Here is a 68,994-nt window from a genome sequence, read left to right on the forward strand (position 1 = left end):
AAAATCAAAAAGATTTTCAAGGCTGTCTACAAGGGGCTTCTTCAAGAATTCGGGTCAGAGAAGATGCTCCAGGTTGCAATGAAGTCAACGGATTATGCATTTGATGATGCCCTGGTCAAATCATTAACTAGGGAACTACTAACCAAATGCAATGAGGCTAGCTCTTCACCTACCTCCATGACCCAGTTGTCGTCACACAATGCACTTGGCAGTGATGAGGTAGGCAATTCTGAGCTTCCAACAACTGGTGGAAAGGAAAAGAAGAGAGCAAGATTCAGCTTTCTCTGTGGACTCAATCCAAAGGTACATATGTCATCAAACATTTTTTTATAAAGATTATCTTTATCCATTATGTACAGTATGATGGTAAACACTAATACCTTTTGTGAGCTATTTCTCCCACTGTACAAATGACTGTTTGTTACCCAGCGTACAAAGAAGGACAACAAGAAGAACCACTGCACTCCAACACCTTCCCAGAACCAGACCCCTGCCGTCAGTGAAACAGGTATGTCAATACACTAAAATATATACTGAACAAAAATATAACCGCAACATGCAACACTTTCAAAGATTTTACTGAGTTACAGTTCATATAAGGAAATCAGTCAATTGAAATAAATTCATTAGGCCCCAATCTATGGATTTCACATGACTGGGAATACAGATATGCATCTGTTGGTCACAGATACCTTTAAAAAAAAGTAGGGGCGTGTATCAGAACTAGTCAGAATCTGGTGTGACCAGCATTTGCCTCATGCAGCATGACACATCTCCTTCGCATAGAGATGATCAGGCTGTTGATTGTGGCCTGTGGAATGTTGTCCCACTCCTCTTCAATGGCGGTGCGAAGTTGTTGGATATTGGCGGGAACTGGAACATGCTGTCGTACACGTCGATCCAGAGCATCACAAACATGCTCAATGGGTGACATGTCTGGTGAGTATGCAGGCCTTGCGACATGAGGCCATGCATTATCATGCTGAAACATGAGGTGATGGCATTGGATGAATGGCACGACAATGGGTCTAAGGATCCCGTGACGGTATATCTGTGCATTCAAATTGCCATTCCAAAGTATCTATATCCACAGTAAAACGAGTCCTATATCGACATAACCTGAAAGGCTGCTCAGCAAGGAAGAAGCCACTGCTCTAAAACCGCCATAAAAAAGCCAGACTAGGGTTTGCAACTGCACATGGGGACAAAGATCGTACTTTTTGGAGAAATGTCCTCTGGTCTGATGAAACAAAAATAGAACTGTTTGGCCATAATGACCATTGTTATGTTTAGAGGAAAAAGGGGGTTGCTTGCAAGCCGAAGAACACCATCCCAACCGTGAAGCACAGGGGTGGCAGCATCATGCTGTGGGGGTGCTTTGCTGCAGGAGGGACTGGTGCACTTCACAAAATAGATGGCATCATGAGGAAGGAAAATTATGTGGATATATTGAAGCAACATCTCAATACACCAGTCAGGAAGTTACAGCTTGGTCGCAAATGGGTCTTCCAAATGGACAATGACCCCAAGCACACTTCCAAAGTTGTGGCAAAATGGCTTAAGGACAACAAAGTCAAGGTATTGGAGTGGCCATCACAAAGCCCTGACCTCAATCCTATAGAACATTTGTGGACAGAACTGAAACAGCGTGTGCAAGCATGGAGGCCTACAAACCTGACTCAGTTCCACCAGCTCTGTCAGGAGGAATGGGGCAAAGTTCACCCAACTTATTGTGGAAAGCTTGTAGAAGGCTACCCGAAACGTTTGACCCAAGTTAAACAATTTAAAGGCAATGCTACCAAATACTAATTGAGTGTATGTAAACGTCTGAGCCACTGGGAATGTGATGAAAGAAATAAAAGCTGAAATAAATCATTCTCTCTACTATTATTCTGACATTTCACATTCTTAAAATAAAGTGGTGATCCTAACTGACCTAAGACAGGGAATTTTTTACTAGGATTAAATGTCAGGGATTGTGAAAAACTGAGTTTAAATGTATTTGGCTAAGGTGTATGTAAACTTCCGACTTCAATTGTAAGTGTTCGTGAGAGTCTCACCTTTACACAGAGGGGTAGGCCCAAACTGTATAGCCCAAACTGTTCCGACGCTACAGACACTATTTGGTAGATCGGCTGTACCGACTTCAGACGAGTCTCAAGACGCTTTGCCTGTACGATTTTGTGAGAAGACCGATTTTTTGTTGTTGTCACATTTGTAAATTATGTAGAATATTACAATTTAAATAATAATAATGCAATACTAATTATTTTTCAGCAATTGTCAATGATCAAGATTCCTGCCGAACAGAGAGTGTATGCTCCACCAAGAAGAAACCAAGGAAGCGTTCGCTCATTGCCAGGACATTTTTAAGGCTATAGGCAAAGTCCTGTCCAGTCCCTTTGCCTTCCTGCTCTAAATGGAAGACCACCTAATCTATATTTCAAAATAAATATTTGAAATAAACATCATTGCATTCATTCTACATGTTGAGTGTTTTTCATGATATATTATTGGATTATATGAAGTTTATTAGTAGTGGTAGTAGAAGTTGTATAGTTGATTATATTACTTTTACTTTTAAGAAGAAAAAAACACATAAGAATAGTGTGCGCTTCTATGTATATGCACATTTCCCCACGAGATGGCAGTGAGAGACCCTTTCCTCCAAATCACAAATTACACCAACATTAAAAAAAGTAACTGCAGTACCCATCCTAAAAAAGAGGGAGCACCCTTTCCTCTCTAATCATACACATACAAGTTGGGCACCCTCGGAAAGAACTCAATGGCAAAGGAGTGAGAAATGTCTAGAAGAGGCACTGCTTGGGGCTGTGACTCATGCCTCAGCTTTCTGTAACTGCAGAAGCAAACAAGCACACGATGTCTGTGTGTGTGAGTAGTCTTTCAAAAGGAAACCCCTTTACACAGTCCCCCTTCCTCTATCCACTGACAGAAATGGGTTAGTTGATCTTAAAGCGTCATAAAATGTTGGTGTTAATGGTGCATGCAGTGTTCCACCTCACACAGTGTTAGACTGGAGAAGTATGAGACTCTAACCCAGTGATGAGTTGGCACTATAAGAACATAACTCCCAACACACAACACTATTTTCCACTATATTAGCTGATCAAGTGATAGCTGCTGCCGCTAGCCAGGAAGTGCACTTCATTGCACACCCTGAAGAGAAATAAAACAGAAGGAGTGAGAAATGTGTGTAGGGGAGAGAAAATACAGTAACTCCTTCTTTGAAAGTAAAGGTCCTGTCCTTTTCTCTATCCTTCGCCCTTTCTCTTCTACAGCCATCAGAGGATTTGTCCTAAAATGGCCTGCAATCCAATTTCCTCACCGGGCACCTCCTCAGCATGTAGTGTTTTACAGTGGAGTTGCCTGGCTGTCACAGCAAGAGGCAAAGCTCAGTAATAAATCAGCAGGCATGCGATCTTGTGGGACTGATCCAGCCAACGTCATGTCACTGAGAGAATGTGTGGTGTATAGGATGGTCATGATCATACTGTATTTAGGGGGTGTGACTGAAGGGATAGAGGACCCAGTGAGACAACAATATTGTAGCCTACAATACATTTCTAATACATGTAGGTGCTGTTAGAGTATTGTCCAATTTAAAATATCAAACGAAGTATGCCAAATCCCATGATTATATGGTCGAGGATGGGTACTGATGCTATTCCCTTCCGAAAAAAATGTGCAGTCAGAGTGCAGTATAACTGCAGTACACTGTAGTATAACTGTAGTTAGTGTGCAGTATAACTGCGGTATGCTGCAAATACTGCGTCCAAAATAACACCGCTTTTTTTACTGCAGTAATTTTTGCAGTGTAACTGCAGTTACAGTGCAGTATAAATGCAGTTAAACTGCAGTACACTGCAGTTATTCTGCAATTACTGTGTCCAAAATACCACAGTTGACTGCAGTTACTGCACTTTCACTGCAGTTTCCAAACTGCAAACTTTTTTTGTAAGGGTTTGACGAGCTGGAGGGAGAGAGAGCCTGTCTCAATCACTCCTAGATGACAAGGGTTTGTTGTCACAGATCTTTAATTTGATTTAGAATGATTTGCAACTGCTAGATGGCAGAATGATAATAGCTGAGCTTTTATGGTTTAGACAGCCTACTGAGGGTTGACTTCAGATAATAGGCATACATTATTATTAGGCTATCAATAGATATTTTACATTTGTTTCCATGTATTAGCTTTGTGCTATTGAAAGGCGGCAGGTAGCTTAGTGGTTGAAAGCGTTGTGCCAGTAACCGAAAGGTCGCTGGTTCTAATCCCCGAGCCGACTAGGTGAAAAATCTGTCGATGTGCCCTTGAGCAAGGCACTTAACCCTAATTGCTCCTGTAAGTCGCTCTGGATAAGAGCATCTGCTAAATGACTAAAATGTAAATGTAAAGTATTTTAAGATATTCTTAGAGTAAAATGAAAAGAGCAACTTAAGCTACAGTAGGCATAGATCTGTAACATAGAAAAACTGAATGACCTACACTTAATATTTTTTGATTGGGATGTCATCCTTGTTTTGAACAACGTGTTTTATGTCTATGAATTGTGTGATTGCAGTATCACATGCATTCTGGGAAATAAATTGGTATTCGGCACGCGCAATCACTTTTATTAATGCCCTTCAACATTCGTCTGAGGAAATGGAGGATAAAATGATAATAGAAACCAAGACCAGCAAACCAAAGAGCGCATTCAGTATCTGGTATGACCAGCATTTTGCCTCATGCAGCGCGACACATCTCCTTCGCACAGAATTGATCAGGCTGTTGATTGTGGAATGTTGTCCCACTCCTCTTCAATGGCTGTGCGAAGTTGCTGGATATTGGTGGGAATTGGAACACGCTGTCGTACACGTCGATCCAGAGCATCCCAACATGCTCAATGGGTGACATGTCTGGTGAGTATGCAGACCATGGAAGAACTGTGAGATTTTCAGCTTCCAGGAATTGTGTACAGATCCTTGCAACATAGGGCCGTGCATTATCATGCTGAAACATGAGGTGAGGGTGGCGGATGAATGCCACGACAATGGACCTCAGGATCTCGTCACGGTATCTTTGTGCATTCAAATTGCCATCGATAAAATGCAATTGTGTTCATTGTCCATAGCTTATGCCTGCCCACACCATAACCCCACCACCACCATGGTGCGCTCGGTTGACAACGTTGTCATCGGCAAACCTCTCGCCCACACGACGCTATACACGCTGTCTGCCATCTGCCCGGTACAGTTGAAACCGGGATTCATCCATGAAGAGCACACTTCTGCAGCGTACCAGAGGCCACTGAAGTCGGTTATGACACAGAACTGCAGTCAGGTCAAGACCCTGGTGAGGACGACGAGCACGCAGATGAGCTTCCCTGAGACAGTTTGACAGTTTGTGCAGAAATTATTTGGTTGTGCAAACCCACAGTTTTATCAGCGGTCCGGGTGGCTGGTCTCAGATGATCCCACAGGTGAAGAAGCCAGATATGGAGGTCCTGGGCTGGTGTGGTTACAAGTGGTCTGCGGTTGTGAGGCCGGTTGGACGTACTGCCAAATTCCCTAAAATGACGTTGGAGGCGGCCAATGGTAGAGCAATGAACATTAAATTCTCTGGAAACAGCTCTGGTGGACATTCCTGCAGTCAGCATGCCAACTGCGCGTTTCTTCAAAACCTGAGACATCTGTGGCATTGTGTTGTGACAAAACTGCACATTTTAGTGGCCTTTTATTGTCCCCAGCACAAAGTGCACCTGTGTAATAATCATGCTGTTTAATCAGCTTCTTGATATGCCATACCTGTCAGGTGGATGGTTTATCTTGGCAAAGGAGAAATGCTCACCAACAGGGGTTTAAACACATTTGTGCACAACATTTGAGAGAAATAAGCTTTATGTGCGTAGGGAAAAAATCAGGGATCTTTTATTTCAGTTCATGAAACATAGGACAAACACTTTACATGTTGTTTATATTTTTGTTCACCGTATATGATAGGCTACATTGATTTAAGCATTATCTTATGTAGACTAGATTTTGATATCCTAGAGAAAGGATTTGAAGATGAGGCAAGGTTTTTGGGGAAATGAGAAATGTGATATACTTATGTGTCTGAGTGATCTGCGCTGCAGGCGGTTTTGATTGATGGGTCCTTTTAGGTGTGTGTGTGTGTGTGTGTGTGTGTGTGTATGAGTATGCTAATTTTCTATGTCCATTCAGAAAGTTTTCTAAAATAAGCCTATCTGGACTTCATGTCTTTAATCAGATGGAAAGAACTGTAGGCAGCAAGTGTCATGATGGTCAGCATATGTGTGAGAAATGATGACAGGTGGCAGTTTTGCATTTCTTTCCTTATTAAATGGGGTGCAACTGAATGAAACGTAGCCAGCTCCTTTCATGATTCATCCTATAGGCTGAATAGCCAATCCTAATATGTTCAGTAGCATATTATTTTTCCAGTATGCCTAGTATGACTTTTCTCTCATTACTGCGTCCTCTTTCGCCACATTGAACAACATTTTGCCACTGAGAATGACCGCAGCAGTGTTGGTGACGTGAATTTTGGTGAGAAAAGGCCTTTACAAGCTGACCAAACTGTGTAAAATGATGCGCCATCGTGCACATGTAGATTTTTTAAAAATTGTAGTAAATCTGACTATATTACACACTCAAAATGTACCAAGTATAATATATTATACTTATAAATTGTATTTACATAAATACAAAAATATCCTGAATGTGACCAGAGGACAATATTCTGAAAGTATTTCAAAACCCAGACAAAGTAGGCTATTTAATTGACAACGATTCTTACTTCTGTAAAAATGCAAACAACTATTCAGACAATATTTCAAAATGTAGGTAACCTCTCTCAATAAGATTTAGTACAGACCAGGCCTGACACAAAATGTAGCAATGGTAGCCTACTTCGACAACAATTGTGAATGCAACAAGTATTAGATAGAGACCGATAAATAGAGAAGATACAGAACACAACAGCTGTTCAGAGACAAAAGATTTGTAGGACAAATTCATATTTCACACTGTCACTTTAGTGTTTGCATTTAGCCTACAACATGTCATGGAACTTCTGGAAGCACAGCCCCATCCTGCTTTAAAATGAGTTACAACTCGGTCCACGCGCCCTGGTGCCACACTGTGCCCTCTTCCTACCACTGTAGCCATATCACAAAGTAAATGCACAATCTGCATTTTGAATACCTTCAGGGACCAGCACCTGCGGTTTCTGGGAAGGGGCCTTTGCAGGGTCGCCCACACAATGTATGCATTTATGATGGCAATTTTGAGCATCCCCAAAACACATACTTCCTAAATGTTCTGCCTAAACAAATATCGTACAAATCACGTTGCCTACGCATGGCAGTTTGTTATGTTCTTTCAATCGCATTAATCTCTCTACTCCGCCTGTTTGCAACTAACTTGAAACATTGTATCAACTATTCTGGGCCCTCAGAGTTTCCCATGCCAGTGCGCTCCAGACAGACACAGCTGTATTTGCTCAAGGGATAAGAAGTAATCAGGTATTTTATGATGTTTTACCTCTTTCACGTGAGGCTCAGTGGTTATCGAAAGGGAGAGGGCAGTAAATATTTTTCAAACACATTGAGGAACTATTGTCATTCTCAATGGATGTAAAAGCAGACTTTGTTTACTTGCTGTTTGAGGTGAAGAAAAAAATGTACTTTGAGAAGCTCCACAGCTCATTAGTGGTGGTGCGTTAAGACAATCAGAAATACAATCAGACATCCCTAAATGGGCACATTTATACACTTGCGAGAAGGCCATTTAGCCTAGGCCTACTTCTATGCGTAATCAGGTGCGTGTCCTTACTCAACATTGACAGGAGTGCTCCAAACAAAAGACAATTAATACATCGACACAACTCGTAAATGGAATGAAATAAGCCAAAAATTTATTTCTCACAAGTGTAGCATAGGTTCTGAACTCTCCAAACAAGGTGTCCACTCTGACAATGAGAAAGGTAAACGACTGTAATAATAATATATTGAATGCTTTAACAGAAATTACCGTAACCAAACAAACATTGTAGATTAGAAATTATGGGGATTAATGATAAATGTACCTACTACTGGTGATATATTCCCACGGGGGGCTAGTATGAAAAATGTATGCACTCATTAACTGTAAATTGCTCTGGATAAGAGCGTCTGCTAAATGACTAAAAATGTTTTTAAAAAATGTAAATGTATATGTAATGGGGAATTGATAGACACTAACAATCAAAGGGCAAACAATTCACACAATTACGTTATGAAACAATGAATGCACACAAATTGTCAGGCGAGAGTGCATTCTGGAGACAGGTGCCTTGTGCATTTTACAGAGGAGCTACAATGGGATTACTTGTGTGCAAACCATGAACAGGATGTCAGTGCAGTAATTTTACCTGCTACACAAGAGACATAAAACAGATGCACGTGTGGAAGCAGAATCAGTAGCACTAGGTCTCTTCGGCAAGGAATCAATTGACTATGGTTCCAATATGGGTAGCCTATATGACAACAACCACATCTCATTACATAAAAAATAAAGCTGAGTAAAAATTCTACAACCATCAGCAGTCAATTAATTAACTAAGTTAGCTAGCTGTCTGTACTTTGCAGGCCGGAACAATGCACATCAATTGATTTTGTTGACCAAACCAGAGTGGAAGCGGCGACGCGAGAGGGTCCACTCCTGTCAAAATCTGTCCAAGCGGGAATGCAGCGATAAGCAGACTGCCTGCTTTCCCGCCTTTGGGACAACGACGCCCATTGTTAGGGCCGAGACGAGATCGTCTTGTCATTATATACAGTATCTCTGACAAAACAGATCTGGTTCTCCAAGGACTGATGCTACAGCATTCCATACTTTATTATTGGACAAAGTGTCCTTGTATTGGGGGTTGCTGGGGTATACAGCGACGTGTGCTTCTCAACATCGATCATCAAACTGGTGTCGTCCATTTTGCCAACATTGTCCTGTCAAATCGGAATATTCTCCAAGGACGGTCAGGGGAGGGGTCTACTCTACAGCATCCTGTGCCTCAAAAGATAATACAAGGTAGGTAGACAATCATCTGCAACTGCCTTTCCGTTCATCAGCTGGTTTTAATGTTTAAACGTTTCCAAAAAATGTTATACCAATTATTTCAGGCACTTTGTATGGTGTTTAAGCACGTGGATCTGAGAAGAATGGACTCCAAACCTAATTTGACATTGTTGCTACAGCAGCCGTGCAACGTTTACACTCCGATGTAGCAGGTAACATTGACTACAGTTGGACTCGATCAACTCAGTATCATGCTGGGCTGTTAGCTACACTCCACTTCTTCTTGACTCAACATTTAAAATTATACACGACACATTATCTTCACACCTACTGTAGGCCTAAGGAATACTCTCACAAACGGTGTCAGGTCCAACGTAGTAGCCATTTATTTCTTAGATGCAAAGCCACAACACAACACTTTAACCATATATTAATTGCACTATAACAGTGACAAACGGTGCCCACAAACTGTTAGGGCCTACATAAAGCTGTCCCAACAGCAGAGCTTTCTTTTCAGTACCACGGAGTGAATCCTTACCACTGCTACACCTGGCTATCAGCGGAGCCTTGTCTGGCAGCGAAACAGTTCATTCAGCCTCATTTACTGCCTTTAAAAAAAAAAACATACACTACCGGTCAAAAGTTTTAGAACACCTACTCATTCAAGGGTTTTTCTTTATTTTTTACTATTTTCTACATTGTAGAAAACTATGAAATAACACATGGAATCATGTAGTAACCAAAAAGTGTTAAACAAATCAAAATATATGTTATATTTGAGATTCTTCAAATAGCCACCCTTTGCCTTGATGACAGCTTTGCACACTCTTGGCATTCTCTCAACGAGCTTCATGAGGTAGTCACCTGGAATACATTTCAATTAACAGGTGTGCCTTCTTAAAAGTTAATTTGTGGAATTAATGCTATGAGCCAATCAGTTGTGTTGTGACACGGTAGGGGTGGTATACAGAAGGTAGCCCTATTTGGTAAAAGACCAAGTCCATATTATGGCAAGAACATCTCAAATAAGCAAAGAGAAACGACAGTCCATTACTTTAAGACATGAAGGTCAGTCAATACGGAAAATTTTAAGAACTTTTCTTAAAGTGCAGTCGCAAAAACCATCAAGCGATGGCTCTCATGAGGACCGCCACAGGAATGGAAGACCCAGAGTTACCTCTGCTGCAGAGGATAAGTTCATTAGAGTTACCAGCCTCAGAAATTGCTGCCCAAATAAATGCTTCACAGAGTTCAAGTAACAGACACATCTCAACATCAACTGTTCAGAGGAGACTGTGTGAATCAGACCTTCATGGTTGAATTGCTGCAAAGAAACCACTACTAAAGGACACCAATAAGAAGTAGAGACTTGCTTGGGCCAAGAAACACGAGCAATGGACATTAGACTGGTGGAAATGTGTACTTTGGTCTGGAGTCCAAATTTGAGATTTTTGGTTCCATCCGCCGTGTCTTTGTGAGACTCTGTGGATGAACGGATGATCTCTGCATGTGTATTTCCTACCGTAAAGAATGGAGGAGGAGGTGTTATGGTGTGGGGGTGCTTTGCTGGTGACACTGTCTGTGATTTATTTAGAATTCAAGGCACACTTAACCAGCATGGCTACCACAGCATTCTGCAGCGATACGCCATCCCATCTGGTTTGGGCTTAGTGGGACTATCATTTGTTTTTCAACAGAACAATGACCAAACACACCTCCAGGCTGTGTAAGGGCTATTTTACCAAGATGGAGAGTGATGGAGTGCTGCATCAGATGACCTGGCCTCCACAATCCCCCGACCTCAACCAAATTGAGATGGTTTGGGATGAGTCGGACCACAGAGTGAAGGAAAAGTAGCCAACAAGTGCTCAGCATATGTGGGAACTCCTTCAAGACTGTTGGAAAAGCATTCCAGGTGAAGCTGGTTGAGAGAATGCAAGAGTGTGCAAAGCTGTCATCAAGACAAAGGGTGGCTACTTTGAAGAATGTAAAACCTAAAAGAATTTTTTATTTAACACTTTTTTGGTTACTACTATGTTATTTCATAGTTTATGTCTTTTACTATTATTTTACAATGTAGAAAATAGTAAAAATAAAGAAAAACCCTTGAATGAGTAGGCGTTCTAAAACATTGGACCGGTAGTGTAGCTGATATGGCTGACTTGCTTAAACAAATGTGGCTTCTACTGACAATTGAGATGTACAAACTATGGCATAAGGGGCTATCCGTAATTTCATTTAAGACATTAATGAGCGAGCTAGGACGGACCTTGTCAATATAACTATTTGTTCAGCACTTTTGAAATGTACAGCGACATAATTCAGTACATGGGCCGTTCTTATAGTATTCTCCCTGTACACCAAGTCAGAGCTGTAGGATAAATAAAGGGGGCATATAAGTAGACAATGGATGCTCTTACAATATTCAATGATTACATTTCTCTAAAACAGGCTATAGGCTACATGTGCACCACCAAGTCAGAACGGTAGGCTAAATTATGAGGGGGAAAGGGACCAAATTATTATGGTGAGGCACATGGGCTACTACACAACATACACTTAGTATTACTTTCTTAGCTACAGTATACATATCTCCCTGGCATATTACATCATTTATGCAGCAGCATACAATACATTTTTGGACTCACCTTGTTGTGCTGTGCTCACTTGAACAGGAAGGTGGCGCGGCGGTCCTTCGTGGGCAAATTCTGTCATCAAAGTCTGGCATTCTCTGGATTTATGGTGCTTTCAAGACAACTGGGAACTCTGGAAAAAAAACAAGGTCGAATCATGACGTCAGTGATCTTCAGGTTGGAGCTCTAGAAAGAGGCCCGAGTTCCCGACTTGGAATTCTGAGTTGGATGACCGTTCAAAACGTATTTTCCCAGTCGGCGCTAATTTATTTCAGAGTTCCTAGTTGTCTTGAACTCACTGAAGTCTGAGATTTCCCAGTTTCGAGTTTCCAGTTCTGTTGAACGCGGCAGAAGTCATGCTGGATTGACAGCACGGCCAATGCATTCAACCTTTTATGGCCCATGGTGTTGAATGTTTATCCAATGGCCGATGAGCACCGATATGATTTATCTATCATTTCTCTTCATCATTTCTCTTCATATGACAAGGACTGAAAAGGATTTACCAGTAGATTGTCGACTTGATTCATGATAGTGAGTGCTAGCTTGCTAGCTAAGATTTTGAAAGTATGATGTTGACATGATCAGTCCAATCAAAGCTACTGTAAATTTAACATGATTTGACGTTATTTTCTCTGTGGCCAATGACTTTGAGCCTTCTTGGATGGGCACTTCAAATGTAACTCTATGGCAGCACGTAGTGTCCCCATGAGTGACAGAACACTGAGCCAATCACGGCGCAACAAGAAAACATTACCAACCCCTACGCTCCGTATTTTCAGCTGGCTGCCCCACCACCACAGAAAGCACTGAGCTAGGCTGAAACACCTGCATTTTGGAGCTGCCTTACTCAATAAAGCAAAAAAGAGACCATGTTGGTATGTGGCATTTTTAACTAAATAATTTTTTTAAACTTTTTTTTAACTTTGTTTGCAAACCCAGTCAAATGGATTTCGCTGTTTCCGTCACTCATCTGTATATATTTTTTTGTATTTCCCCTGCATGTTTGCGTTCAGTTCGTTCATGATGTATTAATGCCAAAATAACATGCAAAACAGGCAAAAAAATATATATTTATTTGCTCAGCAGGTGGGGTGCCCTGAATGACTGGTCACCACTGCTCCTGCATCGCGGCGTTGTAAACATGGCCATTGCCTGACCTAAATACAGAAACACACGCTAGTCTACTGTTGCTGCTACTGTAACACAGTGAGGGGAAGTGTCCATTGGGGGTCAGTTCCACCTCTTGCAGGGAATCCTACCCTTAGCCAAGTCATGTTACCAGACTCATCCCAGGAAATCAATGAACGCAGTCCTCATTGACTTTGCATAGAGGGCCAGGGGATAGCGAGTGGTGTGTGTTAACAGTGGGGTGCATGTTTTCATGGGATTATTACCAGCATGGTGAGTGATATGATGTGAGAAAGGCATGACGCTGGTGCTATGTGGATGTGGATGTCTTCACTGCTCCAACTGTTAAAAGTTACAGTACATACAGCAAGTGTCACATGTTCTTTTTCACAACCATGTGGATTTTTTTTTGTAATTAACAGCCAATGTTGACTTTTTTGTTTATTGGGGTTATGGCAGTCAACAGTATTTCTGATTGTATTCTCAACTCGCCATCATATACTATTAATGTGGGGCAAGACAGTCAATTGCAAATTAGTTGGACAATTTCTCTTCTATCTCACCACCACTAATGAGATTGGTGTGCTTGATGCATGTCGCGTCGGAGCTTCTCAAAGTCAGGGGGCGTGGTCGAAATTGTGCACCTCATCTCTCCTGTCACATCCAACCTGGATCGATATTTGTTTTCAATGCAGACGAGAGCACTGAATCAGCTTACCATGAGTTTTAATGCTCGGAGGGAGACTGCACAGTATTCCCTTTTGAGTCAGGAACAAAACTCCTCCAAAGTGACCCGTGAATGCGTTGTCTATAGCATTCGGTCACATGACACAGCTCGATCAGCTGTTAGATTTCACTTACCATCATGTCCACTGAGCCAGGATCCCAGTCAAATGAATTTTGCTGTTTCCGTCACTCATCTGTATATATATTTTTGTATTTCCCCTGCATGTTTGCGTTCAGTTCGTTCATGATGTAGTTTACAATCGAAGTTGCCAGCTGTATAACTTGAGTTCTGCGCTCAGCTCTTTTTCCGCCAGTTGCTCTCTGTGTATCCATTATAGTGTTTAGTGGGTGTATCATACAATGCGTCCATATGGCAGAGGGAGACACATTCATAACTAGAGTGCAGAGGCCTGCCCGCCCTCCCGTGATAGATGGAGCCCACCTTTCGATCCCATGGAATCAGTTTTTTGTCAATATAGCCATGCAGCACACTGAACAGTTTCATGCTCGGGAATCGTGAGACATAACAATATGTCCTCATGAATAGTGTCCCCCGACATGTAGCAAACAAGTTAATGCATGGGCATCTCGGCCTTCTTATTTTCAGTGTTATCTGACAAGGTATTGATGTGAGTTTCTGTGCCTCTGCCTCCTCACACATTGTTTTCACCATATCTATTGAGGCTGATAATATCAAAATCTCTGCAATAGTGTGTGGTTTCATAGCGTAGCGGGCTTAGCCATTCACCGTGGGAATGATTCAAGTGCAACGGTCAAGTGTGGCCTTTTCCTACGATCTAAGGGTGCCCTCGTAAGCCACGCATCACGCTCGACTTACGAGGACAGTACTTCATTTTCAAATGGAGGCAGAAAATTGCTGGCCTCTGGTGGCATTTTACCCCAATTTTCAACTCTTCTCAATGCTTTATTTGTTTTTGTCGTGAGAGCAACAACGTCCTGTAACTATAGTTCATGGATTTGGGGAAAATCTTGGTGGCCCTCTATGCATGTAAATGCAGATTCACAAACTCTGTAGAGTCAGCACATTGCATTTGCATAACAACACAAATATTTGACTTGTCTAGACTTGTTTACAATCTGCAATGCTTATCTAATGGTATCATTATAATAATAGTGTAGTAAAAGTTATTTCTTATGCGCAGACAAACATCCCAAAAACATTTTTGTTACGCCCAGTACTGTTTGTAGCATCAGAGAGGTCAGTGTAATTTCCCCTTATCAGCCTGGGTAATTGTTTGTCCACTTCAGAGCACTGATACAGGATAAGAGCCTTGGAGCAGAATGGCAGTCTTACTAGGTTACTGTGCAGTATACACTCTTGTGTCATGCAAACTTGTGCAGTATAGGCCTACACACCTTTGTCGTATTTTAGGATCTTCAGACTATTCTATCAAGTCGAGTCATCCTCTTCAGTAGTGGCAAAATTGTTTACTTGTTACTGTTTTTCTGCTTTGAATGTTGCAACAGCATTAAAAAAATGTGTTCTGGTGTAGATTGCTTGGCTGAGCTGTAAGGCTCTGTGTAGTGCTGTATGTAGTGAGTGGAGGCCATTAGTGCAGTATCAGTTCTTCCAGGAGGCTGTTGACTAGCCGGGAGGGAGGGCCTTACACACACACAGCTCATTGTGTGAGAGGTAACCGTGTGAAGACTAGACTGGACTTTGTTGGCATCCCCAGAGGCTCTTTTTATTTTATATATATATTTATTTTTTTACCAGCTGACTAATTGGATAGCTGTGCAGTTAGTTGTTTGTTTACATTTGCTTCCCTTACTTCCTTATGTCATGATGTGGCCTGTATTCCATTTATAGTACGGGATTAGGTAGGAGCAGGCTAGATTTATGCTGCTGGACTATAATAGTACTAAAGATGATGGGATAAAGCCGTTAGCCCTGAGTCACCCTGCGTGACCGACAGTTAGTGAGTGTTAAGTTGACACACACAAACACAGACCAAAACATTTGCACACGTGCCTACAGACTGCACATTTTACATAAACTTTTAGCCATACTCACTATTTGCATGATCATCAACATTTTAAATTCAAGGCTGGAGAAAAGACTGCACCGTTTCCAACAGACAACACACAAACCGTTCTCAGCTGAGCCGCGAATCGGGAAACATGAAGATTACTGTCAAAGCAATTTGTCATTATAAACACAACACAATAGAGGCAAAGTCAGATGCAAAGATAGTAAATGAAACCAGCCATTATAGCATTAGGAGAGGTGTGGCAGCCTGGCGGTAGCCTGTCAACTGGCTGTCAGGTGAGCACAGTTTATTCACAGTGGAGTGTGGCGGTGGAGAGCGCTGTCTTATCCAGCAGCCTCTGAGGCCCAGCTTTTAGAACCCGGTCTCCGCAGGGGCCTGGGGAACCCACGTCAGTGAAAGAGGGAAGAGGAGAAGGCCCCAGACAACAGGAGGAATAGAGGAGTGTGGCATTAAGGGGGTAGCCATAATGGAGGGAAACGATGCAAGGAATATTGGCAGAGGGGCAATTGGTGCAAGCTGTTTTGTATTGCTCAAAGTGGATTTGAGCAAATATAATCATGCCCAAAGTGGCGGGGGAAGGATTTGCGTGTTTATTAGGACACATGGTGGCTATTTTGGGTTTATTGAAATCGTTTACCCCAATTGGGCTTTTCCTGGGCCAGCCCAAGGGAAAAGTAACACCGTCCACTGAAGTATGGGAAGTATGTTTGTTATGTACTGTACATGACCCTCCCTCATCTGTCCACGTCAGAAAGTTTGGGTTATTGGGTGGGGGGGAGGATGGGGTGTTTACAGAAACAAGTTCACATCTTCCGTTTTAGATTCCGGGTGCATTCTTCTTTGCTGCGTTTCATACCGCAGGTGTTTGCTGTGGAAGAGGCTTCCTCAGACCCCTGTGGGTGTAGCCTTACAACAGAATGCCTACGTCAGCAGTTTTTATTCTAGAATACAGTTTGAGCCCCCCCCCCCCATCTCTCTTTCACTCTCTCTCTCACTATTATTCTTGGGCGGTTTACCATATATACCACATACCAGGGTATTTGGAAAAAGCCACAGGATGGTTTTTCAATATCATCAATACTGTCAACTATTTATTTGAAGTTTTCAAATACATTTTAATATTTGTAGCTACTTTAAGTTAATACCTGCAGTCAACTTGTGCAATACTTAGGAGATAAAGCAGATTGCATTCTTCATTTCAGCCATCACATTACTTTACATTATGAAGCTTACCGTAGTTCCCCAGAACAGTTGAGTTGAACCAGTCACTTGTTTGTTTGTAAATAGCTCAACGGGCGAAAGCAGGAGCTGGTGAGTCCATAGCTTTATATATCTATCGGCGAGTCTTAGTTGTACGGTGCACATGAGGTGATGAAGTTACACTACTAAATGTTTGCCATCAGATATCTTATAATGGCTTTCACCCAGAAGTTAAAGAGCTCTGGATGAGTTATCTGTACAGTTGCAATTTTTTCCCCTGTGCTTCCTACTAACAGGTTTTTTCTCCTCCGTTCTTCTCCCCTCTGCTCCATGTACACATGCATGCTTTTCTGAAGGAAGAGCAGCATCACAACTTTGTTCATTTGCACAATTTATCTCGTTCACGTTCGCTTGTAAATGTCCACACTCACTGAAAATGACATTCAGTAGCTACTAGCTATACTTGTATAACTTTATGAGCTGAATTAGCCTGTTCTTTGCAATAGTTATGTTTGTTTTCGCTCGTTAGCATTTAGCTAACAGCATCTATGTGATTTCGGTATTTATTTATGCTAATGTTATTAGCATTCTGGTAATGGAGGCCCAATGGGCTTTTCTTGGGTTTTTAGCGCCCCCTTGTGTGCTATGCCGGCAATACCGTAAATCCCGGGATGAGAGGATGGGATGATGATATGAAACTCTGGAGACCGCCCAAGCCTACTCACTATCGCTCTCACTCAATCAATCAATCACTCACTCACTCACTCACTCACTCTAAAAGTACAAACACTTGAGCCTGTGCCCAGGCAACCTTGTCCTTAGATGGGCAAACGCACTGGGAGTTTTTCAGGCCCTGTTGATTAGCAGGCCGTCCATCCACTGTACCCTAATCTAGAAGGCGACATTATTGACCTAACATCTGTTGCTAAAACAGCATCCCTCCGCAAAGTAAGAGCATTCTCTATGGCAGGGGTTCTCAAAGTGGGGTCCGTGGAGGTACTGCAGGGGGTCTCTGACCAGATAAAAAAAATAAAGGTCTCGCTCTCTTTCTCTCATTTATTTATTTTTATATACAGTGGATTCGGAAAGTATTCAGATCCCTTGACTTTTTCCACATTTTGTTACGTTACTGCCTTATTCTAAAACGGATTAAATAAGTGTTTTCCCTAATCAATCTACACACATTGATAAATTGATTTTTTTTTTTAAAGAACTGAAATACCTTATTTACATAAGATAATTTAAAAACCTGTTTTTCGTCTTGTCATTATGGGATACAGTTTATAGATTGTTAAGAATTTTTATTTATTTAATCCATTTTAGAATAAGGCTGTAACGTAACAAAATGTGGAAAAAGTAAACGGGTCTGAATACTTTCCGAATGCTGTATGTGTGGGCGCGCACTACCAGTCAAAAGTTTGGACACCTACTCATTCAAGGGTTTTTCTTTAACTGATTGGCTCAAACGCATTAAGAAGGAAATACATTTGCCTAATTAACTTTGAACAAGGCACACCTGTTAATTAAAATGCATTCCAGGTGACCTCATGAAGCTGGTTGAGAGAATGCCAAGCGTGTGCAAAGCTGTCATCAAGGCAAAGGGTGGCTAGTTTGAAGAATCTTAAATATAAAATATATTCTGATTTTGTTTTACACTTTTTTGGTTAGTACATGTGGGGAGAACAAGTATTTCATACACTGCCGATTTTGCAGGTTTTCCTACTTACAAAGCATGTAGAGGTCTGTATTTTTATCATAGGTACACTTCAACTGTGAGAGACGGAATCTAAAACAAAAATCCAGAAAATCACATTTGTATGATTTTTAAGTAATTAATTTGCATTTTATTGCATGACATAAGTATTTGATCACCTACCAACCAGTAAGAATTCCGGCTCTCACAGACCTGTTAGTTTTTCTTTAAGAAGCCCTCCTGTTCTCCACTTATTACCTGTATTAACTGCACCTGTTTGAACTCGTTACCTGTATAAAAGACACCTGTCCACACACTCAATCAAACAGACTCCAACCTCTCCACGTTGGCCAAGACCAGAGAGCTGTGTAAGGACATCAGGGATAAAATTGTAGACCTGCACAAGGCTGGGATGGGCTACAGGACAATAGGCAAGCAGCTTGGTGAGAAGGCAACAACTGTTGGTGAAATTATTAGAAAATGGAAGAAGATCTCACCTCGTGGGGCATCAATGATCATGAGGAAGGTGAGGGATCAGCCCAGAACTACACGGCAGGACCTGGTCAATGACCTGAAGAGAGCTGGGACCACAGTGTCAAAGAAAACCATTAGTAACACACTACGCCGTCATGGATTAAAATCCTGCAGCGCACACAAGGTCCCCCTGCTCAAGCCAGCGCATGTCCAGGCCTGTCTGAAGTTTGCCAATGACCATCTGGATGATCCAGATGCGGAATGGGAGAAGGTCATGTGGTCTGATGAGACAAAAATAGAGCTTTTTGGTCTAAACTCCACTCGCCGTGTTTGGAAGAAGGATGAGTACAACCCCAAGAACACCATCCCAGCCGTGAAGCATGGAGGTGGAAACATCATTCTTTTGGGATGCTTTTCTGCAAAGGGGACAGGACGACTGAATCGTATTGAGGGGAGGATGGATGGGGCCATGTATCGCGAGATCTTGACCAACAACCTCCTTCCCTCAATAAGAGCATTGAAGATGGGTCGTGGCTGGGTCTTCCAGCATGACAACGACCCGAAACACACAGCCAGGGCAACTAAGGACTGGCTCCGTAAGAAGCATCTCAAGGTCCTGGAGTGGCCTAGCCAGTCTCCAGACCTGAACCCAATAGAAAATCTTTGGAGGGAGCTGAAAGTCCGTATTGCCCAGCGACAGCCCCGAAACATGAAGGATCTGGAGAAGGTCTGTATGGAGGAGTGGGCCAAAATCTTGTCAAGACCTACAGGAAACGAATGATCTCTGTAATTGCAAACAAAGGTTTCTGTACCAAATATTAAGTTCTGCTTTTCTGATGTATCAAATACTTATGTCATGCAATAAAATGCAAATTAATTACTTAAAAATCATACAATGTGATTTTCTGGATTTTTGTTTTAGATTCCGTCTCTCACAGTTGACGTGTACCTATGATTACAGACCTCTACATGCTTTGTAAGTAGGAAAACCTGCAAAATCGGCAGTGTATCAAATATTTGTTCTCCCCACCGTATGTGTTATTTCATAGTTTTGATGTCTTCACTATTATTCTACAATGTAGAAAATAGTAAAAATAAAGAAAAACCCTTGAATGAGGTGGTGTCCAAACTTTTGACTGATGCTAATATATATATCTCAGCAAAAAAAGAAACTTCCCTTTTTCAGGACCCTGTCTTTTCAAAGATAATTAGTAAAAATCCAAATAACTTAATTAATATAATTTAATTTAATATATTTTAATTTAATATTTTAATATAATATATAATAGGCCTACAAGCCTTCACAGATCTTCATTGTAAAGGGTTTAAGCACTGTTTCCCATGCATAAACAATTAATGAACATGTACTTGTGTAACGGTCGTTAAGACACTAACAGCTTACAGACGGTAGGCAATTAAGGTCACAGTTATGAAAACTTAGGACACTAAAGAGGTCTTTCTGCTGATTCTGAAAAACACCAAAAGAAAGATGCCCAGGGTCCCTGCTCATCTGCGTGAATGTGCCTTAGGCATGCTGCAAGGAGGCATGAGGACTGCAGATGTGGCCAGGGAAATAAATTGCAATGTCCGTACTGTGAGACGCCTAAGACAGCGCTACAGGGAGACAGGACGGACAGCTGATTGTCCTTGCAGTGGCAGACCATGTGTAACAGCACCTGCACAGGATCGGTACATCCGAACATCACACCTGCAGGTCAGGTACAGGATGGCAACAACAACTGCCCGAGTTACACCAGGAACACACAATCCCTCCATCAGTGCTCAGACTGTCCGCAATAGGCTGAGAGAGGCTGGACTGAGGGCTTGTAGGCCTGTTGTAAGGCAGGTCTGCATCAAACTTGCCTATGGGCACAAACCCACCGTCGCTGGACCAGACAGGACTGGCAAAAAGTGCTCTTCACTGACAAGTCGCGGTTTTGTCTCACCAGGGGTGATGGTCGGATTCGCATTTATCGTCGAAGGAATGAGCATTACACCGAGGCCTGTACTCTGGAGCGGGATCGATTTGGATGTGGAGGGTCCGTCATGGTCTGGGTGCGGTGTGTCACAGCATCATCGGACTGAGCTTGTTGTCATTGCAGGCAATCTCAACGCTGTGCATTACAGGGAAGACATCCTCCTTCCTCATGTGGTACCCTTCCTGCATGCTCATCCTGACATGACCCTCCAGCATGACAATGCCACCAGCCATATTACTCATTCTGTGCGTGATTTCCTGCAAGACAGGAATGTCAGTGTTCTGCCATGGCCAGCAAAGAGTCCGGATCTCAATCCCATTGAGCACGTCTGGGACCTGTTGGATCGGAGGGTGAGGGCTAGGGACATTCCTCCCAGAAATGTCTGGGAACTTGCAGGTGCCTTGGTAGAAGAGTGGGGTAACATCTCACAGCAAGAACTGGCAAATCTGGTGCAGTCCATGAGGAGGAGATGCACTGCAGTACTTAATGCAGCTGGTGGCCACACCAGATACTGACTGTTACTTTTGATTTTGACCCCCCCCCCCCCCCCCCCCTTTGTTCAGGGACACATTATTCAATTTATGTTAGTCACATGTCTGTGGAACTTGTTCAGTTTGTCTGTTGTTGAATCTTATGTTCACACACATTTACACATATTTGCTGAAAATAAACGCAGTTGACAGTGAGAGGACGTTTCTTTTTTTGCTGTGTTATATATACAGTGAGGGGGAAAAAGTATTTGATCGAAAAAAGATTTTGTACGTTTGCCCACTGACAAAGAAATGATCAGTCTATAATTTTAATGGTAGGTTTATCTGAACAGTGAGAGAAAGAATAACAACAACAAAAATCCAGAAAAACGCATGTCAAAAATTTTATAAATTGATTTGCATTTTAATAAGGGAAATAAGTATTTGACCCCTCTGCAAAACATGATTTAGTACTTGGTGGCAAAACCCTTGTTGGCAATCACAGAGGTCAGACGTTTGTTGTAGTTGGCCACCAGGTTTGCACACATCTCAGGAGGGATTTTGTCTCACTCCTCTTTGCAGATCTTCTCCAAGTCTCCAAGTCCAAGGTTTCGAGGCTGACGTTTGGCAACTCGAACCTTCAGCTCCCTCCACAGATTTTCTATGGGATTAAGGTCTGGAGACTGGCTAGGCCACTTCAGGACCTTAAATGTGCTTTTTCTTGAGCCACTCCTTTTGTTGCCTTGGCCGTGTGTTTTGGGTCATTGTCATGCTGGAATACCCATCCACGACCCATTTTCAATGCCCTGGCTGAGGGAAGGAGGTTCCGTGGCCCTGTGCATCGTCCCTTTGATGCGGTGAAGTTGTCCTGTCCCCTTAGCAGAAAAACACCCCCAAAGCATAATGTTTCCACCTCCATGTTTGACGGTGGGGATGGTGTTCTTGGGGTCATAGGCAGCATTCCTCCTCCTCCAAACACGGCGAGTTGAGTTGATGCCAAAGAGCTCCATTTTGGTCTCATCTGACCACAACACTTTCACCCAGGTCTCCTCTGAATCATTCAGATGTTCATTGGCAAACTTCAGACGGCCCTGTATATGTGCTTTCTTGAGCAGGGGGACCTTGCGGGCGCTGCAGGATTTCAGTCCTTCACGGCGTAGTGTGTTACCAATTGTTTTCTTGGTGACTATGGTCCCAGCTGCCTTGAGATCATTGACAAGATCCTCCCGTGTAGTTCTGGGCTGATTCCTCACCGTTCTCATGATCATTGCAACTCCACGAGGTGAGATCTTGCATGGAGCCCCAGGCCGAGGGAGATTGACAGTTCTTTTGTGTTTCTTCCATTTGCGAACAATCACACCAACTGTTGTCACCTTCTCACCAAGCTGCTTGGCGATGGTCTTGTAGCCCATTCCAGTCTTGTGTAGGTCTACAATCTTCTCCCTGACATCCTTGGAGAGCTCTTTGGTCTTGGCCATGGTGGAGAGTTTGGAATCTGATTGATTGATTGCTTCTGTGGACAGGTGTCTTTTATACAGGTAACAAGCTGAGATTAGGAGCACTCCCTTTAAGAGTGTGCTCCTAATCTCAGCTCTTTTACCTGTATAAAAGACACATGGGAGCCAGAAATCTTTCTGATTGAGAAGGGGTCAAATACTTATTTCCCTCATTACAATTTATAACATTTTTGACATGCGTTTTTCTGGATTTTTGTTGTTGTTATTCTGTCTCTCACTGTTCAAATAAACCTACCATTAAAATTATAGACTGATAATTTCTTTGTCAGTGGGCAAACATACAAAATCAGCAGGGGATCAAATACTTTTTTCCCTCACTGTATAATCTAAGGTCGCTGAAGTGATACAGAACAGTCATGTAAAAATATATTGCACAGAGGTAATCGGTCTCTGTTCAGTCATAGTTCTCCCTCCCTCTCCCTGCCCCTCTCTCTCTCTGCAGTGTTTTCCTGAAGGGACAGACATGACGTCCATTCTGGATTTCTACTTCCAGGTACGTACAGACAGATGTCCCACACAAACAACCCACTGCCAGTGAAGGCTGATGGAGGGAGAAATGGGGAGGACGGGCTTATTGTAATGGCTAGATTGGAATGAATAGAACAATCGCAAACACGCTAAACTCCTTCCTCTCACTCTCTGGGTTTGGTGACTGTGTGACGTTGCTCATGTGCTTTTCTGGGGGGGGAATGTGTGCACGCGCATGTGTGTAATGGGATAGCCGTGTTGATGTCACATCCCTTTGGGTGTCGACAGCCTTCCTCTCTGGTGTCACTCTTGCGCTGACAGCCCCAGACGGATGGGCTCCAGTTATGTTAGTCATGTTTGCCTTGGCCCCCTGAGAACTCACATAACCTGGAGCCTCTCTTACAACCATAGAAGGGCAAGAGAGTGGGAGCAGTGCTAGCGGATACATTATACTCTGCGCATTTAAATGTACTTTGATTATGGTATATGTTTTATATATTCTTCTTTGTGTGTGTGTTTGTGCGTGTCATGGTTTCCATTAGGAAAATGTGGCGCTGGACAACGTGACCGGGAAGATTTTAATTTACTGGCCATTTTAAGAAATTTACCGGACCCATATGCATTGTGTGCGTAACCCATAAGGGCTTCCACCCAAGGTGCTCAGAATGACATAAATCACATTTTAGATTATGGTAATCTATTTTAACAGAACATGCAACTCCTGTAATGAAGCAGACAATAAAATGTCATTTTAAAACATATGCCAAAATGCAATTTGCGGGAAAACACCATTCTAAACAGCGCACCTTATGCGAGCTGTTCCATATGTGACAGACATGAAACTCTCAGAAACTTAGAAAGAGGGGGAATCTAAAGATGCAACAACTAGGATGGTTTGCTAATATGACTAGCGTTGTCCCTTTGGCTTCTGGACAACGAAAGAAAGTTGATTTGAAAACCAATCAAACAGGAGAGAAATGCTGGTTTCAATGGCATATGAGCCTTTATAAAATAATTGCCTCCACGTTTCAATGGTAGGATTTTGCCTAGGCTACTATGAAGCAAGGTAACCATGCCTCATAATATGAAGTAAACGTTCAGGTTTCAAACAATAAGTATCCGTTTTCAAAATGCATACTGCCTCCAGCTCACATTGCAAAGTGGTGGGTGACACGCTGATAGCCTGTCTACTGTTGTCTATGCAGTTGCATGGTGAGTAGGAGGCGCGCTTCAATTACCAGTTGAGCAGTGGCGGCTCCTGAAAAAATTCTCAGGGGGGGCAATTTTTCTGATGATTTAGGTGACCTACACACATTTTAAAAAAGATATGTCCAGCAACAACATGAAGACAGGGGCAGCATATAAGTCAATACCAGAAGCATTTATTGACTGATCTCAAAAGTGTTGGCTTACCAGGGTTGGTGGAGCCCTCAGTTTCATCTTTGCCTCGCAAAGCTAACTCAAACACTCCGCAAAACTTCACACACTGGATTAGCCGGCTGAGGATGTGGCGGTTCTTGCTAATGTCGTAGTAAATATATTTGTTATAGTGAATATGGAATATGATATGTTGAGTAAAATGTTGTGCTAAGATCTATTTAGGTCAGGAGCTGGTTATAAGTTCTGTTCCTATCCAATAACAATGGACAAAAGGGTCCTATCTTGTCAGCCTTGTCAGTTTCAGTTCTCCAGTAAACTTGTGATTATCAACACTAACCTCATCGTTGTGGCGGCGGACAGCTAGCCTGTATCCCTCATCCAGTTGAGTGGGAATGTTCACTCTCCCCAAAGCAGACAATCTCAAACAGCTATCCATGTGGGTCTTTGACAGCTCATGTTTCTTAATCTTTCCTGAAAGATGGTGCATGTCCGTTACACACCAGTCGCTGTCCAAGCGGTGCTGTCTGCCGTGCCGCCTTCAGGGTGAAAGAGTAAGCAGGGGGTAGCAGAAGACTGCATTAGCTACATCGCAGCCTGCTAGCCAGGTTTTTCGTTCGTACCAATTTTTGGAAAATCCTCGGGTGTAGGACTTCCCCCCTTTAGTAGAAACCTGTTGAATTATTAAATTTGGTCTGGGAGGTCCTAATTGTTTCGTTGCCAATTTATCTTCATTTGTTCGCCGACAAAAAGGAACTTCTTTCAAAGACACAATCGAGTTGCACTGAAGCCTAGCCATTTTGATAGAAGTAGTGAATTGATTGACGCTGCTACCCGCTCTTTTCTTAGTTACGTTCATGGTTATATGTTACGTATGACGAAAGCGCGTAAGTGCAAGCCCTCAGAAACCCATAGAGATTGTATTGAAAGCTCTGATATTTGAAAAAAATAGATTTTACATGGGAGTCTATGACAGACTTCTGGGCGATTTTCAACCTGACTGAAATCGCCCCAAAAGGGGGGGGGGGCATTTGAAGCACGACTTTAGCCTGATTGGACATTTAGTGGCACTGTGGCAGATCAGACGTCTAGATTACAACACTGATAACTACTGTTGCCGTGATATAATTGATTAGAAAAAAAATCCCTTCCTTTTCCCGTTTGGCAGTGCGTCGCCCATATCGCCCTATTGAACACACCGCCCCTGCAGTTGAGAAATAAAAAAAAGTAGCTATTTTTAATCGTGGCCATCAAAACTGTTTGGAATTGTTGTGCAATGACAGGGCATATAAAAGCAGCAATGAGCTGAGGTGCTGCAGCTCTAGCACTGAGGTGATATTCCACTCAAAATAGGCTCTGTATGCTGTGCGCATGTGATAAATAAAATACATGACGACTAATGAAAATGCACACGCAGCAATTTAATTCCACTAAATTATACAAATTAACCTATAGACCGATAAGCAGGACGGTCAAATGTATTTCCATCGACTGGTATTTCCATCAATGAATAAAAAGCATTATTTTGCAACTGGATTGTTTTCTCCTGGTAAATTTGGTCAGCAACAATTATATTTATCGGCTTTAAAAAAACAATATCGGCCAAAAGCCGTCAATTACCGGATAATGAAAAACCTGGTGTGTGTGTGTGTGTTTGTTCTATATTCATTTATTTGTATCAATATGACTGTTTTGGCTTGATCTTACATTTGTGTTGTAACTGTCTGTGTCCCTCCAGCTGTGCTCCATCGAGGTGACCTGCGAGAGCGCCAGTGTCATGGCGGCCACCCTGGCCAACGGCGGCTTCTGTCCAATCACAGGCGAGCGCGTTCTGAGCCCGGAGGCGGTGCGCGACACACTGAGCCTCATGCACTCCTGCGGCATGTACGACTTCTCTGGCCAGTTCGCCTTCCACGTGAGTCTGAATACGACACAACACTTCATAGAGTTGCACCGCGATACAACAGTGTCATACCACAACATTGACCTCTCTCTGACTTCTGTGGCAGCACAGGTCTTTCTACCCAATACTGCCCCTCTCTGACCAGTATCTGCCCTTCTGTCTTACGTCAGATAGCGCGGACTCATCATTTGCGACGTGTCACGAATTACGTAGCTGTTGGAGCACAATGCCCAATTGCTTGACTTTGTCTCATACAGCCTTTTCTCTGCCCCACAATGTCCCCAGTTGCCCTCCACTGGGCTCCAGTCCCTCCAGTCGCTGTTCATGCCAGATCAAACCAGGCCACTGGTCTACCTAAAGCTCCCATGGGGGGATTATCCAATCAGATGTTATGCCTGGGGGACATGACCTCAGCAAAAAGCCGGAGTCACCTCTCTCAAATAATTGGATTAAAGGAGGAAATGGGTTCGATGATGACATTTTAACCCATTATGTGTCACTGGTCCTCATCAGGCCTGGACTCAGTCCATCTTTTCATTCAGTCAATTCATAAGTTTGCATTTTGTAGAAGGATTTCAGTTAACTGTACTGAATTGACTGCTGCTCTTTCGGACTCCAACTCATAGTGAGAGGGTTACATTAGGTGTTTTGAACGTGGAGAAATGTGCATTGGCATCTAGTACTTAAACATGGAGGTCGTTTTGACAAGCTGTAAAATACAGGTAGCTGCCAAAATAAAGGAAACACCAACATAAAGTGTCTTAATAGGGTGTTGGGTCACCACAAGCCAGAACAGGTTCACCTTGGCATATATAAGAAAGTGTCTGGAATGGGTGGGAACAAGTTCAGGGAACAAAACATTTTTTGAGGAACAGAATCAGAACCGGGAACGGAAGTGATCTATACTGTTCCGGAACAGAACCGTTATTTTAAAAGCATGGGAACCGGTTAATAACGTTATTTTACATTCCGGGCATTTTTTTCCAGTCCCACAAGAAACAAAACGCCTATGCAAAGTCGTCACTCAAAATTATTCCAGTGTCTGCCTGCCTGCTGAAAATCTTTGCCAGTGTTTGTGCGTGTTTAGGCTACTTCCTCCTCCGAAGCATAGGCTACTGTAGCCTGCTGACATTACAAGCCAAGCCTCCTCCTCCACCCTGTCTCACTCTCTCCCCACTTGCAAAATTCCATAATTTTATGTTTTATTGATGGTGGTAGAAAACGCTGTCTCAGGCGCCGCTCAAGAATCTCAAATAAGTGTTCAATTGCATTGAGATCTGGTGACTGAGACGACCATGGCATACGGTTTACATCGTTTTCATGCTCATCAAACCATTCAGTGACCATTCGTGCCCTGTGGGATGGGGCATTGTCATCCTATGGGGGGGCATAGCCATGGTAGCCAAAATTATGGCCAAAATAATGGCCTGCCCAGCATTTTTATACATGATCCTAAGCATGATGGAATGTTAATTGCTTAATTAACTCAGGAACCATACCTGTGTGGAAGCACCTGCTTTCAATATACAGTGCATTTGGTAAGTATTCAGACCTCTTGACTTTTTCCAAATATTGTTACGTTACAGCCTTATTCTAAAATGGATTAAATTGTTGTTTTTCCTCATCAGTCTACACACAATACCCCATAATGACAAAGCAAAAACAGTTTTTTTGCAAATATTTTTTTACTGAAATATCACGTTTACATAAGTATTCAGACCCTTTACTCAGTACTTTGTTGAAGCACCTTTGGCAGTGATTACAGCCTTGATTCTTCTTGGGTATGACGCTACAAGCTTGGCACACCTGTATTTGGGGAGTTTCTCCCATTCTTCTCTGCAGATCCTCTACAGCTCTGTCAGGTTGGATAGAGAGCGTCACTGCACAGCTATTTTCAGGTCTCTCCAGAGATGTTCAAGTCCGGGCTCTGGCTGGGCCACTCAAGGACATTCAGAGACGTGTACCAAAGCCACTCCTGCGTTGTCTTGGCTGTGTGCTTAGGGTCGTTGTCCTGTTGGAAGGTGAACCTTTGCCCCAGTCTGAGGTCCTGAGCGCTCTAGAGCAGGTTTTCATCAAGGATCTCTCAGTCCCTGCCTCTGAAAACATCCCCATAGCATGATGCTGCCACCACCATGCTTCACCATAGGGATGGTGCCAGGTTTCCTCCAGACGTGACACTTGGCATTTAGGCCAAAGAGTTCAATCTTGGTTTCATCAGACCATTCAAGGATGATCAATGGAAACAGGGTGCACCTGAGCACAATTTAGAGTCTCATAGCAAAGGGTCTGAATACTTATGTAAATAAGGTATTTCTGTTTTTTATTTTTTGAATACATTTGCAAAAATGTCTAAAAACCTGTTTTCGCTTTGTCATTATGGGGTATTGTGTGTAGATTGATGAGGAAAAAGTTTTATTGAATCTATTTTAGAATAAGGCTGTAACATATAACAAAATGTGGAAAAAGTCAAGGGGTCTAAATACTTTCCGAATGGACTGTACTTTGTATCCCTCATTTACTCAAGTGTTTCCATTATTTTGGCAGTTACCTGTAGGCCTCAGGGTTTGGTTGGCAAGGATGCTCTATTTTGTCATCATTCCCCATCGGATAGCTAAACATCGGTGTCTTGATGCCACATGATTGGCATAGGACAGGACACACTCTTCCTGATAGCCTACAGAAAGAGGGAGAGATGGAAATACAGATTGAAAAAGAGATATAAAGAGAGAGATAATATACTGTGTCGAAAACCAACCTGTCTTGTTCAGTCCTTGTATAGCTGTACCCATGGTACACTACATGCTATGATCCTACTTGGCATGAGTGCTAATCAATCCTCAATTAACTTCCACTTTCATCCCATTTTATTATCTATTTAAAGCCACTAACCCTTGAACAAATACGAATCCAAATGTCAAATGCAAATGTTGCATAAAGAATGTAATTGATATTGTAAGTCATCGACACTTCTCTTGAGAGAGATTGTAATAGGTCCTATGCTGTATTTACTTCCTTCAATTTCACTCTGTCTGTGTGTCTGTCTCATTCATTCTGTGTCTATAAAGCCCTGGGCCTGTATTCACTGTGAGACTCTATAGGATCAGTTTAGTCTTTTAGATCACAATGAATAAGATTATATGGACAGGGGGGAGCTGTTCCTAGATTAGCACTCTGAGGCGCTTTTACATTTTTTTATATGGGCCCTGATTTCCATAGGGTTGTGGGTAACCTCTCCTCTCTGTGTCTGTGTGTCTCAAGGTGGGCTTGCCAGCCAAGTCGGGCGTGGCAGGGGGCATCCTACTGGTAGTACCCAATGTCATGGGCATCATGTGCTGGTCTCCACCACTGGACAAGCTGGGCAACAGCATCAGAGGCATCCAGTTCTGCACGGTACGGACGCAGACACACGCACGCACACACACGATACCATCATTTTGACTTCGATACCAGGTTTAGTGTCACAATACTCAATACATCACGATACTCGATACCAAAATGATACCAAAACGATACCACAGCAAAAAAAGAAAATATATTAGCCAAAGTCACAGAATGGCACTTGATCCAGACAGATAATCTCAGCTACTGCTCTGTTCAATCGTTGGGCATCTTTTGAGTTCAATATCATTACATTTTTCAGAGACAGCCATGTATGCATTAATGAATCAATTATACAATCAAATTAACTTTGTTTTTACCAATCTAACTACATAACATAATGGTAATCATTTATTTGAATTGTAAATCTCTATTGATAAGCTGGGTAAATCAAGATGTGGCCTAGGCCTATCCACAATACAGGTGAATGCATATTCAATAGGAATGTGTGCATGAGTTATTGAGCTTGTTTTGGCTGATTTCATGGGGCTACAGATTACAATCTGTACTGATCAACAATTTATTTTATTGTACTCATAAACAGCATTTGCATAAATTATAAAAAATGTGTACTGTCTCTTGAACCAGTAATGACGTCATTCACGAGGCAAGAGGTGGGGCGGCCCGTCCGGAGCACTGTCAGTTCGCTGAGGTAATACAGTGAGGGGAAAAAAGTATTGGATCCCCTGCTGATTTTGTACATTTTCCCACTGACAAAGAAATGATCAGTCTATAATTTTAATGGTAGGTTTATTTGAACAGTGAGAGACAGAATAACAACAACAAAAATCCAGAAAAATGCATGTCAAAAATGTTATAAATTGATTTTCATTTTAATGAGGGAAATAAGTATTTGACCCCCTCTCAATCAGAAAGATTTCTGGCTCCCAGGTGTCTTTTATACAGGTAACGAGCTGAGATTAGGAGCACACTCTTAAAGTGTTACCTGTATAAAAGACACCTGTCCACAGAAGCAATCAATCAATCATATTCCGAACTCTCCACCATGGCCAAGACCAAAGAGCTCTCCAAGGATGTCAGGGACAAGATTGTAGACCTAAGCAAGGCTGGAATGGGCTACAAGACCATCGCCAAGCAGCTTGGTGAGAAGGTGACAACAGTTGATGCGATTATTCACAAATGGAAGAAACACAAAATAACTGTCAATCTCCCTCGGCCTGGGGCTCCATGCAAGATCTCCCCTCGTGGAGTTGCAATGATCATGAGAACGGTGAGGAATCAGCCCAGAACTACACGGGAGGATCTTGTCAATGAACTCAAGGCAGCTGGGACCATAGTCACCAAGAAAACAATTGGTAACACACTACGCCGTGAAGGACTGAAATCCTGCAGCGCCCGCAGGGTCCCCCTGCTCAAGAAAGCATATATACATGCCCGTCTGAAGTTTGTCAATGAACATCTGAATGATTCAGAGGAGAACTGGGTGAAAGTGTTTCCACAGCCTTGAAAGGTATCCTCCAAGCTAAGCAGTGATACACTAGAGCACCCTGGGGAGTGGCCAGGGCAGTGGGAGCCATTCTCCATCACAGTGCCGCCACTGCATATGAATCCATCTATCATGAGGAATGAGCTAGCCTAGCCCAGATACTCCTCCTAAAGCATCTGCGATTTACACACCTTTTGCTCTGACAAGGCCACACAGACATATAGATCTTATTTAGTGTATCGCCCGGCCCAAAACAGCATCTTGTCATCTCCCTCTCTGCCTAGTCGTTTTTCTCCTTCCCGCCATGCATTATTCATTAATATGTCACTGTCTGATTTCTCTATTTTGCTGCATCGCAGGGGAAGTGAGATGAATGCACACAGTTTGAGTTGGGACATGAGCTATTCTTCATGTTACAATTTAATTCAATTCATTTCAAACTTAATTGTTCCATTGAGGAAACTCATTGTGCAGCCAGGTGTACATAAAGACACACAAACACAAAAGTTAATTATGAAGTGCTTTGAAAGGCTGGTCATGACACACATCAACACCATCATCCCAGACACCCTAGTCCAGGAGTAGGAAACCCTGGTCCTGGAGTGCCGCAGGCACTTCATGTTTTTTGATCCAACTGACCTAGAAGACCAGGTCTGTTGAATGTAGGCAATCACTGAACTGATCAATTAGCTCAGTTGGTCAGGTGTGGTGCCTAGTTGGAACAAAATCATGCAGTACCTGCGGCACTCCAGGAACAGGGTTGCCTACCCCTGCCCTAGACCCACTCCAATTCGCACACCGGCCCAACAGATCCACAGATGAAGCAATCTCAATTGCACTTCACACTGCCTTCTCCCACCTGGACAAGAAGGGAAATAACTACGTGAGAATGCTGTTCATAGACTTCAGCTCAGCGTTCAACACCATTGTCCCCTCCAAGCTCATCACCAAGCCCCTCCCTCTGCAACTGGATCCTGGACTTCCTGACGGGCCGGCCCCAGGTGGTGAGGGTAGGCAACAACACCTCCGCCACATTGACCCTCAACACGGGAGCCCCTCAGGGGTGTGTGCTTAGTCCCCTCTTGTACCCCCTCTTCACCCACGACTGCGTCGCCACGCGCGACTCCAACACCATCATTGTTTGCTGATGACACGACGGTGGTAGGCCTGATCACCGACGGCGATGAGTCAGGCTACAGGGTGGAGGTCAGACTTAGCAGTGTGGTGCCAGGACAACGACCTCTCCCTCAATGTAAGTAAGACCAAGGAGCTGATCGTGGACTATAGGAGAAAGAGGGGAGAGCACGCCCCATCGACAGGGCTGTTGTGGAGCGGGTTGAGAGCTTAAAGTTCCTTGGCGTCCACATCACTAAGGACGTAACATGGTCCACACACACCTGCACAGTCATGAAGAGGGCACAGCAGCGCCTCTTCCCCTCAGTAGGCTGAAAAGATTTGGCATGGGCCCTCGGATCCTCAAAAAGTTATACAGTTGCACCATCGAGAGCATCTTGACTGGCAGCATCACCGCTTGGTATGCAAATGCACCGCCCTTGACCACAAAGCGCTACAGGGGGTGGTGCGGACAGCCCAGTACATCACTGGGGCCAAACTCTCTGCCATCCAGGACCTCTATATCAGGTAGTGTCAGAGGAAGGGCCGGAAATTGCCAAAGACTCCAGCCACCCAAGCCATAGACTGTTCACTGTTCAGTCCCGTGTTGCTCAGTTGGTAAAGCATGGCGTTTGCAACGCCAGGGTTGTGGGTTTGTTTCCCATGGGGGACCAGTATGAAAAAAAATATGTATGTACTCACTAACTGTAAGTCGCTCTGGATAAGAGCGTCTGCTAAATGACTAGAAAAAATTGTTTTAAACGTCCAGCAAACGATACCGGAGCATCGGCTCTCAGACCAACAGGCAAGCCATAAGATTGCTAAATAGCCAGACTGCTAAATAGTCAATGGCACCCAAACTATCTGCACTGACTCTATCTTGCACTGACCCTATGCAAACTCACTAGACTATGTGCACTGAGCAAAAATATAAACGCAACATGTAAAGTGTTGGTCCCATGTTTCATGAGCTGAAATGGAAGTTCCCAGAAATGTTCCATACACACAAAAAGCTTATTTCGCTAAAATGTTGTGCACAAATTTGTTTACATCCCTTTTGGTGAGCATTTCTCCTTTGCCAAGATAATCCATCCACCTGACAGGTGTGGCGTATCAAAAAGCTGATGAAACAGCATGATCATTACACAGGTGCACCTTGTGCGGGGGACGATAAAAGGCCACTACAATGTGCAGTTTTGTCACACAACACAATACCACAGATGTCTCAAGTTTTGAGGGAGCGTGTAATTGGCATGTTGACTGCAGGAATGTCCACCAGAGCTGTTGCCATAAGTTAATGTTACGTGAATTATTTAACAAACTATTTTAGTGTCTCTGTGCGTCTCCCAAAAGGTTGTAAGTCTTTTGGGATTTAAGTAACGGCCAGAGTCCCGGTCTGCATAGTCAGAGATATTTATTCATTGAGAATTCTGCCATCACAATTTCAGAGTCCATCTTTTATACTCATACGTCATACAAAAAAATCCCTCCCCTCTGTAGGCGGGCTGTAGTTTTCCACTCTAAAACTGCTCTACTGACCATCAGTTCACACACACACACACATATACACACATGCATACACACATACACACACACACACACACACACACACACACACACACACACACACACACACACACACACACACACACACACACACACACACACACACATACCCTACTCCCTGCATTACTCAGTTATTGCCGTTCTCACAATATTCTGCACCATGTTTTCATAACAGTTTCTCCCCTCCCTAAATTGGGAGGCCTCTTTATCTTAGTTTCTCAGTTGTCTTTGTTGTCTGGCCTAACTCTTACTCACATTGCTAAATAGTGGCTCAATGCCATAGCCTTTACTGGTCCTACACTCACACATTTCTAACACATTATACACAGTTTCAGGGTGTAATAATTAGTCATTAATAATTAATCTATCAGTTAACTAGTAGGCGCTTTCTCATTGAAGCCCAGTCATTGCAGTGGGGTTATGTACAGGTACAGCTATGTGTTGTTCTAGCTCTTGGCCATAGAGAGAGGCCCCACACCAACCTGCTCCTTAATAACAAAGTGAGTGAGTGGTTAGATCTCAGGGCTTGAAAACAATGCCAGGAATCTCTGTCAGCATGTTGTCCAAGGAAGCAATGTTCTTTAACTCTATTGACTCGTGACCTTGGCTTGGCCTTCAACACATCACATGTACGCCCCTGTTTGTGTGGGATCGAATCCCAGTCCCTCTGCTATTCTGGTACACGCTCAAGTTTAGATTTTTAGCTGGAGCTCTCTGTCTGTCTCGCTCTCTGTCTCTGACCCTCTCTTTCTCTCTGTATCCCTCCCTCTGTCTGACTATATGCCTTTCTCATTCTGTGCGTTTCAGGACCTGGTGTCTCTCTTTAACTTCCACAACTACGACAACCTGAGGCACTTTGCCAAGAAGCACGATCCTCGCAGGGAGGGAGGCGACCAGAGGGTGAGTACACACATCCCACCCCTCCCCACACACACCTTAACACACACACCCTTCTTCCATTGATACCACACCCTTCCAGAATAACAGAATGTGCCAGATTTGATGATGCTGAGTTGGCTGTATGTAGCTGAGTATAATAGTTACTTATAAGGGTTCCTAAAGAACGATTGTTGTCCTGCACATTTTTAGTTATCTAAATTGCTACACTATAATGTATTGACATTTGGGGCTCTATTTTCAGCTGGCGCTAAGGAGGCACAAGTGTCAAACGAACGTTAGTTTGCAATTTCATCTTGTTAAAACTGCCGTACAGGCATTTTCCAGTCTTAAAGCCAGGTTCGGCGATTTACCTGTCTAACATCAGCTCGCTTGCACTGAGGTGGGAGGGGTGGCAATATTTGAGGTGTGTCCTTAAAAAACAAGTGCAAAAGTGACTTTCATGCAGTGCTAATGGGAAGTTTTAAGACTCACATAAAGCAGGTGTTAATGGTAACTCAGTTGATAATGGCATGAACTTTGAGGGTGGAAGTGTAGCCTATCTAGCTATGGTGCACAGATCCATGGATGGAAGGAGAGATGTGCCTTTTGTGCCAGTGAACCTCGTATTTAGAAACATAAAAAAATGATTGGTTTCCCGCATTTAGTTTAATTTGATTTAAAAACCAAACATAGCCTACCCTCCCCCTTGATTGGAGCTTCGCATAGGTGCGTCTTTATCCTGGCCTTTAGTCAAAAGTAGCCTATGAATAAACAGGTTTTACATTTTCTACTGCTTTGAAATTAAAATGGATTTTTGGGGGGTTTGTATAATTTGATTTACACAACATGCCTACCACGTTGAAGATGCAAAATATTTTTTCTTGTGAAACAAAGAAGAAATAAGAAAAAAAAAATGAAAAATTGAGCGTGCATAACTATTCACCACCCCCCAAAGTCAATACTTTGTAGAGCTACCTTTTGCAGCAATTACAGCTGCAAGTCTCTTGGGGTATGTCTTTATAAGCTTGGCACATCTAGCCACTGGGATGTTTGCCCATTCTTCAAGGCAAAACTGCTCCAGCTCCTTCCAGTTGGATGGGTTCTGCTGGTGTACAGCAATCTTTAAGTCATACCACATATTCTCAATTGGATTGAGGTCTGGGCTTTGACTAGGCCATTCCAAGATATTTAAATGTTTCCCCTTAAACCACTCGAGTGTTGCTTTAGCTGTATGCTTAGGGTCATTGTCCTGCTGGAAAGTGAACCTCTGTCCTAGTCTCAAATATCTGGAAGACTGAAACAGGTTTCCCGCAAGAATTTCCCTGTATTTAGTGCCATCCATCACTCCTTCAATTCTGACCAGTTTCCCAGTCCCTGCCGATGAAAAACATCCCCACAGCATGATGCTGCCACCACCATGCTTCACTGTGGGGATGGTGTTCTCGGGGGGATGAGAGGTGTTGGGTTTGCACCAGACATAGTGTTTTCCTTGATGGCCAAAAAGCTCAATTTGAGTCTCATCTGACCAGTGTACCTTCTTCCATACGTTTGAGGAGTCTCCCACATGCCTTTTGGCGAACACCAAATGTGTTTGCTTAAAAGCAATGGCTTTTTTCTGGCCACTCTTCCGTGAGCTCAGTTCTGTGGAGTGTATGGCTTAAAGTGGTCCTATGGACAGATACTCCAATCTCCACTGTGGAGCTTTGCAGCTCCTTCAGGGTTATCTTTGGTCTCTTTGTTGCCTCTCTGATTAATGCCCTCCTTGCCTGGTCCGTGAGTTTTGGTGGGCGGCCCTCTCTTGGCAGGTTTTTTGTGGTGCCATATTCTTTCAATTTTTCAATAATGGATTTAATGGTGCATCGTGGGATGTTCAAAGTTTCTGATTTTTTTTGTATAACCCAACCGTGGTTTGTACTTCTCCACAACTTTGTCCCTGACCTGTTTGGAGAGCTCCTTGGTCTTCATGGTGCCGCTTGCTTGGTGGTGCCCCTTGCTTAGTGGTGTTGCAGACTCTGGGGCCTTTCAGAACAGGTGTGTATATATATACTGAGATCATGTGACAGATCATGTGACACTTAGATTGCACACAGGAGGACTTTATTTTACTAATTATGTGACTTCTGAAGGTAATTGGTTGCACCAGATCTTATTTAGGGGCTTCATAGCAAAGGGGGTGAATACATATGCCCCGTGTAGCTCAATTGGTAGAGCATGGCGCTTGCAACACCAGGGTTGTGGGTTCGTTTCCCACGGGGGGCCAGTATGAAACAATTTATTCATTCACTAACTGTAAGTTGCTCTGGATAAGAGCGTCTGCTAAAATGTCCATTACATGAACCCCCCCCCTCCCCAAAATCAATTTAAATTACAGGTTGTAATGCAACAAAATAGGAAAAACGCCAAAGGGGATGAATACTTTTACAAGGCACTGTACCTGCATTTAGCTTGTTCAAGTAGGCTATCCAACCCCATTTTCAAAGAACGCCCCTCATCCGATTACCAAAGACACACTCCTACAAGCTATTCAGTCCTCCTATAATGCAATATCAACAGTTGAATTCTTTGGAGAATCTACCTCGCACATAGGCAACGATACAATTAACAAGATCCTAGTATTTTGTAAAGACATGCGAATGTTATGCGTAAAGACATTTTGGCCTACGTGTGTACACAGTGCCATGGAACGAGAGAAGCGATTTATGATATCATGCTTCTGACTCGATCCTACTTAGAAATATTGTTGTTGGTTTAAAAAACAGATGGATTGTTTTTTGTTTAATTTGTTTAAAAAACAAACTTATTAGAAATGTTCACCGTCCATGGGTTTGTGGTGAGAACGTACAAGGCTCGAATGCAATGCAGTTTCGTCTGCTATTTCTGGAGAAGTGCAAATTTGATCTATAAGGTGTTTCCATTATGTTTATAAAACATTACAGTTGCGAGCAGTACAACAGTGGACATTCCCCCTTTCTCTTTATATTGGACCTTTATCCAGATCCTGTGAAAAGTTTGTATGCGTAAAACTCTCCCATAGTCTGTTGACTTGTCTGTGTTATACGCCCACGGGGAGCAATTATGGTGCCTGTAACTGTATTAAGACATAGCCTATTTAAAACATGTTTTTGTTTATTTTTTATAATAATTTGATTATAATTATACACTGTCTTTTTAGGCCTTATCAATGGCCTAGTACATGTTATCTTGCTTATTCACTATGCTTGGCATGTCCATGTCCAGACTGCAATTTACTCTAGGCCTAGCCCCTATATCAGTGCGAATGCTATAACCAATGTTTAACATTGTATATCCATATTGAAGCAATGCAATTGGAACAATGTAGACTGCTAACATGAGCAACATATTTAGCAAATATGGGGCAGGCTATTTAACAAACTAGGCTAGTTGATGACAACACAATACATAAAAGACCGTAAATACACAACTTGAAGCAACCACATATTTAGCCATGGAGCACGATATGATTGGCCAGTGAGGGGCCAAGCCTTGACTCACCCACAACTTGTTCATTCATCAAAACCCAGCTCTTTCACACCACCGCCAGCTACGGCGCCCATAATTCTGGTTGTAAAAATAGCAAAAATATTTCTGACACCCCCCCAAAACCTACAGTATAACACTACCGCCAGAGCTAAGATTTACCATTGCGTTAGGGGTCTATTTTAACAAAACTATCATTCTTTTTGTGTTTGTTTGATAATTCTATATATTTTTTGGAATTGACTGGTTTGCCGTTTTGGAGGGCATTGTCATTTAATTTAGTTTAATTTCAAGTTTTTCAGCAAGCTTTGGCATGCTTCGTAATAAAAAAATCTCAAGTTACAATACATTTTGAATGATCCTTTCCTGTTGGTCTAAAATTGTTTTTAATCATTGTGTTTAGAGGCAAGTGGCATCTCTGTCAGAGTAAACCAGACACACCACACCACACACTAAACAGTCATAGACAAAACATAGAAAGACCTACACATAGTCCATTTCATATATACACAGAATAATAACTTACCAACTACACATAGATAGTCAGTCACAGTCACACACGCATCACACACCCTTGCACACCTAGTTTAGCTACCCTAGTGGCATGTGCAGGCAGACCCAGACTAATCTGTTATCCCGTGTTGCTTGAAACAGCATATTACCTTTGGACCCTTGGATTACGAGAGCCTTCAGCAAGAGCTAGCTCTCAAAGACTCTCTGTGGAAAAAGGTGGTGCCCACCGAGTGCCACGAGGACAGCTCCACCACTGTAGTCTATAGGATGGAGAGTGTCGGCGGGCGCAACTAGGATCGCCTCTCTCCTCCCTACCTCCTTAACTCCCTCCTCCTCTCCCCTTTCTATGCCCATACAGTATATGACTTCATATATTTATATAAATTAGCAAGATGATTATTTATTTCTGAATTTTGTTTTTGTTTGGCAGATTGTAAAACATAATGTAACGTCACATTATGTACTGATGATGAATGATCATTGATCCTATCTGAGTTACTGTACAATCTTAGAAAAAACATTGTCATCTACAACCTAAAAGAGTTCTTTGACTGTCCCCATAGAAGAACCCTTTGAAGGACCCGTTTTGGTTCCAGGTAGAACCCTTTCCACAGAGGGTTCTACATGGAACCTAAAATGGTTTTACCTGGAACCAAAAAGGTTTCTACATGGAACCAAAAAGGGTTCTCCTATGGGTACAGCTGAAGAACCCTTTTGGAACCCTTTTTTCTAAGAGTGTACCTTTTTTTCCTGTGTGTCCTTCTTGTTTGTTGTTGGGGGTCCTGCGGAGCTGAGGAAAGCCCTTTCGGCTGCCTGTCTAAATTGTCGGACTTAACGGGCCTGAGGGGATTGCCTGGCTCAGACTGAGGCTTTGGGGGTAAACTAGATTCATCATTGCATGTGTGCCTCAATATTCTACATACTGACAAGTTTGAAGTCCTGAATCTGTCAACAATGCCAGTGTGGGTATTGGGCACAATGTAATGTGTTAACCAAAGCGAGGGAGGTTTTCTCAAACCAAAGCCAAGTGAGGATGTGGGGGGTTGTGATGTGAAGTGATTTGACACATAGAAATGTAATGTTTCTCATTTATACGTCTATGCGTTGACAGGCTTTTAGAAGAGCAAACTATGAGATTATAACAAAAAGGCTCTTATCAGGCGTGACACGGAGACTATATCAGTTGGACCATTCTAACTCGCATACCAGTCCTTTACCTGTCACATACCAGCAACCTTGTCAGTGGTAGCATCTCACATGAGCTGATTCTCAACTGCTGTTGGGTGGAGCGAAGCTTTTCATCAAGGTCATGAAAGGTCATACAGTCCCCTGTAGCTCAGTTGGTAGAGCATGGCTCTTGCAACACCAGGGTTGTGGGTTCGTTTCCCACGGGGGGCCAGTATGAAAATGTATGCGCTCACTAACTGTAAGTCGCTCTGGATAAGAGCGTCTGCTAAATGACTAAAATGTAAATGTAAATGTCATGATTTCTATCCCCACTTCTGTGTGTGTGTGTGCGCACATTTGGTGTATTCGAGTGGTCCATGCACGTCTGTGTACAGTATTGATCTGAGCTGTGATGCAGGCTGAGGGGACATTGACCCTGGCTGTGACAGACAGACAGACGCCACACAAACCTTTAGTTTTTATGACATAGCCAGTAGAATTCCGCTGGATCTGTTCCATAGGCAGTTACAGTATGTTTATGTCAGATGGCATATCATGGTTATAAAGGTCATACATATATTAATTGTACAATATACCGTACATGAGGTCACAAGTCTGTATACCATTGAGATAGTGTTACCACACATTGTTACCAATTCTTTGTCATCCACATTATTAGTGAATTTCACTCAGCTGCTCTTAAAGTCAAAGGGTAAACCAGTTCTCTTATTTATAGCTTAAGAATGCATCATATTTATTTCCATATGTACTGCATAGACTGTGCCATAGACTGTATTGTTTGCCTGACACGCTGTGTGTGCACGTTTGTGTGTTGGGGGGATTCGGGATTGTTGTCTTGCAGGAAGCTTGGCTACACTTAACAGCAGCTCAGAATGGCTAGGGAATCTAATTATTTCAGAAACGTTCCATTTTGTCTCCTAAAACGTCATCAGGCCACATCAAATGTATGTCAGCCAAGGCCTTTGGTGCTCTACTTTTGGGGCTGTTGTTTTTCTCTCAATGTTTTTATCCAATCATGCTTGAAACTGAACTGTTGAATGGCTATCAGCTGTAGTAGCCCTGTGTTACCTATGACTTTGTAATGAATGTGCTTTTCCTCTCGTGGGTCCATATCAGTCTATGCGTGGGTCCCATACCAGGGTTGTGGTCAATTTGAATTGAAGTAAATTAAGGAAGTGATTAGAATTGAAATGGAAACTTTGAAAGAAAGCTTCTCTGTTTCATTTTGTTGACAAGTAATTGAACATAGATGCCTTTTTTCAATTATTGAATTGGAATTTGTTAATTTAATTGGAATTCCTGAATTGACTGACCCCACCCTGTCACATATACTTTTATTTCGCTGTTAGCTTCTTTTAGCATCAGCTGTTACAAATATATATTTTATGTTGTTTTGTCATGTCTGAATGCTTGGACTTCAGTTGAAGTCTAGAACTACTATTTCGCTGAGGATGTTTTTAAGTGTAGGCCTATGAGATGTTGCCAGTTAATGTGCGGCGCAAAGCTTTCACAAGCCTCTGTCACTGTGGAGGGAAGCTAGCTGCAGCTAGCCTAGCAGCTAACGTTAACCTGCTTGCTAGGCTTGGGCGGTATACCGTATACCGGGGTATTTGTCCCCAGTCACATGGTGTTTGTTTACAAGCACACAATGATGAGAGACAGGAGCCTTGTGAGTCACTCACTGTTGTGTAGCACGCGCCAGGTGATCTAGTTACAGTATGGAATTCACAACTAAATGTTTGCCAGCTAGATATCTTACAACTATTAAGTTAACTGTCAAAAATGTGCTAAATGTTCTGCAGTTGGGCATTTGGTTTGCTAATTTAGTAGCTAGTTTCTAGCTAAGTGGTTATGTTCTTGCAAAATCAAACTTCTCTTGGTAACAGCAGATAATCCCCTCCTGGATCAAGAGCCTTGCTGTCTAATATTTGTTTTGTGCATGCAGAAAACTGTGAGTAGAATTTATGAGTTACTTGTATAACTTTATGAGCTGGGACGTCTGTCCTGCAAATAGTTTGTCAGAGACTGTATCAAATGTTCGCAATGTGCTTGTTAGCATTTAGCTAGCATTCGCTATGGAATGTTAAATGTACTTGTTAACATTGCTAACTTTCGGATTACAGAGGCTCAGTGGGGTTTGAAAACAGCGCCAGTATTACCACATATCCTGGGGTGTCACAAGGTCGGTATGAAGGTATGACAATTTGGATACCGCCCAAGCCTACTTGCTTGGTAATGCTAATTGACCAAATCATCTCGTGTTTTTTACGGAAACACGTTTGAGTGGGTTTTTTACTGTCTGGCCCATGTTGACACAGTATGGAGAATGCATAGGCTGCAAACCAGCATGACCATCACACCTCAACTATTTACAAGTTTCACTCACTACTGCAGTTTGGAGTTAGGTTGATGTTAGAGGCTACTGGAGGAAGTTATGGTGCTTACTTGAACTCTTTAAGGGAATATGAACCTTTCTACTCTCCTGCAAATTGTGACTAATAACCCCAATCAAATTCTACGAGATGGGTTTTTAAATGCAGTACCGTATTTTCATTGAAATGGCAGATTTTTATGATTTCACACAAACATGTATGTAATGCTTCCCATAAAAAAATTATTTTACTATTTCGTTCTTCTTTTTTGTTTCAAATGGTCCCTCTGGCATACATATTTTTGAATGATTTAATAAATGTGTTTGAATCCCACTTCCTTGATATTTTAAAGTTCATTTTAGTCCTCCTTGCGTGTTTTGTTCCATATCTGTGCCTTGGAGAAAACAACTATAGCCCTCCAAGTCTAATATGCTATACACACCAGCAGCCTACAGTGTTACCTTATTGAGAATGTATATCATTGCATTTAACATTCAAACTTCTCTTGAACTCTTCAGATCTTAACCGGATCAAACTGGAATGTTGATATATTACTCAAACTGGTTTTGGTGTCTTGGACACAAAATGATGTTTTCTCCTCATAGTAAAGACACTGCTTCATGGTTTGGATGAAAAACACTGGGTATTTGTTTTGTAGAACTTTGTGTTTTTTGGGGGGGAAAGCAATACTTAGCTCTACTGCTATCCGTGTAGAGGCCTGCTAGAATTGTATTTCAATGACAGGTGAAGTGCTTGTGTCACGATCGTCTAAGGAGGAGGACCAATGCGCAGCGTTGAAGGTGAACATATTTATTACGAGAATGATCACACGATCAAAACAACAGACGAAAACGTGATGTCTACGGTTGAACACAAACCAAATAAGAACAAGAAACCACAAACACAAAGTGAAAGACAGACAGTTAAATATGGCTCCCAATCAGAGACAACCAGCTGACACTCGTTGCCTCTGATTGGGAGTCACTCAGGCCAACATAGAAATACAAACATAGAATTACACACCCTGGCTCAACATAACAGTGTCCCCAGAGCCAGGGCGTGACAGTACCCCCCCCTAAAGGCGCGGACTCCGACCGCGCCAACTAAATACCACAGGGGAGGGACCGGGTGGGCACTCCGCCTTGGCGGCGGATCCGGCTCCGGGCCTGATCCCCACTCCCTCTCCAACCCCCCAAAGTACCCCTGGTCCGGTCTGGCCCCGCTGGCCGGAGCTGGACTGCACACTGATGGAGCGGATTGCTCTAGCTCCGGCATAACGCATCTGACCGGTGCCGGACCAGGCACCAGTGGAACAGGCACGGGCCGTGCCGGACCGACGACGCACACCACTGGCTTGGTGTGGGGAACAGGCACGGGCCGTGCTGGACTGACGACGCACACCACTGGCTTGGTGTGGGGAGCAGGAGCGGGCCGGACAGGGCTGACGAAACGCACCACTGACTTGGTGCGGGGAGCAGGCCGGGCCGAGCTGGCGACACGCACCGTAGACTTGGTGCGGGGAGCAGGAACGGGCCGAGCCGGGCTGACGAAACGCACCACAGACTTGGTGCGGGGAGCAGGAATGGGCCGGACTGGGCTGGCGACGCGCACCACAGACTTGGTGCGGAGAGCAGGAACGGGCCGGACAGGGCTGACGAAACGCACCACAGACTTGGTGCGGGGAGCAGGAATGGGCCGAGCCGGGCTGACGAAACGCACCACAGACTTGGTGCGGGGAGCAGGAATGGGCCGGACTGGGCTGGCGACGCGCACCACAGACTTGGTGCGGAGAGCAGGAACGGGCCGGACAGGGCTGACGAAACGCACCACAGACTTGGTGCGGGGAGCAGGAACAGACCGGACCGTACTGGGGACACACACCACTGGCCCTACACCGGGATCTGGAACGGGCCGGTCCGGACTGGTAACACACCCCAGTACCTCTCGCCGTGCCTCTCCACCTTCCATCCCCTCTTCGACCAGTGGCCCCCGTAACCTGGCGGCCTCCTCTGCCAACCCGCTGGACCGCTCTATCGCGGCCTCCTGCTGCCCCGACGTCGTGAGCCCCCCCCTAAAAAAATTCTGGGGGTCTCTCCTCCCCGTGGGCCAGGCCTCTATCGTTCTCGCCCAACTCTCGCTCCTCTGTCTCCAACTCCCGCTATTCAGCTCCTCAATGGGCTTGACCCAGTCGAAGCTCTTCCTCAACTGTTCCCAAGTCCACCCTCTCTGCTCCTCATTAGGCTTGACCCAGTCGAGGTTGCCACGGAGATCTGCTAGCGATGGCTCCTGGACACGCTGCTTGGTCCGGTTTTGGTGGTTTCTTCTGTCACGATCGTCTAAGGAGGAGGACCAATGCGCAGCGTTGAAGGTGAACATATTTATTACGAGAATGATCACACGATCAAAACAACAGACGAAAACGTGATGTCTACGGTTGAACACAAACCAAATAAGAACAAGAAACCACAAACACAAAGTGAAAGACAGACAGTTAAATATGGCTCCCAATCAGAGACAACCAGCTGACACTCGTTGCCTCTAATTGGGAGTCACTCAGGCCAACATAGAAATACAAACATAGAATTACACACCCTGGCTCAACATAACAGTGTCCCCAGAGCCAGGGCGTGACAGCTTGTTGAAATCATGCTGCCTTGCTGCCCATCCAATAAAGTACTATTACCAACAAATACCTGTTTGTCTGCAGCCATATCTGTTATTAACCTGTTCAACTCTGACATCCTCTGGTGGCATTTTCTAAACAACGCATAATATTGTATACTACCCTCAAAGTACATTTCGGTTACAAAAAAGTCCTTACAGAAACATGCTTAGTACTGTTAGAAAGGTAAGAACTGTGGGATTCTGATAAGCGTCAGAAGCAATGTGACTATTACAGAGCCCGAGATACGGGGGAGGTCCCAATTGTCAGTTGTTGGGGAATAAGAGATTTGAAAGTCTAGGTTTGACATAAAATATGTCACTAATTACTTGCTCTAAACATGCACACATTTCCATAGGAACACAGACATTTTGAAAGCGCGGGGCTTGTGCAACGTTTTTCATTTCACAAGAATGATATATACATGAGGAGAAAGCTGAAGTCTCTACCTATCCATTGATGTAAATATATCCCCTGTCTGATTACCAGTTTGTCCACTAGATAGCAGTAGGAGATCACATTAGGTCTCTTGGCCACTTGAAACCAGTTGCATCTGGGTGGTGAGGGTAGGCAACAATCTCCAACCGGATCCTGGACTTCCAGACGGGCCGCCCACAGGTGGTGAGGGTAGGCAACATCATATCCGCCACGGTGATCCTCAACACGGGACCCCTCAGGGGTTCCTGCTTAGTCCCTTCCTGTACTCCCTGTTCACCCGCGACTCCAACACCATCATTAAGTTTGCCAATGACACGACGGTGGTAGGGCCTGATCACCGATGACGATGAGACAGCCTATATGGAGGAAGTCAGAGACCTGGCAATGTGGTGCCAGAACAACAACCTCTCCCTCAATGTCAGCAAGACAAAGGAGCTGATCGTGGACTACAGGAAATGGAGAGCCTCGCACCCCCCCGTTCACATCGACGGGGCTATAGTGGAGCGGGTCGAGTGCTTCCAAGTTCCTTGGTGTCCACATCACCTCGGTGTCCACATCACAGTCGTGAAGAGGACATGACAATGCCTCCTCCCCCCTCAGGAGGCTGAAAAGATTTGGCATGGGTCTCAGATCATCAAAAAGTTATACAGCTGCACCATTGAGAGCATCTTGACTGGCTGCATCACCGCTTGGTATGGCAACTGCTTGGCATCCGATCGCAAGGCGCTACAGACGATAGTGTGTGCAGCCCAGTACATCACTGAGGCCAAGCTCCTTGCCATCCAGGACCTCTATACCAGGCAGTGTCAGAGGAAGGCCCTTAACATTTGATTCGATTTTATTTGAGTCACTGTGCCAAAATGGCTGAATGGGTTTTCAAGCTTTCAGTTTATCAAGTTTTTGTTTTGGTGGCTGTGGTTCCGGATTTTTCTGTGGCTATTGTAAGCGATTTCTGTGCAAGTGCAGGATATTTTTTTACGTAGCTGCTGCCCACTCTGCCTAGGTAGCTTCGGCTCGATTTCATGCTCTTTTCTTCAGGAGGTGTGTTTAGGCTATATGCAGCTATCATGTTGTACATAGACATGATCGACATGTTCGTATAAACTTTGTCTGTTGTAATAGTATATTTAGGAAAGTATATAAAACACAGGGAAGACACAACAGGCAGTCAAAATCTGGATTATTTTCTCATTATCATTGTAAAAATTGGCTAGTTCTTTTTTCAGCAACTCTCACTACGATATGGCACCATAACTATGAAGATTATCACTCGCCCATAGTCAGACTGGTTATCGGTCCAGATACACATGCTCGGGCTATCTAGAACATTTGGCTGCCCAGAGGTGGAACCACTAGGTAGCCTACTCGTGTGGTACTTTCATGATCATTGAGAAGCTAAATAGCAGTTAGTAGGGCCTGTGTGTGGTTAAAACGCAGATCGTTTTTTGCCTCAATGCAAAACTCAGAAGTGGGGAGTTACGTTCTTTTTTCAGGAGCTCTGGCTAGTGGCTACGATATGGCAGCAACTATAAAGATTAGCCTATATCATCACACAAAACGCTGATGGTTTTTGCAATGTGTAGTGTCCTGCTTGTGCAACTGCAATATATGTTACAACAGACAGAGAAGGTTGTATAGCCTTCAATAAATATTTTAGGAATATTAGTTCAAATTTTTATTTCAGCTGTTCAGAAATATGAGTCAGAGATCATGGTTCAGAAGAGGGTGAGTAGAGAGAAATGTAAAGGGAGGGGGGAGTGTTAGCAGCAGCTACGTAGTGTGCGTAAAATAACACATGCACTGAACGTGATCCGGATCCTTAGCTTTGAGAAAGAGGTTTCTGGAGGGGCGAGGGCGAAAACTCAGTATTCGCAGCCACAGCCTTTTTTGAAATAAGACACAGACAGTTGAAGAAACTTCAAACTTCTTTTCCTATTCACTTTTCCTATTGTAAACATGTGAAATAGATCAACAGTGCATGTGGAGGAGGCATACAAGGTAATGTGGATGGAGAAGGAAATGCATTGCTTTACAATGACCATCAGGATGTACCCTTTCCTTGCATACTAAATGTATGCACTTGGTGACTTGACCTACATTGCAAACTCTACGAATATGACCATGACACATGATTTTTGGCCTTTATGGGGGTAGGTGGTGAGGGCGGGAGATTCTTATGACATTGCCAGCAGTCCCCAAATTTGCCGGACTCTGTACCAGGTCCAAAACAACCGCTCAGAGTTTAACAGGTTTTAACTCAAATGAACTCAACTGAAACTAAGTTGTTCAGCCCTTTTAGTTTCTTGGCTAACAGAAGATTTTGTGATGGTACTTTATGTTACGATATTGTTTGCACTGCTATTCACCTGGTATTCATTTACTAGGACTTTATGTGGTATCAATAGGTACTTTCTGGTACTTACTTTCAACACAATTGGTAACTACGTATCTGGTTGGTACTAAAACAGTAGCTAGCAGTTTTAATAAATCCTAAACAATCTGTAACAATCAATAATTTAAAGTAAACTTGTTCGTTATTATTATGTAATTACCATTTTACCATATCATTTACCTGGTCATTTCTGTGCCATAAAAACGTTTGAAAGTGCTACTGTTTCTGTGACTAGGTTTGACTCTTCAGGTCACAGTTCAACCTGAGCAGGTAACGGAGAGGTGAGGGGGTGAGTGATTTTGGAGGGGTCTTGTGTGGTATGCAGTGTACCCTTTCACCCCTGAGATCAGAGTAAATGGAACTAATCAGAAGAGACCCCCAGAATGCATTGTGATTGACCTGTTTGAGCTTGGTCTGTATGCTTGTGCTCCGGTCTTGCAGCATTGTTTTAAAACCTGTTTTTATTTGGTGAGTTGAGTAAAGTCAAGTGTGCTTGCTTTGTTGGCAACTGTGTTCCTTGCTGTATGATGTATGTCTGTATAGTATGGTTGTTGTATTGTATTTATGTTGTAGCCATTCTTTTTCAGCCTCTCAAGGAACCACCCAGCACACTCATAACAAACTTTCACCGAAAAGTCACTGATTTGGCTTAAATGGGATAAGGGGGTAATAACTGTCCAAGTAGTTTTAAGTTATTTAGCAATACGTCAAAATTAGCCTCTTTTTGGACAGTTCTGTATTAATATAATAAATTGTATACACTTTTGAATACATTTTAGACATTTTTGTATGGGACTGTGCTGGACTACCCTTGACATGCTGTGTTTGCTTGTTATGTTGCAGTGTGATCTCACCTACTTGACCGTGTCTATGCAGGGCTGGGCTGACATATAGGCCAGATTTGGATTTAAACACACAGTACAATACCCGTGTGGGAGAGACATAGTCACTGCCATAGAAATATAATTAGAGTGATTATATTTCTATGGCGGTAGCAATGTTGGTCACATGCCAATGCCCACTGGGTACACACCGGTTGAATCAACGTTGTTTCCATGTCATTTCAATGAAATTACGTTGAACCAACGTGGAATAGACATTGAATTGATGTCTGTGCCCAGTGGGTGGTGTTATAATTCCCCTATTGGCACAATTCTAAGAGAGGGCTTGTTTAAGCGACTCTTGTCTGTGTCTGGCCTCTTATTGGTCAAAACCATTTCTGTCCGAAACAACTCCCTGACCTCGTATGAACAAAGTATTTCAGATATTCTCAGCCCCACATTGGGTGTGTTTACATGTGTTTTTATCCAAACTAGCCTACATAGCCCATGTTTGTTGATGACTGTGGGTTGAAAAATGTTGCACTGCTCTCAGGCTGTACCACACCATGTGAACTCTCGCTGTCTTTGAGAAGCAGTCACTACCTCTCTCTGTCTCTCTCCTCTGCCTCTGTGCTACTTGCTTTTAAGTCTTTTTTTCGGATGGGGATTGGGGGTGAGGATTCAGGAGAAAAAAGACAGGCAGTGGGTGCTTTATCCACAGCAAAAACCTCAGTGCTGTTTCATCCAGACGGTTTGATCCAAATCTGACTGGTGTTTTATGCAACATCCCCTCGTCTCGCACAAACATGTCTCTAGACGTGAAGATGTGAGAACACCACTGTGTTAATTTGATCACAGATGTGGAGAGATTATTTAAAGACCTCATGAAATTGGTGTATAGAGCAGAGCCATGTTTTGTAGGAACAGTGCTGACATGATTTTTTATTCTACATGTCAGAGTGGCTTATTTGTTCTACACAATATATTTCTACCTGAAAGTTTCACGATGTTGTGCCCTGCTGAATGCAGCCCAGTGATGGTTAAGAGCTGTAGGTGAGTGTTTCATGTGGTCCTGTCGGAACTCTCTGCTCTACCGCTACCTCATTTTATATATGTTATTTTCTGATCTAGCTAGTTCTGTTCTGCTACCGAGTTGTGTGCAACTGATCTGCTAGAAATGCCTGTGCTCTACTCTATTCTACTGTGTTCAGTTCTGCTCTATGCAACTTAGGTCTATGCTGAGTTTTGCCCTGCTTCATTCTGTTCTGATTGGTGTTCTACTGTGATGTGGAGCTCCTTTATATTCTGTTCTGGGCAGTTGTGTCTCTGCATTGGAAAGCATTGTGCAGCCTCATCAAAATGCATCAAATATGTTATATTGCACAACTGTTCCTCCCCAAGTAAAACATTTCTCAACTGGTAATAACTCAATATTGTCATTAATTGAGTAATGCATTAATTTATTGGTTTACTGGTTTGTTGTGAATGTGAAGCAAGAGTTTTATGCTTTTGATACCCCAGCACTGATTAGAGAAGGTTACTGCAGACCAATAGCTTGCAATACAGCAAGGCCTTCAATTTAGACTGCTTTCCCTCCCATAAAACCCACACTTAGTCTGTTAAATCATGGGAACTTCAAGTAAGTATAGTGTGAACGGACCAAAAGAGAATAAGCTCAAATTGTATTCCATCATTCTATTCCTATGCTAGTGCCATAGTGTTACACCCAATATATGCATCTCTACCTTTATTTCTCCAATCAACTCTTTAAAAACCCACTGCCAGAATCCAACCCTAGTATTTGGTCTGTAATCGATACTGGTAGCTCCTCAAACATTACTGGAGGCTTCTTAAGAAGTCTCTTATAGACTGGGTGGCAGATAGAAAACATTGGCTAATGAGGCTGGCAATATCCCCTGCTTAGACATTATAAAGTGGTAATAAGAACTTCGGGAAAGTCTTACAATGCACTACAACTGCATTCTTAGCATTATTCCTGTCGGCTTTAATTAGTTTAATATTTGTTTTAACGTAGTTTTCTTACTTTTTCTCATTTAGTTTCCTAGTTATTGCTGACTTCATGAGAGGCTAGCTGTAGCATTTTACTTCAGGTTAATACAGTAAATGAGAAATCCCTCAATCTGCCATATATTTTTCAATTTCACATAATTAAAGTAATACTGCCATTGCCTTGTGGTTTTGTTAGGAGTTTATTGGTATCTAGAAGTCCTGATTTGATGGGTTTGGCAGACTCTGCTTCTCCTTTAGCTGGCACATATCCCCCCCACACCCCCTGGCTGCCTGTGTGTGTTGGCCTGGTTCCACAAACTGCTTTCCTTTTTCTCTCCAGGTCAAGTCTGTCATCAACCTCCTGTTTGCCGCTTACACCGGAGACGTCTCAGCACTAAGGAGGTAAAGTATGCAACTCTCTTACACACTCTTCTTTAACACACACACACACACAAATTCACAGAAACACACCAAACATACTGATTCTCCCTCAGTGTGTACAGCGGCACTGAAATCCTGCTGTCCATGATATGCAAAAGATTACATTTTTTAATCATGTTAATTTCATGACAATGGAATAATTAGATCTTTATTCATAGTGATAAATCTTCTCTTGCATCTCTGACTTACTTCCGTCTTCTTTCTTTGGCCGTTATCTTCCATCTCGTGACACTGCTGACCTGTTTCTGTATGTCTGCAGGTTTGCCCTGTCCTCCATAGACATGGAGCAGAAGGACTATTACTCCAGGACGGCTTTACATGTGGCAGCAGTAGAAGGTACTTCTCGCAGCCTCCTTTTGTGGTCCTCTGTAGCTCAGCTGGTAGAGCACGGCGCTTGTAACGCCAAGGTAGTGGGTTCGATCCCCGGGACCACCCATACACAAAAATGTATGCACGCATGACTGTAAGTCGCTTTGGATAAAAGCGTCTGCTAAATGGCTTATTATTATTATTATTATCCTTTTCCAGTCACACACAGGGACAGATTGTGTGTGTGTCAGGGTCCTCTGGGAGTGTTTGGAAGACTCATCCCCCTCTGTGTTGTAGTGTTAATTTGCTGTCCCTCGGCAGCTGCACTGTGTAGTGTTTGACGTCTTTGCTGCAGTGTTTGAGAGAGAAAGTGCGTAGGAATGTGTGTTTGTTTCTTAAATAACTCTGTCATCTGCTCTACTTTCAGGACATGCAGAGGTGGTGCGCTTCCTCTTGGAGGTGTGCAAGGTGAACCCTGTTCCCAGGGATAGGTATGACCACAGGAACTTTGTCTGTCTGCCTGTCTGTCTTATCTGTGTGTGTGTTTTGGGTGGATAGGTAGGTGTGGGTGGATGAGAGACTATCATATACTTGAGTAGGCGTCTACAATGTATTCCCACTCAAAAGCACACTTATGTTCGACCATTAGGGATTTATTTGAACTGTACCCTAGCATATTCACACCTGAAGAGTTGTGTTAGCTCCCAGAACTAATGCCTTTGTAGGCCAGTCCAACCCCAGTCAGTCACACGGCTCCCGAGTGGTGCAGCGGTCTAAGGCACTGCATCTCAGTGCTAGGGTCTATAGTGCTTCACTATAGACCCTGGTTCGATTCCAGGCTGTATCACAATTGATCATTAGAAAACCCTTTTGCAATTATGTTAGCACAGCTGAAAACTGTTGTGCTGATTAAAGAAGCAATAAAACTGGCCTTCTTGAGACTAGTTGAGTATCTGAAGCATCAGCAATTGTGGGTTCGATTACAGGCTCAAAATGGCCAGAAACAAATAACTTTCTTCTGTATCTCGTCAGTCTATTTTTGTTCTGAGAAATGAAGGCTATTCCATGCGAGGAATTGCCAAAAAACTCCCTTCACAGAACAGCGCACACTGGCTCTAACCAGAATAGAAAGAGGAGTGGGAGGCCCCGGTGCACAACTGAGCAAGAGGACAAATACGTTAGAGTGTCTAGTTTGAGAAACAGGTCCTCAACTGGCAGCTTCATTAAATAGTACCCGCAAAACACCAGTCTCAACGTCAACAGTGAAGAGGCGACTCCGGGATGCTGACCTTCTAGGCAGAGTTGCAAAGAAAAAGCCGTATCTCAGACTGCCCATCTTAATCTTTTCTTTTTATTGCCCAGTCTGAGATATGGCTTTTTCTTTGCAACTCTGCCTAGAAGGTTAGCATCCCGGAGTCGATATCTATGTATATCTATATAGATATCGGAACTATCTACAGTGGGGGGAAAAAAGTATTTAGTCAGCCACCAATTGTGCAAGTTCTCCCACTTAAAAAGATGAGAGAGGCCTGTAATTTTCATCATACGTACACGTCAACTATGACAGACAAAATAAGAAAAAATAATCCAGAAAATCACATTGTAGCATTTTTAATGAATTTATTTGTAAATTATGGTGGAAAATAAGTATTTGGTCAATAACAAAAGTTTCTCAATACTTTGTTATATACCCTTTGTTGGCAATGACACAGGTCAAACGTTTTCTGTAAGTCTTCACAAGGTTTTTACACACTGTTGCTGATATTTTGGCCCATTCCTCCATGCAGATCTCCTCTAGAGCAGTGATGTTTTGGGGCTGTCGCTGGGCAACACGGACTTTCAACTCCCTCCAAAGATGTTCTATGGGGTTGAGATCTGGAGACTGGCTAGGCCACTCCAGGACCTTGAAATGCTTCTTACGAAGCCACTCCTTCGTTGCCCGGGCGGTGTGTTTGGGATCATTGTCATACTGAAAGACCCAGCCACGTTTCATCTTCAATGCCCTTGCTGATGGAAGGAGGTTTTCACTCAAAATCTCACCATACATGGCCCCATTCATTCTTTCCTTTACACGGATCAGTCGTCCTGGTCCCTTTGCAGAAAAACAGCCCCAAAGCATGATGTTTCCACCCCCATGCTTCACAGTAGGTATGGTGTTCTTTGGATGCAACTCAGCATTATTTGTCCTCCAAACACGACGAGTTGAGTTTTTACCAAAAGTTATATTTTGGTTTCATCTGACCATATGACATTCTCCCAATCCTCTTCTGGATCATCCAAATGCACTCTAGCAAACTTCAGACCAGACTGGACATGTACTGGCTTAAGCAGGGGGACACGTCTGGCACTGCAGGATTTGAGTCCCTGGCGGCGTAGTGTGTTACTGATGGTAGGCTTTGTTACTTTGGTCCCAGCTCTCTGCAGGTCATTCACTAGGTCCCCCCGTGTGGTTCTGGGATTTTTTTTTTTCTTGTGATCATTTTGACCCCACGGGGTGAGATCTTGCGTGGAGCGCCAGATCGAGGGAGATTATCAGTGGTCTTGTATGTCTTCCATTTCCTAATAATTGCTCCCACAGTTGATTTCTTCAAACCAAGCTGCTTACCTATTGCAGATTCAGTCTTCCCACCCTGGTACAGGTCTACAATTTTGTTTCTGGTGTCCTTTGACAGCTCTTTGGTCTTGGCCATAGTGGAGTTTGGAGTGTGACTGTTTGAGGTTGTGGACAGGTGTCTTTTATACTGATAACAAGTTCAAACAGGTGCCATTAATACAGGTAACGAGTGGAGGACAGAGGAGCCTCTTAAAGACGAAGTTACAGGTCTGTGAGAGCCAGAAATCTAGCTTGTTTGTAGGTGACCAAATACTTATTTTCCACCATAATTTGCAAATAAATTCATTAAAAATCCTACAATGTGTTTTTCTGGAGAAAAAAAATCTCAATTTGTCTGTCATAGTTGATGTGTACCAATGATGAAAATTACAGGCCTCTCTCATCTTTTTAAGTGGGAGAACTTGCACAATTGGTGGCTGACTAAATACTTTTTTCCCCCACTGTATATATATCTTCCCTGTAGGTGGGATAACACCCCAATGGAAGAGGCCTTGCATTTTGGCCATCACGACGTGGTCACCCTCCTCCAGGACTATCAAAACAAGTATAACCCACAAGAGGCTCCCAAGAAGGACAAGGATACAGCAGAGAACGATCTGGGCGGCCTGCTGTAGTGTAGACATCCAAGCCAGTAGATTGCGCCACGCTGCTTTTGTATCCTCTCTACTAGACAGCTGTTTCTTTGGTGGGACAGTTTTTGGAGTGACTTTTGTCGACTTTGTATGATGACTGTGTATTTCTGAACTGTGTGTTTTGATTAAATGTGTTCTTTTAAAATGTTTATACTCCCTTGTTTTACTGTGTGTTTTGCTTTACCTTTTGTTATATATATATATATATTTTTTTTTTTTCTGTATCTTTCCTCGATCTTTCCTCTTCCGCACTCTATCCTTTCCCTCACCAAGTGTGTGTGAGTCCCAAATCAAAGTGCACAATCTGATTGAATCCTTGTGACATTGGTGTACAATATAAAGTGATATTATTATACATATGCTCCTACCTGTACATTTTATATTTATGTACTGTATAAAGTAAATATATTTGATATCAAGGACCAATACTTAATGTAATTCAATGTAATAGTCTAGCAGTTTGGTCTTTTTCATGGAGGGCCACAATGTGTAGTAATCTTTGGCCAAACCAGGCACTCTAGAGCAGGGGTGTCAAACTCATTTTAGCTCAGGGGCCACATGGAGGAAAATCTATTCCCAAGTGGGCCGGACCGGAAAAATCATGGTGTATATATAACTTAAAAACAACAACTTCAGATTGTTTTCTTTGTTTTAATACGATCAACATACAACATAAAGCTGGAGCCTGAGGACAGTGTGTCCAAAATAGTACAAGCACAACATCACTATTAATCATAAAACACGTCAAGTTTATTTGAAAATTCTAAAGAAAAAGAACACACAAACACACAATGCCTCAGTGATTAACAGAACTGTTTCACAGATCACAGAACTATATCAGGGTGTCATTTCTCAGGCAGAAATGTAGATAAAAATAATGAAATCCTGTTCCCCAAACAAGTGCAAGAACCACAGAGTCAAGAATAGGTTAAATATACAAATAAAATAAAATCAATTAAAAACAATAGCACATCAACATAAAAACATATAAACATAAAGCTGGAGCCTGAGGACAGTGTCCAAAAGCACAACATCACTATTAATCATAAAACACCTCAAGTTATTTGAAAGTTCTGAGGACAAAGAACACACAAACACACAATGCCTCAGTGATTCACAGAAGTATATCACAGAACTATATCAGGGTGTCATTTCTCAGGCAGAAATGTAGATACAAATAATGAAATCCTGTTCCCCAAACAAGTGCAAGAACCACAGAGTCAAGAATAGGTTAAATATACAAATAAAATAAAAACAATTAAAAACAATAGCACATCAACATAAAAACATATAAACATAAAGCTGGAGCCTGAGGACAGTGTCCAAAAGCACAACAATCACTTTTAATCATAAAACACCTCAAGGTATTTGAAAGTTCTGAGGACAAAGAACACACAAACACACAATGCCTCAGTGATTCACAGAAGTATATCACAGATCACAGAACTATATCAGGGTGTCATTTCTCAGGCAGAAATGTAGATACAAATAATGAAATCCTGTTCCCCAAACAAGTGCAAGAACCACAGAGTCAAGAATAGGTTAAATATACAAATAAAATAAAATCAATTAAAAACAATAGCACATCAACATAAAAACATATAAACATAAAGCTGGAGCCTGAGGACAGTGTCCAAAAGCACAACATCACTATTAATCATAAAACACCTCAAGTTATTTGAAAGTTCTGAGGACAAAGAACACACAAACACACAATGCCTCAGTGATTCACAGAAGTATATCACAGAACTATATCAGGGTGTCATTTCTCAGGCAGAAATGTAGATAAAAATAATGAAATCCTGTTCCCCAAACAAGTGCAAGAACCACAAAGTCAAGAATAGGTTAAATATACAAATAAAATAAAAACAATTAAAAACAATAGCACATCAACATAAAAACATATAAACATAAAGCTGGAGCCTGAGGACAGTGTCCAAAAGCACAACAATCACTTTTAATCATAAAACACCTCAAGGTATTTGAAAGTTCTGAGGACAAAGAACACACAAACACACAATGCCTCAGTGATTCACAGAAGTATATCCCAGATCACAGAACTATATCAGGGTGTCATTTCTCAGGCAGAAATGTAGATACAAATAATGAAATCCTGTTCCCCAAACAAGTGCAAGAACCACAGAGTCAAGAATAGGTTAAATATACAAATAAAATAAAATCAATTAAAAACAATAGCACATCAACATAAAAACATATAAACATAAATCTGAAAGCGTTGCTCAAACTCCCGTAACAGTCCCGTTATTTTATCTTTGAACCGCTTCATGTCTGCCACGTTGGGTCGCGCACACATTTTTCAGACAGGGGAAGTGAGCTGCATCACCACCGGCAAGTTGCGTCTCCCACAATGACAGCTTCAACTTGAAAGAACGTATGCTGTCATAATACTGCGTGACAACTTTGTTGCGCCCTTGCAGCTGTTTGTTCAAGTTATTCAAGTGCTCTGTAACATCCACCATAAATGCAAGGTCCTGCATCCATTCTGCGGAATGAAATTCTAACACTGGTTTGCCCTTTTCTTCCATGAACTGTTCAATTTCTTCTCGTAAATCAAAGAAACGCCTCAGCACAGCACCTCGGCTTAACCATCTTACCTCAGTGTGGTATGGCAGGCCATAGATGTGGTCTTTCTCTCTGAGAAGGCTGTCAAACTGACGGTGATTCAGGCTGCTGGATCGGATGAAATTAACAGTTTGGATGACCACCTTCATGACGTTATCCATCTTTAATGACTTGCAACACAAAGCCTCCTGGTGCAAAATACAGTGAAAAGTCAAAAAATCACGTCCTCCATTTGCAGATTGCACTTTCTCTCTGAACTTTGTCACAACGCCTGCTTTTTTCCCGATCAATGAGGGCGCACCATCTGTAGCCAGGCTGACAGCGCGGGACCAGTCCACTCCGACCCTGTCCAGCGCGCCGACGAGTGCGGTAAAAATATCAGCTGCTGTCGTTGTATCTGTCATCGGCACCAACTCCACGAACTCCTCGGTGACGGTCAATGTGTCATCAACTCCGCGGATGAAAATGGCCAGTTGTGCAACATCTGTAATGTCCGTGCTTTCATCAATTGCAACCGAAAACGCAATAAATGACTTTACTTTTTGCTTCAACTGGCTGTCCAAATCCACTGAAAGATCAGAAATCCTGTTTGCAACTGTGTTTCTTGTCAGGCTGATATTTGCAAAAGCCTGCCGCTTTTCAGGGCACACAATCTCCGCTGCCTTCATCATGCATGTTTTTACAAATTCACCCTCACTAAATGGTTTTGAAGCCACTGCGATTTCATTAGCAATGAGGTAGCTAGCTTTCACTGCAGCGTCACTGATGTCTCGGCTGTGAGTAAACACAGACTGCTGTTTCTTCAGACCCGCCAACAGTTCATTCACCTTCTCTCATCTCCGCTGTCCTTGAAAGTTGTCATATTTGTCGGCATGAAGACTCACATAGTGGCGACGAAGGTTATATTCTTTCAGCATAAATAGGATGACCATTTTTCTTGGAACACTCTACACTCTGCGTCCACTTTTCTCTTTTTTGACAGAGACATATTGGGGCAATGAGGGTGCCAAAGCACATAATGTTAAAAGTAGAAGCGGTAATAAATATCGCGGGCAAAACAAAGTAGCTCATTGGCTGCACGTGCTTGACCTACTTGCTCTGCCCCGGTATAAACAGTTTGCTTGCTTAACACAATTGCTATTGCGCCATCCAGTGGACGCAATTGGAACAGCAGTTTATTTTATTGAAAAATTGCAGCGCATTTTTATACTTTACAAAATTATTATTATTATTATTATTTTTTTCTTCAAAATCATCTCGCGGGCCGGATTAAACCCGTTTGCGGGCCTGATCCGGCCCGTGGGCCGGACGTTTGACACCCCTGCTATAGAGTCTATGGAGCGATATTATGTTGAATCTGAAATTAAATGTATGTTGGCACTGTCACTCCATACCATTCTAGCTATATGTCTTGGTTAATGCCTGGTTAGTAAAAATGTAAAAGACTCTGTAGCTCCTAAAGACTTGATGGGCATCACTCGGGTAGAAGCGCTATATGGTCCTGTTGTCACGCCCTGGCTCTGGGGACACTTGTATGTTGAGCCAGGGTGTGAGTTTCATTTGTTTCTATTAGTTGTATTTCTAGGTTGGCCAGAGTGGTTCCCAATCAGAGGCAACGAGTGTCAGCTGTTGCTGGTTGTCTCTGATTGGGAACCATATTTATACAGGCTGTTTTCCCACAGTAGTTGTGGGATCTTGTTCCAGTGTGGTTTGTGTTAAACCGTAGACGTCACGTTATCGTTTGTTGTTTTGTTCGTATATTCATTAAAATAAAGTATGTTCACCTTCAACGCTGCGCCTTGGTCCTCCTCTGTTCCCGACGATCGTGACACCTGTAGCCTACTTTGTCACATGTAAATAAGTTTAGGATGCCAAATGTTACCGAACATCCTATGCTTCCATTAGTCTGGGTCAAACTTATCTTTACCTTTATCAACCCCACTGCATAGGAACTGTATGTCCTTCAGCTTTCATTTAAATTTCATTTTTTTGTACTTTGCTTTGTTTGGGACTGCACAATAGTTTTTTTATTTGTATATATTTTTTGTCTAGTGTTTTCTTTCTGTTTTATGATTTTCTCATAATGGAATTGTACTTCTCTATAGCTAAATACTCTATGCTATGCGCACACAGTTGTCTGTTGTAGATCTGGAACCACTGGCAGAACACGGGCGTATCTGTGACCCCATGATAAAACACTAGTCTGGCATCACTAGTCTGAAAATAGGAGGAGGAAACCAGTTGGACATGTACATAAACATATGGCAGTTTACATTAATATTGTCAAAAACTCATCCTAGATGTCTCACACTTTTTTTTAAAACTTGTGCCTTTGTCCAGGATCCAATTTTCCCACAGAGCTGGTGCGTAAAGGAGCATATAAAATCATCTGAATGAGGGTTAATCATGATTCAGTGGGATTATAGCATAGTTGAATTCTATTTAATTTCCAGTGAGTTTAATAAATGAATGGAAAGCCATGTACGACTTATTTTATTTGTATGTTATGATTCGCTACTTGAATATGTACAAAAACAGTTGGTTGATTTAGTGTGCCAGTTTTGTGGAGGTCCAATATGATTGTAAAATCTAGGCAGTAGAGGAATGACACGTCGTATGACATGACCGATACCAAAAACATAGCCACTGTGGTCAATTTACAACCTGTTTTTTTCTTTTTGAATTTGTTAATTGTTTTAACACACATTTTAACAAAGCATAAACCAATACTGCACAAGCGATCAAATGATAAATCTAAGCAGTGGTAGGTTTTATGGGGTGTTGTGTCGAGAAAACATTGCTAATTATGCTGTGAGACCAAGGAGAACCGCTGACGCTGTATTTTCATCATAAAGGTTTATTCATAACAAAGGGTTACAGCGTCAATTTACAGATACCTGCAGATATCTGGAGAATAATCGCCCCATCTCAAATATGATTATTCTGTCTTCCTTTGTCTTAACTGTGGTATATATCCTATGTAATCTGATATGGGTGGTTCTTCCTACCAACCAATCCCCTGTCTCCACACAACAGACTTCCTCTGTTCTATGGGGTGTCCCCCTAAAACTACTCCCCAGATGCTCCCTCTAAGCTGAATAAACCTCCTCTCAGGTTCCATTTGAAAACGTTAGCAAAGTCATAATTCCTCAGATACTACATATTCCCCCCTTCGAGACAAATTAAGTCTCGAAAACAAAAAGAATAGGATTATGACAAATAACAATTTCTCTTATTGAGTATCTTTAACAATAAACCAAAAACACATTTTTCTATGGAGTGTAAATAAATTTCTATGAAATATGAACAAATCTTTATGGAGTGTGAATACATTTCTATGAAATATGAACAAATCTTTATGGAGTGTGAGAGCGAAAAACCTGTCTGGCAGCTTTCTTTCCAAATATCCCTCCATCAATCAAGACAGTAAAATTATCTCACGGCCCCTCTGCCCCAGGCAACCACTTAAGTACTCCAGATCAATTCATACATCTTTATCAATGCATTTTAAACTATGATGCAATTTGAATACACATGAAAGCCTCAGCAAACAAAATACAATCTAAAATGTCCACATTCAGGCTGGTCGACCCATCGGACCCTCCTGTGGATTCTCTCTATCCCTGCCTAGACCCCATGTCCCTAAGCTTCCACGAAATAAACAAAAACATCTGAGATCCCCACATGTACCCAATAACAGCAAATATCATTCTACAAAAATTAATACAGAAAGAATCTGACACAAATTATGTGTTACACATGCAAATATGTCTATATATCATTGCAGACACTGGAATGTAGTCCACTACACTTCATCTCCTCAGCAGTGTCGACTTCCAATGCATCGTCGATGATGGAATCTGAACCTTTCCACACCTTCCTTGTTCCACTTCCTCCAGTCCATTCATATTGTCCCTTCATATTGTCCCTTCATATTGTCCTTGTTTGAGTATTTGAATCTCCTCTACATATTCCCCCATATGCTTCTGGAAGAAAAGAAAAGACCAAACAGTATCTTTTGCAAAGCAACACATTCAAATTAAAACATCAATATCAACTAAAAATATAAAAATGATATATAAAATGAATCACATTCTATTTCCCCCCTTTGATTCATAACAAAATACTAAAATCACACTAACATTTAAAAACATTTCAAAAATGATCGGATATTCAAAATTGATATCTATCTATCAATCCTCCTTTGAGTCTTGACAGAAGGTTAAACCCTCTTATCGTTTCATTTGCAAAACCCTTCAAATTATAGGTAATATTATCTATGTTATCTTCCCAAATTTTACACCATACCATGGAAAAATCCCCACTTCTCTCTTAGACTTATCCTCCAATGATAGACTTCCCAGACTATGAAACTTCTCTCTTTCAGAATCAGATTTCTCTCTTTCCCCTTGCTTCCCCTCTTTTAATTTTAAAACCTCATATGGAAGCTTCAACTTCGACATGTAACAACATCCTGTCCATCCATAGGGTAAGAACATATCCTCTTTCTCACCACAAACCCACCAAATATCTCTAAAATTCCCAATAGTCACATTACCATGCAAAAACTTCTCTCCTTACTAAATTAAACCTAAAAAGTTACATTATATTTCTCATTACTAACCTTATGTTCCTGCTTACCCCAAATCATCATATAATCATCACCATCTGATATTCCCCTAAACATCCCCTTTCCATCATATGTTTTATTAGAACAAAAACAGCTTTTAGCCCTCACTGGTTTCACCTCCAATGCTTCATGAAGCGCTGTTAACTGATTTTCCTTCCCATCTAACAAATTCACATAGGGTAATTCATTTAATCAAGAACACTTAAACCTAGGCCTAAACAAATGTTTCGACAACTACATTATTGTATCTGTTAATGATTGTTGCTGACACAACAGGCATGATAAAGCATTAGATTGACACGTACTTGATAGAGGTTTCGCTATCGTCTCTAAGATAGACCCCATTTTCCTTATGCTGAAATTCTCAACAGACATGGACCCTCAAGATTCCTCACTTATCTTACAGAATGAGGTAACTCCTTGAACTAAAGATTCCTACCTGCCCATCCATCTTTAATTTCCAAACAGAATAATTAAATCCATATGCCTTCCATTTAGTTTCTCTCTTCCCTAACGAGCTGTATTGATCAGATATATCTTCTTGTCTTTCATTAAAATCAAAGAACTCATCCTGTACCTCCATGATAGTATTCTGCACTATTTCAGATGAATCTGCATCATTCTCTACTACCATCTGCTCTCCTATCTCAACACTATCCTTACTACCATTGACAGCACTCTCCATCCGTATCATAAACTCCTGAGTCACTCTTGCTACATCCTTTAGTTTCAGAAAAGTTGTTGTTGGTGTCTGTGTCATATTTCCTACATTTGTTATTGCCGTCGTACCATTAATCTCTTTCAAAGTTACTATTAAAATAGTTGCTTTAGTTGATTTATTAACACCCTTAACTATTTCCAGTGGGAAAGTTACAGATATCCTCTGTGTAGTATTTACTGTTGGAGTGGCTACTGTAATATACTTCTCTTGAACTCCCTTGGTGACTGTGGAAGCTTCAACAGACCTCAAATCTTCCATCATAAGCGTCACCTTACAAGTTACATAGCCTTTTAACCAATAATTCTTAGCCGGAACAAACTTTAATGCTTGCACTAGATAAGTACACATATATTCTCCCTGATCTTTCCATGTAACATTACGCAAAATAAGTGAGCAATCACTCATAACCCTCTTCCACTTCATATCGTTGTTCAAAATATACTTCCTTTGACTAGGTGAAACAGCTTCTACTTCTAGTCTTCATAACAACACTTCTTCTCCATAATTATCTCTCCACATGAGAGGAATCTCACCTCTACACATTCCTTCTCTCACATCTACAAGGAAGATGAGCTGTATCACCCATCCTAACCCTAATGACAGTCTTTTCCTCTAAAATTGGTGCTGGAGCGATTGGCTCCCTTGTAATCAAATGTGATATATTTATAGCTTTAAAAACTGTCAATGTTGAAAGAGTTAAATTGCTTCTCACTGTTGTTATAATATACTGAAGTGTTGATGTCATTGTTGTTGATTCATCCATTCTCCCTAAGGCTTTGAACTCTTTACTTGTATTTCCATCCATCACCACTAGTGTCACTACATTATCTCTCAGTCACTTTCAAACTGTTGATTATAATAAAATACACTTATAATCACCTTGATCTTCCTGCTGGGAATTGTAAATATAGATACTACAATCACCCTCAATCTTCTCTTATCATTCAGCAACGCATACTTTCTCAATGCAACTGCTCCTAACAGATCTAAACTCCTACCATATCTATCTTCCCACTGAACTCTAAATTTCCCTTCACCACTGTTCTCTCTCTCTTACTACTAACATTGAAACTTAGCTGACTGTCCTAGAGTTCCTTCAACCCTAGTTTTCTTAACTTTTTTAATCTGACTTTTCTCCTAACTTTTTCAAAAACCATTTCACTGATTTATCCACAAATTCCTTTCCCACTAATTTTAGAAAAACCATTTCACTGATTTATTCACAAAATCCCTTCCCACTAATTTTAGGACATGTGATCGGGTAATCCCCACCTGCTTATGACTTCTTTACACACAGACTTGGCAAACGATTGAGCATCTTTTAGCCTAGTTTGACATCTTATTCACCTCTTGGTGTAGGAATGTAACCAAGAATAAAAGTCACCCCCTGTAAACATTATTTTTCAGACAGATTGTCCTCCTTCCTATGATATAATCAACCTTTTCAAGCAAATATGATTCCCAAAAACCATACTCCTTTGTAATCTTTCTCCTAACCTTAGCCTTCTTTCAACATTAGCTAACCCCTAGCTTCCTAAATCATCAGACCTAATAGGTCCAGAGGCGCTACTATCAACCCCTCATGGTTTCTTCCCAAAACAACAATTGATTCCTACTCTAACGATTTTTTCTATTGTCTTCAAAACACCTGCTTTTGAAAGTCCTTCAATTTCTGGTTCAATCCCTTGAATTGCTTCATCTTTCAAATGATACTCATTCTTCCAAGGAGGTATTCCTCCTCAAAATCTTCACTGAGATTTCCCATCCAGAATACTGTAGACAAATCCATCTCTGTCATCATCAACCATTGGTAAAACTTTTCCTTTGGCACTTCTACCAGACAGCCGTCTGGTGTACATCTTATTGTACAGTTCAATTTACACAATGCATCTCTTCCCAACAATGCAATAGGTATATGTTCTGATACCAGTATGGGTATTGTAATTTTCTCTGATTTTTATAGCAGAGCTCAATTGGTTCCTTAAGAGGAATCAGCTGTTTTACTCCCTCAAATCCCTATCCTAATTTAGTTAATTTTACATAGTGAGATGTGTAACCTCTTCAGGCTGAACACAGATAGAAGCTGTTTCGCTATCCACCATCAATTCCCATGGTCGGTTGTTTTCACCTCAATTGTTGGATCTTTTTCCGGTCCTGATGCTACCAGCCGACACCCCCCTTTCGGATCTTCTAGGCACTCTAGAATCCTTGCTCCTTGCCCCTATAAGGGTTCACCTGTCCTCCAGATGATCTTCACTTGCTCCTGTATCTTCCTCTGACATTCTTTCTTTCCAGAAACTATCTATGGATATGAAACAACTTGTACCACTAGTTGTTGCTGGTACAATTGCATTTGACCTTGTTCAGTTGAAGCTGTGGCAGTGATTGTTGATTTGGTGCACACTGATTCTTCATAACCAAAGCTTTTCTTCTCCTTCTTCTTCTCCCCCCAGTTGTATTTGATTGAGTTTTCTGAGAGTTTCTTGGTCCTGTTCTTTCTTGTTGTTGACATATCGGTATTCTTCAAAGGCTTATATTCTAAGTTCTGTCCTCAAAATATCATCTTCCATCATCTTCTTACTGGTGCCCTCTTTCCTTGGCCTCAATGTATACTTCTCCAATTCTTGGGATCCTTTTCTCAGCAGTTTTTTCTTCTCTTCTGTATCTTCAGCTTCTTGAGTTGTTCTTCCAGTTCTCTTTGTCTCTTCTAAATTATTCCCCTTATCCAGGCATAATACACATCAGTCTATATCTCTTTCTATTTCTTCTTTGCTAGTCATTGTAGGATAAAATCCTCTTGAACATAAAGCACCTTTAATCTCCAAATCTTCATCGCTGTCTCCATCTTTACTTTCCTCAGAGATCGAATCTCTAGTATCCTTCAACTTCCGTCAGAGATCAAATCTCTAGTATCGTTCTTCTTTCCTCTCTTGCCAACTTCCTTCTAATCACATAGTCATATCCACCCATGATCTCTTCTCAATCACTCTGATCATCATCATCTTCTTCATCTTCAAGTTCCATCTTCCTTAACCTCACTCCACCCTTAGTTTCCAGACATCTCGGTTTTCTTCCTACTTTTGGAGTTTTGGATTCATCTTTATGGTCGTTTCTGCTTTTCCTCTCTCTATTATTCAATCACTTTCATCATGTTGATGATGTCAGGGTTAAGATTCCCTTCCACTAGCTATGGTTGTTCAATGTCAGGCCAACGTTTATTCCCTTTTCCATATAACCTTTAGTTAATGGTATTGCAATGTTTACTATTTTCAACTATATCAACAGGTGTAATTACTTTCATAGTTCTGATGTCCTTTTTCCCCATTGTAACAACTATTTTTTATATTCCTTTATTGTGAATTATTTTTATTTTAGACTATATAGCCTATGGTTTCCTCCCTATTTTTTTCTTCTCATTAATTAATTAATCAATTAATTTATTCATCAATTTATTTATTTATTCATTTTATTTTATTTTATTTTACCAAATTATTGATTAGTGACTATCTTACCACATCCAATCAGGAAAAGTAAAGGAAAGTAGTCAACTTCAGAGCAATCCAAAAAATAAAGACTTCTAATCCAGCAACACTACAGTACTCACAAACCAATTGCTTAATAAGCACCCAATTGCCTTAATTTTACAGAATAATGTCAGTACTCGATTCCCAACACAACTCTAATCAAACCAACTCATGCACAAAAACTCCAATATGCAATTCTTATTTTCATCAATTGATCAGTCTTTTGCCAAGTCCTTGTCAAATTGTCATAACATCAATTATGCTAGGCACACAAAATATCCTGTATGGGAAGGTACGTTTTGTAAATAGAACAGTACTGGCCTTAGTTTGACTGGATCCTGTTGCAGCAGACTCTGTCGCATGATGTACACCCTGTCGCGTGATGTACACGTCAGCAATTCATCTCTCTCTCTCTCTCTCTTCTCCTTCCTCTTATCGTCTCTCATATGACAGAATAACAAAGAAACAGACAAGACTTTAGTATTTTATGCACACACTGAGTTATTTCAACCATTCAATATTTCTCTAGTCACATTCGCGCTAAGAATTAACTCAGGAATAGTATAAATAGCTCAATAACATTTTATTTTATTTATTTAATTATTTTATTTTATTTTTAATCCGTCAACATATCTCTAGTTTATCAATTCGATAGGTCTCAAGAAAACAGTTTCATCATTAAACAACAGCCTATTTAACAAACAGAATACACTATTAGTCTCCAAATCTTCTCTCTCTTCGTTCGTCTGCGTCTCCCCGCAACTCAGTGTAGGCAGAGGAGTAGCACATTTGCCCTACGTAACTCTAAAGTCATAAAATCACGTGCATGCGTAGTTCATACACCACTACGATTTCAGCGTGGACGGAGCCCTCAAGCAGCTCTCTCTCCAAGCCAAACAGAAAGTTAACAGTCCCGCTGTACTTCCTCTCTTTTACCCCTCATAGACAAACAATAACACTTAACAGAGCTCACAAACCATAGGACACAAATCCTACTCTATTCTACACACAGTTTAAGAGGCTTAATTCCATTCCTATGGACCCCTAAGGTAGCATGCAGCATGTAGCATGTTACCTCCATTGCGCCGTATAATTCCTTTGTCTCTAAATTTAGGCTGCCACGGGGTCCGTGGAAATTCAATGAGCGGTCACATCAATCATATAATTCGTCAACCACATGTTGAGCGGTAACTTGCAACCGAATATATATACCACAGCCTCAAGTCCCCTGGACTCACCTAAATACACCTAACGTGTTTTTAGGATTTTTGGCCCATCCTAATGATCGCCTCCTTAAGAGGGCTTTCCATAGATTCGCAACGGTTCTAATTTGTACACATTTACCCTAGTTCCTGGCCTTATTCCCTCTATTCTTCAATAGTTATATACACTCCCCCCTGTTTGCGTTGTTTACCAGCGCAAACAAATTTAGAACGGACTCCTATCCCACAGCATATAACCAACAACGCACACACGCAAGTTCTTAACGGTGCATTCATTCAACGCGCACACACAGACACACAAACTAACCAGAGCCCAAAGTGGTGACAAAACTCACCCTTATCTGCCGGACTCCGGAGCGAAAGTCAGCTCGGCGCCCATGAATGGAACGCTGAGAAAAAACGCAATACCGTCCCAAATTCCTCGTCGCCATTTTGTTGTGTCGAGAAAACGTTTCTAATTATGCTGTGAGACCAAGGAAATCCGCTGACGCTGTACTTTCATCATAAAGGTTTATTCATAACAAAGGGTTACAGCGTCGATTTACAGATACCTGCAGATATCTGGAGAATAATCGCCCCATCTCAAATATGATTATTCTGTCTTCCTTTGTCTTAACTGTGGTATATATCCTATGTAATCTGATATGGGTGGTTCTTCCTACCAACCAATCCCCTGTCTCCACACAACAGACTTCCTCTGTTCTATGGGGTGTCCCCCTAAAACTACTCCCAGATGCTCCCTCTAAGCTGAATAAACCTCCTCTCAGGTTCCATTTGAAAACGTTAGCAAAGTCATAATTCCTCAGATACTACAGGGGAAAACGCTATGTCGCATAAGAACAGCTTCATTGGCACAATGGAAAATAACCTTGCACAACGTTCTAATCTAAATAGAAATGGAATGCACAGATGGAATATCAGGTGGATTGGAGAACCCTGTCCTCTCTGTACATTCCATCTCTACCACTACATTTTCATTTGTGTAACTCACTGTTACCGTTTCGCAGCAACACCCCCAGATCTGTGTGTCTGAGATGGTGACATTGTGTATAAAGATGTAGAACATGTTAAAATTATATCCAAAGAATGAGAAAGATATTGGAACATGTGGCCACAGACTGTCAACCTCATTCACCACTCCTCTAATAGTCTGGGAAACACCGGACTTGATCCCTCCAACCAATCACCGCCGTAACACTGTCATAAACGTGACATAGAGGAACAGGTCTCAAAATCTGACATTGGTTTTGTCATTGTTATAACAATGTCTGTTGTAATGGAGGTGTTCGATGAAGGGTAACCTTGCCTGAGCCTTGATAACTTGTGTTACCTGCATAGGCTTTCTCTCAAAGGAGTTCGAACCCCTGCAGGTCATATGG

At 42.2% G+C, this 68,994-nt stretch overlaps 1 protein-coding gene across 1 annotated transcript; it reads left to right on the top strand.

Annotated features, from left to right (window-relative positions):
- The first annotated feature begins 12,530 nt into the window (after positions 1–12,530).
- On the top strand, positions 12,531–55,629 carry glsb (glutaminase b). The gene is made up of 9 exons (XM_084161199.1): positions 12,531–12,589; positions 23,356–23,406; positions 26,497–26,673; positions 29,920–30,051; positions 34,973–35,065; positions 51,279–51,340; positions 51,639–51,715; positions 52,116–52,179; positions 54,766–55,629. Exons 1-9 carry the CDS (start codon positions 12,584–12,586, stop codon positions 54,914–54,916), a joined length of 813 nt encoding a protein of 270 aa, XP_084017325.1. The 5' UTR covers positions 12,531–12,583; the 3' UTR covers positions 54,917–55,629.
- The last annotated feature ends 13,365 nt before the right edge of the window (positions 55,630–68,994 follow it).

The sequence above is a fragment of the Coregonus lavaretus genome, assembly GCF_964263955.1.
Source record: "Coregonus lavaretus genome assembly, chromosome: 5".
NCBI lineage: Eukaryota > Metazoa > Chordata > Actinopteri > Salmoniformes > Salmonidae > Coregonus > Coregonus lavaretus.

Excerpts from the sequence above, each read along its gene's own strand:
- glsb (XM_084161199.1), top strand. Across the intron at positions 51,341-51,638 it reads GACGTCTCAGCACTAAGGAG|GTTTGCCCTGTCCTCCATAG; the intron begins GTAAAGTATGCA and ends GTATGTCTGCAG. Across the intron at positions 52,180-54,765 it reads AACCCTGTTCCCAGGGATAG|GTGGGATAACACCCCAATGG; the intron begins GTATGACCACAG and ends TCTTCCCTGTAG.